This window comes from Chenopodium album, chromosome 6 (assembly GCF_948465745.1).
Source record: "Chenopodium album chromosome 6, dcCheAlbu1.1, whole genome shotgun sequence".
Lineage (NCBI taxonomy): Eukaryota > Viridiplantae > Streptophyta > Magnoliopsida > Caryophyllales > Amaranthaceae > Chenopodium > Chenopodium album.
Genome location: NC_137839.1, coordinates 74,925,681 through 74,997,769, shown reverse-complemented (window position 1 = coordinate 74,997,769; position 72,089 = coordinate 74,925,681). Strand labels below are relative to the sequence as shown.

Genomic DNA, 72,089 nt, shown 5'->3' with positions numbered 1-72,089 from the left:
CCTCCTCCACTATGATAATATTCCACGTCCAAGGGAATACCATCGAAGATTGTTTCTCTTGAAACAATCCTCATCCGCATTGATAATATTCCACGTCCAAGGGAATACCATCGAAGATTATTTCTCTTGAAATCACCTTCAGTTGCTTTTTGACAACTTTCCACAATCTATGGAACGCCATCTTACTATTTGTTTTGACGATCTTCCGCAATCTAGGGAACGCCGCCGATCAATGTTGCTACATCTTGAGCCTTTTCTTGAATCATAGTGACAATCTTTCCAATCATAGCAAAAGTCATCAAAGACCGCCCATCTTGTGCTATCTTCTCAAATCTTGGTGACAACCTCCACAATCTTAGCGAACGCCGTCGAAGACCGCCCATCTCGTGTTATCTTCTCAAATCTTGGGTGACAACTTCCACAATCTTAGCGAATGCCGTCGAAGACCGCCCATCTCGTGCTATCTCCTCAAATCTTGGGTGACAACTTCCACAATCTTAACGAACGCTGTCGAAGACCGCCCATCTCGTGCTATCTTCTCAAATCTTTGGTGACAACTTCCACAATCTTAGCGAATGCCGTCGAAAATAACTTTACTTGAAGTCGTCCTCAGTTGTTGCGATAATATTCCGAATAAAATTACCGAAGACCAACACTTGTTGATCTTTAAAGCTCGCTCGAACTTTGCTTCCGCTATGCCTGTACATCGGCGCTTTTGTTGCTTTGAACCTATACGTCGGTGCCTTTTCTGCTTTTGAGCCAATGCTTAGGCGCTTTAAGCTAAGTGAGACGATCTTTCGTCAGGTCGATCACTTATTTGCGGTTGTAATCAAATCGACTACTCAATCATGTCAAATTGCTTATAGGGGCTAACTGGCGTACCAAGGAACCCGAAATCGCTGTATGAAGTCGAAATCACCTTTTGGAGAGGCTTCGAGCTCTGTCGCTGCTGAAATATCTCTGGTGCCAAGAATTGACTCTGTCGCAGAACGCTGTGACAAGGTCTTCCCTGTTCTGCTACACCTGTATTTATTTTGACTACAGAACTTTGCCAATCTCTTTAATTATCTTAGGGTTGACCTAAGGTTTAGCATTGCTTGACTCATCGACTTGACACGACTCAAGGTATAAACTTGACTCGATATGATCGACTGACTCGAGGTTGACTCGACTCAAACTGTTTGACACATGTATTAGACTCAAATCAAAGTGATATGACACGACATGACTCAATGTTTACATGACTCGTGTGTGCATAGTGTTGATTATGCGACTCGAAAATGCAAAAAAACAAAAATTTTCCGTCATTTTTGTGGAGGGTACCGACTTTCTCCCGAAAAAGAAAGACGTGAAAAAGAAGAAGCGAAGTTTGAAGATGCATGTTGAACGAGTTTTTAGTCAAATGTTGTTTGATACTATCTCTCATGGTGAAAGGATTAATCCATCCTAGGCTATCTCAATGGTTGACTCAATGATGAAAGTATTTGGGTAACTTAGGCACGGAGGCTAAGCACTTCATACTTCTATGTAATGACAATTATGATTGATGAGTGATGTGACAAGGCATGCTTCAGTGTTATGTTAAGATTTCATGACAAAGGGTTCCTAAGGGAAATATATTTGGTCATGTATCTGTGCGGTGTGTGAAAGTGATACTAAAGTTAGGCCGCAAGAGCTAAGTGTGTGGGAAGATGTTATTTGTTAAAAGAGTCAAATGGTGGTGACTCTTAGGCTAGGTAAGCTAATGATGTAGGGATCAAGCCCCCAAGTCTAGCTCTAAGTGGATAGGGATGAGCATAGGGAATCCCTTGATATGATCATGGTGTAAGTGTGTGAATGTGAATATGAATGCATTTTTATTACGGCCGCACCTCGATGTGAGGTTGCCTACGTATCCGTTAGGAATCAGGCTGAACGTAGCTCTAGCCGAACCTCGCACAAGTGTGTATACCTCAAAAAGGTCTTTTTAAGGGTTGTAACGTGGTTAGGCTAAAGGCTGAAGAAGAAGGGGATAAAAGGCTCAAAACCCTAGATAAGCCCCCAAGGTGTGCAACCTTGCTTCTGAATCTTTGTATTTTCATGCTTGAGTTTCTACTCTTTTTTAGCTCTCTTTTTTTTTTGCTTTAGCATCTATTTTATTTTTATAATTGTGGGCAATCCCGATCATGCGGTCTATCACTCACTTGGCATTCATGTTTCTCAGGCACGGTACCGAGCACTCGATAAGAGACGCAATCTGAGACGTGTTCTTATCGAAGATATTTTCATATCAAAGACATTGGAACACTTGCCCTTTTGTACACTTTTATTTATTTATTTATTTTTGCTTATTTTTGCTATTTTAATCTTTTGAATTTGCTCAAGCTTTCTTTAGAATTGCAAAAGTTGCACACCATCCCATCCCAAGGATAGATAGATGTAGGTTGAAAAAAGAAAGGTCTATCGTTAGACGAGGCTCAAAGAGGTTTATGAAAAAAGGATGTATAATTGAAAGGTGAAAGGAGATATGATGTGGCTACAAGGGGTTCCTTAAATCATTGATATACCTTGTGCTTAATTCAACATGGGCTTTTTTTTTTTTTTTTTTTAATGCAATGCAATGTGATGATCATATGTAAGGAAATAAATGCTCATTTTATTAAAAAAGAAAAAGGAAAAAATCCTATAAAATAAATCTAAAGGAGAAGAAAGGTGCCTATTCTAGACTTATTGGGGAAGGGAAAAAATGAAAAAGAAATAGAAAAAGAGGTCATGAAATCTCGCCATTGAAGCTCGCCTCTGTCTTGTGTTGTTTCATCATTACCCTCATTTTTTTGTTTGTCAATCACATGACTCAAACTCGATTCAACACACATGGATGGAAGGAGTGAAGAAAGATTGGAATAGAATGTGAAGAAAAGTGATGTAGATGGAGGGATATGAAGGATCAGGAGTAGAATATACCCCCCAACTCAAATGACGGAAAAAAAACCGACTCATGCATGAACCTAAGACATGGTCATGGTGATGTGTACTCAAAGTGTGTGCTAAGACTAGTGAGTGTAGGTGACATGTTAAGACTCGTGTCATGACCATGTGGCTAGACTATGTGACTAGACTCAAGCAAAGACTAAGTTAAGACTTCACGTATATGCATTAAACTGGACAGATTGTGGTATTTTAGTCATAACTTTTTATCTGTGACTCTTATTTAGATGAAACCAACTCCAAATTAAAGATAAAACTCGGGGCTACAGATCCATAGGTTGTACGACTCGCAGTTCTTTCTATAACTCCAGATATGACCAAAACAAGTTGGCGCTTGTGCAGTATACGGGAATAAAAATCCGGGTTGACTTAAAGGAACTATGACTCGATTTTAGGTATATTTATTAGCTCAAATTAATTAATTAATTAATTAAACAAAGTCCTTTAGTCATTAATCAGTTTATTTAGTCTTAACACAAGTCAAACAAACGGTTAGGAAAAACATAGAATATATGCACAACAAATAATGCACAATTAGTCAAGTAGGCACAATATGATGCAATGAGTTTGCAACCTAACCATGGCTCTAGTTCTCTAAAGTTCGGGATATGGTTTAGTCAATAGAGGGTCCATGGTTAATTGTCCGGATGCACCGCGCGGAAGCCTAACCGTGAAGGGTTGGCGCGAGTGGATGGGACACCGCGAGTTTTAGAAAAAACTCACTTCCATGGTTTGGTGAATTCAACAATCTCGGATGTACGTTTTGTTGCACGGAGAGTTCAATCGAGTAGATGGAGCATGAATTCCCAGAGGGTTATGTCCATATGTAGAACACATATGGGTTTCAAAAAAGTGAGAAAAAATTCAATCAGGAAGTAGGATCGAGCAAACAATACGAAAAACCGGTCGAAATTAGAACGCATATTTCTGGCTCGGTATTGGGAGAAGTTGGCGCCAGCAAACAGAGACTGGCGCCAGCTTTTAACTGTAGCGCCTGGCGCCAATACTGGCGTCTGGCGCTACAGCTAAAATGCTGACGCCAAGCTCTGGCCTCTGGCGCTACTTCCCACATGCCTCAGCAGCTTTCTGTGCTCGATAAAATTTTCCAGTTTCGCGCGGTGTTATTTCGGTCCTAGTTGTGAAAGATATTTCTCAAATTTCCTACGTGTAAAATCCTATGTTTTTAACTCATTACGGATGGTCTTTCCAATGAGATCTTTTTTATGCATATGACAATAATGTTGATCAAAATTACGCACATGAAATACTTAGAACGTTTCGAGTCTCATCCACTCATTCTAAATCATTGCCGAAAATAATTCAGGAATTAAAATAGAAATCCTCCCCAGTGGAGTCGCCAAAAACTGTAGGGAATACTTTCAAGCTTTAATCCCACTAGCTTGAACCCCACTGTGATCATACACTAAAGTACGGTGGCGTCCAAAAGGGAAGAAGATAGAGCAAAAGAGTCGCCAACAAGTTTTTTAAGGAACTTGTAAACCGTTCACAGGATGAAGGTTAATTACACCCCTTAACGATCCAAGAGATCGTCAACTCCATAAGGTCTTGAACCAAATAAGGGTTCGGGGATGAAGGTACAAATCCAACCTAAAAGAGATTGAACCTGCCCTAATAATAGGCCTCTACTTTTTTCTGATCGTATTCATGTGCGCTTTCTGATTAACATGCAATCAATAGGTTAACCCTAAACCTGTTTATCTATGTTGGTTGAATATTAATGCACAAATAAACTATTATTGGCGATCACTTGAAATTATAATCACAATTAACCCTAAACAAGATTATTAATTATCTTATTAAGCGTGATTACAAGTACAAATTCCCTTTAAACATGCATAAAAGGCGTGATCAAGCAATAAATATAAAATATAAAACAACATAATCATCATAATATTATAATCATAATCAAAATAATAATAATAATAATAATATTCATAACAATATCATCATAAATTATAGCAATTATAATCATAATCATGTTCATGTTAATATTAAAGCATAATAAAAATAGCAAGATCCTAGGCATGATACTAACAAGATTAATAACAAACCCTAGCATATCACTAAGCAATAAAAATCAAATCTTTAACCCTAACATGATACTAACAATCATGAATATTAGGAAGAATATAGGAAGCATCGTAACAATCATATTAAATATTAAAGTTACCCTAGACATGATACTAGGAATATCATAATAACAATATAAACATGATTTCTACGTCATAAATCAATTAAAACCATTAAAGTACTTACTTTGATGCCTCGTACCTCTTTCTAATAACAAAATACACACGTTAGTAACTTCAAGGAAAAAATAATAAAACAAACAATTAAATTAAGTAATTGAAATAGAGATTTGGGACCAAACCCTCAGAAATTAAACCTTTCACGTCTAGGGCGAAGGCAACTTCGAATATGGCTAGGTGTTTCTAGATCTTGCGAATGCGGAATTTTGTATATGAAAAGTTTAGAAAAGAAAGAATTGAGGAAAGAGAGAATAATCAAGAAAATCTTGATGAGAGTTGGTGAGAATTCGTGAGAATTGGTGATGAATGAAAACGGAGTTTTAATACGATATTTATAGAGAAAATCAGCCAAAAAGATAAATTACGCACAAAAAACAGAGCTGGCGCCAACCCTGGCTAGCTGGCGCCAGGCACCAACACTAGCGCCAGGCGCCAATGGCTAGCGCCAGGCGCCAGGCCTTGGGGTTAGGCGCCAAGCCTATTTTCAACGCGTTTTCGAAAATCAGATAAGTTTGCCGTACTGGAGCAGAAAATTATATAATTTCCTCGAAAATGCTATTTGATTTTGATTAAAACTCTGAAAAGTCAACAAAAGTCAATTTATCAATGCTAATTGAATTAGGAATGAAAAGAACCTTCTAGAAGAATCTAGAAGACTAAAACCATTCCTAATTGCATTAGGAATGATAAATCATATTAGGCCCTCCCCAAGATCATTGGGCCGTACATAAAGCTCAAACCGGGCCCAGTTTGGTAAATTGGCCATAACTTCCTCAATATTCATCGGAATTGGGCTCATAATATATCGTTGGAAAGGTCTTTGCAAGCCCCATCCAACTACACTACTATTGGACCCATATCATGGACCAACCAAGCTGGATTGGCTGTTTTCTTAAAATAAGTTTTCAAAAACAAAGAGAAGAGAAAAGAAAATAAAAACTTCCGCAACACTAGACCTTCCACACTTTCGCTTCATTCGATTATGATTCGACGTAAAAGGTACTCATCACTGGGTTTGGTTTTGGGGAGACACAAATGGGTGTCTACAATAATACTTTTTTAATTTACAAATTAGATACATTCAACATATTTTAATTATTTAAAATTGATCACGGATAGATAGGTCGTTATGCTACCACCCTAACCAAATTAATCATTTATAATACCTAAACCTACACTAAACTAGTTAGTTGCAAGTAAAGGGTCGAACCACTAGGGAAGCACGCTAATTCAACATCAAATATCACTAATGCAAGAGTGAAAAAGGGGATTGTTTTTGTTGGTTTTGTTGAGTGGAACACTAAAACTACAAGTAAGCAAGAAAATGATGATTTAAATCAATAGAAAATGACGCTAGGGATACGAGGGTGTCCAATATGATTAGAAAGAGGAGAATAATGGTGATTATCATGAAACATATGCCAAAGAACACAAGATTCTACCTAAACAATTCATTCTCATGCAATAGTCTAGGCAAATCAATGAAAGAGGTCTACACTAATAAGGATCATTCTCATGCATCCTATTAGTTACAATCAAATCAAGAGAATAAAGAAGCACAATCCATAAAAACTCCACTTTAATAACTCATTCTCATGCAATCATTAAAATAGAGGTGATCCTAATCTAGTTCAAATCACTTTCATGCATTTAAACTAGAAAACATCAAATAGAGTGCAACAATAATCCCAAGCTAATAAAAATCATGCATGTCTTTCATCAATATATGGCATAAGTTCAATCCAACCATCATCATTCATCCAATATCAAATCATATCTTCCACCCCCTTCCCCTAGCCAAAAGTTTAGCCTAGAGAAAGGAGATTAAACACAATATCAAAACTAGAAATAAACTCAAGAAACTCAAAACAAAACATAATTAAAATCAATGAAATCAATAACAACTAGATGAACTAATAAGATTAACAAGAATAAACAACAATAAAACAAATAAATAAAACTAAAGGAAAGGAGAAGAGATTACTAAAGAAAGGATTAATGAAAGATGAAAACTTGAATTCTTTCTTGATTGAAACTTAAACTTGAGCAAAATTGAATCTTGGAAGAAAATTGAGCCATAATCTATTTTCTCTCACTAAAAGTTATCTAATCTAACCCTAAGAGAGAGAAGCTCTCTCTAAAACTAGGAAGAAGTTCTAAAAATATCGAGTTCCCCCGTACAAAAACAAGGCTCGCAAATATAAAGGAAGTCGCGAAAAAACGCTGAACAGGGCTCGATGTGTGCCCGCGCAGTGGGCTATGCGATCGCGCATTCGTGGGTTGCGCGGCTTGCTGCTTGGGTGTGTGCGCCCGTGCTGCTGGCTGCGCGCCCGCGCATTTGTTTGTGCGCCCGCGCACAAGTCGCGCGCAGGTCGCGCAAAACTTTATGCCTCGATTCTACAATTTTGCCTCTTTTGCGCGGGTTCTGACAGGGCTGCGCGCCCGCATACATCAGTCGCGCGCCCGTGCACATTGTGCGCGCCCTTGCACCTTGCTTTCTTCGATTTTTCTCTCATGCTTCCTTGGCTTCTTCAATGCAATCCAAGACTTCAAATACCTAAGCACAAACACCAAGGGAAGCAATAAGGTATAGGGAACGGTGCAAACACGCAATGAAGGCAAGCATTCAAGAATTTACACGATTTCATTTAAAACACATCGAGACATGTATGCACGCATTATTTGAACAAAACAACTACAAAACACCAACAAAACAACTACAAAACACCCTAAGACAAGCTAAAACAAGGCATAAACACTATCCTATGAGTGACATAAATGTCACTCATCAAAAATTTATTTAGTTAGCATATATTAGGTAACCAGATACCCAATCGGTTTCGGTTCCAAAAAGTTGAGAATTGGAATTGGAATTGGTTATAACCGGGTCCTTAATTTACCCGGAATTGGAACCACCGGGTCCAATTCCGGTTCTGTACCCGCCGGTTCCAATTCCGGGTACCCAAAATTTTTGCTCACCCCTAGCAATGGCGGGGAAACCGGGAAAGGGAGGTGGCGGGGAAAGCCGAAAAGGGGAGGAGTAAGGTGGTGTCTGATGCGGTGGTGGGGAGTTGGGGAGGGAAGTTTTTTTTTAATTGAAAAAATTAAAATTGTACCAATCAGAAGGTTACACGCTGCAAGTCACCTTCTAAAATAAGTTACCAATTTCACAAATCGGTAAAAGGCCTGTTTTAAGAAGATGGGGGTCAAAGGTGGGATTATTCTGGGAATTTGAATGTTTTGATGAGAAAAGACAAAGATGGGATTATTAGTTTTAAATTTTTCTTTTTTTTTAATATTACTTTGATTATATTGAAGTGAATAATTATAACTCCGAGTATCATCCATTTATAGTAATAATTTTCCATATTAAGGGCATGTTCTCTTACGTTGAAATTCAGTTCAATTCAGTTCAGTTCAGTTCAGCTCAAAGTTTCCTTCTCTTATAAAATATTCAGTTCAGTTCAGTTCAGTTCAGTTCAGCTCAATTCAGTTCAGTTCAGTTTAGTTCAATTCAGCTGAGTTCAGTCAATGAGAACAGGCCCAAAGTAATGTTAAGTAATATATTAACCTCTAGTATGGCTAATCAAAACACCCCACCATGATATTTGCTGAACTCGATTAGAAATATTTATATCTGATGCATGCCTGCATCAACACGTGAAATCATATCCTTCAAAAAAAATGGAAAAAAAAAAAAACACGTAAAATTATTAATGCTAACTGAAACATATTGGAATCATTTACTGTTTTAAAAGGTTGGGAATTGGGCTAATTGCCTAGAAGTTCCAACAATTAGCTAAACAAAGTAAACTCGATCAATTTCTAGCTATTCAAAAAAAAAAAGTAAACTCAATTTCTAAATAATGCGTTGTCATTTGATTAAACTTAGAAATCATAATAATTTCGTTCAAGAAGTTTGTTTTTGTAGATCCATTTTATAGAAACAAAGTAGGATAATATTGTTTGGATATTAGTAAAAGTTATAATACCTTAGCTTTTTTTTTTTGTAGATCCATTTTATAGAAACAAAGTAGGATAATATTGTTTGGACATTTGTAAAATTTATAATAATTTCAATTATGTGATTATGAGCTTACATATAAGTGTTTTTATCCATATTTTGGAAAATTTCTTACATAATTAAAGAGGAATATATAAGTCATATAAAGTCTTGTCCCAAGGTATTGGGTGAGGATCGTCTTCTTGGTACTATATTAAATCATAGCTTAAGTTACTTTAATTATACTACAACACTTTTACAAAGACAACAAATGAAAAATGTTGCCATAAGAATTATATATATATATATATATATATATATATATATATATATATATATATATATATATATTTTGATGTTATAATATGAGTGAGTTTATTTGTCTCTTTTTTAATCAAGCATGTAGCTTGTTTGGGCTACAGTAGCTTGAATGTTGCTCAATTTTTTGTTCTCCAGGTAAGCATAAAGCATGTAGATAGAAACTTTATTTATATTGCAAACAATCCTTACAATTGAACCATTGGAGATGCTCTATATTCCTCTTTAATTATATAAGAAATTTTCCTTCATTCCTTAAAAGTTCCACATCCTATAAAATGGAAAAAAATCACTTATATGTAAGCTCATAATTACATAAATGAAATTATTATAAATTTTACTAATATCCAAACAATATTCTTGTACGAAATTATTATGATTTCTAAGTTTAATCAAATGACAACGCATTATTTAGAAATTGAGGTTACTTTGTTTAGCTAATTGTTGGAACTTCTAGGCAATTAGCCCAATTCCCAACCTTCTAAAACAGTAAATGATTCCAATATGTTTCAGTTAGCATTAATGATTTTACGTGTTTTTTTTTTTTTTTTTTTTTGAAGGATATGATTTCACGTGTTGATGCAGCAGATATAAATATTTCTAATTGAATTCAGCAAATATCATGGTGGGGTGTTTTGATTAGCCATACTAGAGGTTGATATATTACTTAACTTTACTTAATATGGAAAATTATTACTATAAATAGATGATACTCGGAGTTGTAATTCTTCACTTCAATAGTTCAATATAATCAAAGTAATATTAAAAAAAAAAAAAAAAAAAAAAAAAGAATGGAGAAGCAATCGATTTCTAAGTTGGCTCTCTTAGCTTTTTTGTTGCTCACTATCTCTGGTATTTTCTTTCCCACCTAATTGGTTTTAACTTATTCATTAAATTCTGATTAAGCTAATTATTACTCTACTAGTGATCACTTGAAAATAAATACGGAATATAGTCAATATACATATATCTATCATATATTCATGTACGGAGTACTTTGTATGTTGAAAACCCTTTATTCCTATATTGTTGACATATTTGACTTTTTCATTATTTATATACTAACTTTGACGAATAAAAACAAATTTCATCATGAAATATAAACATTGCTAATATAAAGTTTTATAATAATAATTTTTTTTTTTTTTTAATTAATAGTACATGTTAATCATACTTTGTATATATTTAAGGTTAAAATAGTGTATCAATTTTGACTATGTTAATTATTCAAGAATGGATGGAGGGAGTAATAAGATTAGGTTAAAAGGTTTTACAAAATTCAATTCTAAAATGTACTAACTAATATATACAAATCACGACCCACTACATAACTAATTAACTACTATATACACCTAACAGGCTCTTAACCCCATTCGAAGTGTGTTAAATCATGCGACTGTGATAAATGCATATTCCAAGTGTTAAAAAACGAAGGAGCTAGAGGTAGCATATAATAGAGTAATGTCATCATAAGTACTCCGTATTCTTATATATTTTTGTACTCCCTTTGTCCCTAAATTACATTCCTATTTCTAGCATTTACTCCTCACATAGCATTATATTACCCTTGATATACTCTATTATCATGGAGTACTCAAGCATTTTAAGCTAATAACACAACGGCGAAAATTATAATGGCCGTTTCTTAATAACAACGTGCATCACTTCCTTATATAGAAGTACCTCCTATGATGGTCTCCAAACATACTCAAATTATCATTTTTTTAAAAAATAAAATACACTCTCACTCATCTTTAATTTGTGTAAACCCTAATTACTCTATTACCTTGATAGTTTGATAATCTATTAACATGGAATCAATCATTACTCACGACTCTTTTGAGCTCAAAATGTCTAAATTTAATTATCACATTAAGCTAATAAATTTATCAATGAATGCAGCTCCAGCAGCAATGGGAAAATTTCAAGCAGACGGCGGTGTGAGTGATGAGGCAAGGCCTAAAGTCGAAAAGGTTATGATCATTCAAGAGATGATAGAAGAAGGAAATAAGTTGGATGAGCTACATCATCAACAACCTAATAACAATATAAATGCAAATGCCTATCACCAGCAACTCATGACAAGTAGAAACCCAAATGGACTGAAAGAAGCCATGATCGCTTACTCAATCGCGCAACAAATGGGGACACTCCAGTGTATGGCTGCAGGTACTAGAGGCCAGTGTTTCATGAACCTCCAGTGTTGTAATTGGTACTGTGAACTCTTCTTTAACCAACCTTCACTTTGCCATTAAACTCGGATCTTCGAAATTGCACTTGGAACTGATAACAAAGGACCTAATGTTAAGCTAGTGATCTGTTAATGTTTTAGTTGTACTTCAATTTTAAGAAATTTTTTTAAAAGGTGGATAGACGTTAGATAAAATATACTTCGTAGTAAGTTTCAAAGTGATGTTCCAGCTTCGGTCACATACATTCAACATATATAAAACATACTACTTACATTCAAAATAAACTACATCTATTATTAAAGGTACATCTCAATTAAAAGCTTAAATTGATGGTTGATGCATAGGAACATGTTTTATATATATATACTCGATCTATCAAGCCCCATTATATAACTACATAATAAGAGTCTGTTGAGAATATTCCACACGGATGAGATTTGAACCCGTGACTTTACTTCGATATCATGTTAATGGACCAACTCAACCAAAAGGTTAAGCTGATGGTTGAGGCCCAGGAACATGTTTTATACTCTACCATCTATCGATCGACACAAGTGCCAAATTTCCCTATAGGAAAAACATAGGCACATAAAAGACCAGGACAACACTCAGCCCAAGTACAAGGGCCTCCTTTTCCCTCGCATTTAAGTGGCTTTTGTTCGACAACCATGACTAGCTTTGCTTCTTCCAATTCCATTTTCTTCAAGTAATAAGCAGCAAATTGTTCCTTTCCTAGCTCTTGTAGTAGTATTGCTTTCATAACTTCAGGGTTTGTCCCGGTTGTTAGTTGCGTCGCGCTCAACATAGGAGCTGTATATATACACCATTACAGTACATGTTAATTAATAAGCAACTAATTAAAACAAGTAGTCAATAATATAATTACCAAAGCCAAGAAGCAAAACTCTAGCTTGATCTTATATGAGTTAATTTTTAAGAAATCAAGATTATTACTTAGTTTCGACTTTAACCAATTAAGATAGCTTACACAATGAAATCAAAGAGAGATAAAATTAAATAAATATATACCAGCTATAGTGAGCATCATAAATGCTAAGAGAGCAAACTTAGAAGTGGTTGAAATTGATTGCTTAGCCATGCTCATATATACTTCGTATATACTTGTATACAATTACTTGTATTTATTTCTTTGCACTTAAATTGTGATTTGAGTTGATGGGGATGACACATAGGAACCCAAAATGTCATCTATATATTACTCATTATTCAGATCTATACCAAAATTAGATATTTGATGATACTATTATTTTATTTCCTTCATGTTAAACCATTAGTATATTTTATAAACCTTGCCAAACTAAAAATTAATATTCTATTATATAATGATCTACCTAATATGATTCGATTCGGATGTGATCGGCATCATATCTTCTAGCACCTCACAAAATATCTTCCCAAGTTCCCATGCATGTGCGTTATTATATACAAAGTACTACTTTAGTTAATATTTAGTTGCAACAAAGGAATTTTTATGTATAGCAAATAATATCGTCCCTTTGTGGCAACTAAAAAGAAACTGAGGTAGTATTATTTGCAGGTTTCAACATTTACTAAGCCATTGATATTGTAAATAGTCCAATTATTTCAATTGTTTTTAAATCAAAGGATTAACTGCCAAGAATATTAAATAATTTTGTTTGTAGGTCAATATCTTTAATTATCAATTAGTGGTTCATGGAGGCGGATGTACCATGCTCATGGTATATCCGTTCAAATAAAAAAAGCGGAAAAAACATTATATAAAAATGTAAAGAACATTTGGTTTAAGTGGAAAAAAACATTTAATTAAAGTGAAAAAATATGGTATAAAATTGTAAAGATCAAATATCTAAAGTGAAAAAAAATATTATTAAAATAAAAATGTAAAGAACATTATCATTTTTTTTTTATTCATATAATGGATGTTATTTAGATATACAAAAAGAACATAAAGCTAGATGTTCTTTATAAAACAGCTCTTATATATATTCTTTACAAAACAACTATATATATGTTCATTCCGCCTTTTATCAAAAGTCCGAATATACCATGCTTGGTACATCCACCTCCACAAGGAAAATTTCATTTAATTACATTTTAAAAAATAAAAATAAAGATTCTCCTTATAATATATTTTGAAACAAATGTTTAACCTACCTTTCTATGCTTGTCAATGTAATTTTTAAAGCTTTAATATCTCTAAGCTGATTGTTTTGTAAAGTAATTATAACAATCATAGAAACGAAGGAAACGAAAGTACTCATACATACCTTTATTCAAGCAAACATGCTAAACATCTCTCACATCAAACACAGAGTTACATACTTACATTGATATTCATCACCTTCATTAGGTCCTAACACAACTTCACTCACACTACAAATACGAAATAAGCTACTACTGATCCGAGCACATCATCAACTATAGATCGACATACACATACCAAGCATCAATATAATGTACCATTAGATGCATAATCCTGCTTACATTTATTTATTTAACTCGATTTTCGCCTAATTAGTCACCGTACCCTTGCTAACGAACCATTGCATTAGAGGCAAGCGGTATCAGGATATTTGATCCGTTGACAAGTAAGTCCCTCGCAACAATTTGGGTTATTTATATCACAATATCCTCGGCGTCCTGTGCATTTCAGTTGATTTTGTTCAATGAACATTGCGAGCTTTGGTTCTTCCAAGTCGAGTTGTTGATTTGCTGCCATTATTGTTTCCTGCATGTAATAAGCACCAAGTTGTTCCTTTCCTAGTTCTTGTATTAAGGTTTTCATAACTTTTGGGATTGTCTCAGTTGTTGGTTGCATCCTGCCGATTGTAGGAGCTGCATACATTATAACAATTAATCATTTATTAATTAACACGGACTCTCAAGAAGCAAAAACTAACCTTAGATCTCAGCTCGCTGGATCTTGATACCATGTTAAAATTATTACTCGAATTTGGCACCTTGTTAAATTTTTAGAAATTAATATTTCCTTTAATTTGTCATTAACTAATTAAGCTATCTAGCCTACACAATGACATTGAAGCTAAAGATAAAAGGGGAATGAAAAATAAGTAATACCAACGATAGTGAGCATCAGAAATGCCAAGAGAGTCAACTTAAACTTGGAAGTGGATGAAGTTGATTGCTTTGCCATGCTCTTTTCTTTTTTCCTTTAGTTTGATTGATTGATGTGGATGAAGAGTTAATTAGTTGAAACCTAAATGTCATCTATTTATACTACTCGTTCTCCACAATGATCGCCGTTATTTGCGCTACCCTACTACTTCCTCCATTTCTATTTACTTGCAACACAATCTTGTGGTACACACTTTGAGGTTGAGAATTTAAATGTAAACGAATAAATTATTCAAAATAATCTTTACACATGATCCCTAACTCTACTCTTATTCTCGTGTTAAAATTATTTTGATAAAATCGCTCATTTACCTTAACTAATCATCTCATAAAATTACGTGTTTAAAAGATGTTTTGCAAGTAAAAACAAACGGAGGAAGTGTATATTTTTTCTTTTAATTAAAATATTTCTCATTTCACACTTGCTAAAGTGCAATTAATCACTTATATCTTTAATTTTTAATATCTTAAAATTTGATATAATGAAAGTTAAAATGAAGAGCAAGCTAAATATACTTCACATGACTATATTTTTCTATATAAGTATTTCTCATTTAAAAAAAAATCAAAGTAGATCAGACTGTGTCATGTCGATAATACGTATGAAAGTAAAATCATTTGCAACTAATAAACCAATGATATACTTTGTATCTTATTTGTAATGAAAGATGACTCAGATGAGTAATGTAATGACATTTTTTTTTTTTTTTGATGAAGTATTTTATTTTCCTTCACATTATGTACTTCATAGTCAACTAGACTAATAATGAACGTTATATATATACATATATATATATATATATATATATATATATATATATATATATATATATATATATATATATATATATATATATATATATATATATATATATTTAATCAAACAAACCCTTGCTATACTCGCCTATAATAATCTACTAGCATAATTAAAGTAAAAAAGATGACTCAAAACCAAATCGATAGCATATTGGCATCAAATTTGTGATACTGTATTATTTAATTAAGACACCGCTGTCATCAGCTTTTTAAAAGTGATTAAGGCCTGTTCACTTCAACTTAATTTCAGTTCAATTCAGTTCAGCTCAGTTCAGTTTAGTTCAGCTCCTAATTTCCTTCTCTCATAAAATATTTATTTCACCTTAGTTCATTTCAGCTCCAATCAATTTGTTTCAATTCAGCTCAGTTCAGTAAATATAAACAGATCCTAAATACAATATATTTTATTTTATTATATTGAGATGAATATAATAAGATTTCACGTCCTAATTAGTTTTTTGTTTTACAAAATGTGAGGTACTTTATTTTTTTTTTTAACAGATTACATCTTTTTTGTTAATTAACGATGACTGTATATCTCTGCACCAAGTTATTACACTTAAATTTTCTGAATTTTGTCATTATGTGTTGACTGACTAATACATTAAAAAAATTCGGGGAACCAATTTTAGAATTAAACAAATATTATGGATTTATGGGAAATGTTATGGGGACAAATTCATGCATAAAATAAATTGTATGGGGCATGTATTCAATCATGGCAACTAACCTTTAATGGTTCTATACACGTGTACACGTTTACATACTCCTAGTGGTTGGTACTTGGTAGTTGGTGCGAAGAAAGTGTCTACAAGTATATAACTGTTGAAAATCTTGGAGAGTTCAACTTAATATAATCATCCATCCGATCAATTGTTAGTAGAGTTGATGGGAAGCTCGCCATGCGACTTTAATGTCACGAGTTGTAATTGGAGCCTAGCTAGACTGAACTACACATTACAAATATACAATAGTACTCTATAAGTCTCTTATTTACATGTTTATTTCTCTTTATTATGTGAGTAATAAATGTTAAAAATAGACATGTAAATAAAGGACGGAGGGAATAGTATATAAATCAAAGAAAAGGAAAAAAAGTATTTATTGCCTTTTCAAGTGTATTATCAACACAAGGAATCTAATAGTGTATACTCCGTGTAAAATAACTTTGTCTAATAGAGAAACCTCTTGCGAAGTTTCCTTATCCCATATACGAAGTATATATTAGATTAAAGAAGCATTAATTTGTTTTCTTCAAACTAAAACATTTCAAGATTTTCATCACATTTTTTCCATTCAAAAACATATATAAGACCTTAAAAATCATCTTACGTTAAGTCTTTCGGAGTCTTTCCCATGGATCCATCAAGTGTTTCCACCAAAAGAGAAGTAGCCCATGATGTTTTCCCATACCTCGTTGAATACAAAGATGGAACCATAGAAAGATTAGCCGGAACTAACCATGTTCCTCCAGGGTTTGACCCAACAACAAGGGTTACCTCCAAAGACGTCGTACTTGTACCCAACACGTGTCTCTCTGCTAGGCTCTACCGTCCTACAGATGTAACCACTTGTGAGAAGTTGCCAATTGTCTTATACTTTCACGGGGGAGCCTTTCTTATAGCCTCCCCCGCGGAGCCTGTCTACCACAATTTTTGTAACCTACTTTCAGGGTCCGCCAATGCCTTAGTAGTCTCTCTAGACTACAGGCTGGCCCCTGAGAACCCTCTTCCCACCGCGTTTGATGATGCTTGGGCAGCCATTAAATGGGTGGCTGCCCATGCTAATGAAAGCGGACCAGAAGATTGGCTCAATCAAGGAGTGGATTTTAATAAGTTCTTTTTAGCAGGTGATAGTGCGGGGGCCACCATGGCCCACCATCTAGCAGCTCGGATGGTTGAAATCATTGATCAATTTAAAATTTACGGTATTATCCTTATTCACCCGTATTTTTGGAGTTCTAAGCGTATTGGATTAGAGCAAGCTGATCCAGTGAGAAAAGAGTTGGTGGATAAATGGTGGGAGTATGTTTGCCCGTCGGATAAAGGATGTGATGACCCACTAATCAACCCATTTGTCGAAGGAGCTCCGAGTTTAGATCAAATTACGTGTGAGAAAATGCTTGTGCTAGTTGCGGAAAAGGATATATTAAGGGATAGAGGGAGACTATACTATGAAGCAATGTCGAAGCATAAGAAAGTTGAGTATTTTGAGACACTAGGGGAAGATCATGTGTTTTACATCTTCAATCCTCATTTTGGCAAGGCTAAGGCGTTGATGTCAAAATTAGCGTCTTTCATTAACAACCAAGGGGAGTGATGATTAAGGAATATGGTACAAGTAGAATTTAATTTTAGGGAGATTTTATTTCTTGTTATTAAAAGTCTATAGATTTACCTTTTTGTTATTAAGAGTTCATATAGTCTTTTGTTATTTATATATTTATTTATTTATTTATTTTGGAACTAAGAGCTCAATTTCAATCGAAGAAGGCTAAAAGGAGCTAAAACAAACAAAATAACACTAAAAAATTGATGTAGTTTTCATTTTGAGATGTAAAGTTTGCAAAATAGTTCTATTTTACATCTCAATTTTGAGATGTAAACTTTACATCTCAATTTCAACAAAATAGTTCTATTTTGCCGCCCCCACTTAAAATTTGACGGAAGACTTTTACTATCACGTTTTTTGTCACATTATTTTATGACCATTTACGCCTCAAGCCAACTCCAAATTCTAGTTGATCCCCATCAAGCCAAGGTTTGACCGATCCAAATTGAAACAGCACAAATTACCATAAATTTTTTTTTTTTTTTTTTTTGTGACGAATACCATAACTCATTAATTCATTATCACCTTTACATACTTGATTAGTTCTGCTTACGCGAAAAAAAAAGATCAAAGTCCATCTCCATTCATAGGAAAGTCTGGCAAAGGATAGCTCTAGTCATAATCTGGTCTTGGGCTGGGTTTAGGTTTATCTTTTATACTTTTTGGGCTGGGTTATTATGACTTGGTCTTGGGCTGGGTTTAGGTTTATCTTTATCTTTAAAACTTTTTGTTAGTAATTTGGTACCTAGGGGCTAGGGCAATGGCTAATGGGCAAATCACAAGATTTACAACTCACAAGTGGTAGTGTGGTACCCATGATTCCATATTTGTACTAAATAAAAAAAATAAATAAGCTGTAAATTCTTTTTTATTTTTTTTTTAAACCAAGTTGCAAATTTCGTTAAATAAGATCAATTTCCATCAAAGTAGTTAGGCTTTGGAGAAAAAGAGTAAGGGAGACAAACTCATTACAACCCCTACTATCCCATCTTACAACGCTATGTGCTAGAGTATTACCCGCACACTTGACATGAGAAAAAGAAAAGGAACTAAAATAGGAAGAAAGGCTAATAATATCATCATATTGCATAAACACAGGAGAAAAGCCCACGGATTTGTTCTTCACAGCTCTCACCACATTGCTCGCGTCAGTCTCAAGATGAACTCTATCATAGCCCAGCCTTCTTGCTATTACCAAACCAAAGTGAAATGCGGCAGCGTGTATTAGTGTAAAATGTAAGCAGATGTACGTGAAAAACATAATTCCTATTTCAGGCATTGGTATTTTGCTACTAAGAGTCCTAATATACAAACATTTTTTGAAATAAACATTTGCTACTGTGTGTTTAGATCAAGGAGTACATGTGTTTAGATCAAGGAATACAAGTACTCCTGAGTCCTAATAAACAAACATTTCTTTACTCGACAAACTTGACATAAATAAATCATTAAACAAATGATACTAACTCTCAACTCAACTAAAAACTTACTCGAGACCATTTTTATTTTATTCATACACAATTACTCAATATATATAGGCATATCCACAACCCAATACGCATTTTTGAAGAAATTAGCATTCCCAAATAATACGCTTGAAAATCATGAATTTTCCTTTAAATACGTAGCTCTCATTTACAAGAGGGCACGCACATATGACATATCTTTCCGAAAAGAAGTTGGAGTGGATCAATAAAATTTCAAACAGAAAGAAAAGCTTAATGTTCACTCTTCTAGTCTCTTTAGTTAAGGAACAACCTCAAAGCTTAAAAATACACTTTTTCCCCCCTAAATTATCCACAAACGTTTCCAAAAATTGCAAAAAGTGAAAAGGATAAAGGATGTTTTATGTTATGCTGCAATTGCTATACGAAATATAAAACTTTCCCATTAAATTCCTTACTATATGAATGCACCAAATAATTCGTGACTCAAAAAAGTAAAATCCAATAAAATTAAAGCAATGGAATCATATGAACTCATGATTTATATATGTGTCTTTATGCTTTCAATTCTTTCGCATACATCACCTCCTTTATTAAGTATACAATGGCATCCTATGTATAATGTACGTAGCAAATTACAAGTAAGCAATATTAGAGGCTTCAAAAAAAAAAAAAAAAAAAAGGAAATATTAGTAAGTTTTCAAATAACACTGGTAAAATATGAAATAGCATATAAAATGCAAATAGTACAAAACTAAAAATATTATAATTATTTTGAGACGGACAAACTATTAAATTATGTACTCCTAATTTACAACAATAAAACTTGTTGATACATGCATACATCTTATTAGATCTGAAATTTATATAATGCTTTGTTGCTATATACTCTATACACATTTTTTTTAAGGAACTTTGTTGCTATATATTGTTGTTGTATGATTGGGTCTATAAAGAGCCACTCAAAGTTTATTAGCGTCAGACTGTAAAACTAAATTTTGAAAAATTAACAAGTTGATATTTTGAATTAGAGAAAAGTACTTGTAGAATTATATACAAACATTTTATTTTTTATTTTTTTTTTGGGGGGGACTAAGTTATATAAACCAATCATAAAAGAGAGTAAAAAGGAATGAAAAGAAGTGGATCCAAGTTGAAGGAATAATGTATATTTTTCGTTGAAGCTTGTCATCATTTTAAGTTGTTACAAAATCCATGATGACACTTGGGTAGGGTTGTACTTGTAAAGAAAGACTCTTCAAAGGAAATTTCTAAAATAGATTTGAGTGGTTTGTTCTTGGTCGATCACATGAAATAGAAAGAAGAAAAAATATGCGCCCAACCATATTATATTATTATGATATTGCACTCCTATTATTTAGTTTAAGTAGTTTTACCTTTAGCATAAAATTCACAAAAAGCAAACAAAATACAGAGTAATAAAAAATAGTTAAAATGTGGCAAGGTTGTATGTCACTTTTAGGGAGTGTTTGGTTAGTGTATTTTTTGGATTGAAAACAGATTCAATTAAACCGATACCGTTATCATGTGTTTGGTTAAAAGGCGTGGTAACAATTACCATTAGCTAAGGATAATACCTCTTAAAAACTTAGGATAATAGTTACAATTACTCTACTCTTAACAAATACCCTTTCCCTCCTCTTATTTGTTTCACTCCGCTTTCATTATCCAAACCAAACACCTCCTTAAAATTATCATTGTTAATTTTAATTAAACCTTGTGAAAGTTGTTATTACACTTTGTTCTATTCCTTCGTTTGCAAAACAATGTTATAATTTGGTATGATGTAATTGTATAGTGTTTGCATTTCCATTACAATATGCTATAGCAGATTTAAACGGACCTACAATGTTGCCAGCCCATTCCAATTTTAGTCTTTACTTTTTTTTTTTTTTATTCTTTTATTATTTTGTATTTGTTATAATGTAACTATGAAAAGTAAACTTGTTTACCAAACAATTTAGCAACCAAATTGTGTTTGACTAAATTCAACAAGAGAAGAAAAATCACATTGCAATATAGCAAATTAACTTGATTAAGATAATAATACTTGAGATTCAATAAACTAATTGCTTGTTTATATATATAGACGAATGCAAACACTAAAACATCCCATCATCCTTCAAATCCCTCCTTAATATACCAATCAAAAGCTTAAATAAGTAATAAAAAGAGCTAATCTAATGAGATAACTAAATACAATTCTGTGTGCTGTCCTATGAAACTTTAATTAGTTAAATTCAATTCTTCAAATATTGCTTAAACAAGTTTAGGACCTTGTTGTCCATTACTCTTGCCCATTTCAAGAGCATGAGCACCATGAGGGAGATCTTCATCAGGAATGTACTTGCCCCAATACCAATGGTTCTTCCATACGATGCTCATCTCCTCGATAGGGATGCCTCTAGTCTCGGGGAGGAAGAAGTAGATGAACAATGACATAACCACGACGAAGAAGGCAAAGAAGAGGAAGAGCCCGAACTTGAAGTGGCAGAGCATAGTGAGGAAAATCTGAGCTATTACGAAAGTGAAAAACATGTTGACAGACACGTTGATACTTTGTGCTGCAGACCTGATCTCCAAGGGGAAGATTTCTGAAGGTACTAGCCATCCCAATGGACCCCATGACCATGCGAAGGCAGACACATAGATGCATATGAAGAGCACCACCACTATCGCGTACCATTCTGGCAAGTTAGTTGCGTTTCCACTTACTCCAAACTTCACTCCAATAAAAATTGCCACAATTACCTGTAACATTATAAGCAAGTTTGCATCAGCAATTCAGAAGCAGCAAATTTTCTTAGACAATCTTTATGTATCAGTTGGAATTTCGTTTTCTTTTCATACATCAGTAATTTATAAACTTCTAAATGAGCTAAGGCAGCTATCAGCAATTCAACAGCAGCAAATTTTCTTAAGACAATCTTTATGTATCAGTTGTTATTTTTTACTTTTCTTACATCAGTAATTCATAAACTTCTAAATGAACTAAGACAGCTACATTATGTGTAACGAATTAACGATTACAGTTAAATGATGAACTGATGTAACATTATTAGCCTAAACAAAGAAAAATATGAGGAGAAAAGATTAAAAGTACCTGACAGATGAACATCTGAACACCACCCTCAAGGAAGAGGAACCTACGACCCCATTTATCAACACCATAAATCGAAACCAAAGTAGCAACCACATTGACTCCACCAGTGATAACAGCAGACATAAGAGAAGCATTGTCCTTAAACCCAATAGTCTTAAACAGGACAGGAGCATAGAACATGATAACATTGATACCAGTAAGCTGTTGGAAGAAAGGGATCGCGATAGCCATAGTAAGATGAGGCCTATACTTCTTCTGAAGGAGATTCCTCCAAGGGTGTTCAACCTTCTTGGAGGCCTCACTGGCAGCCACAAGGTCATTAAACTCGTCTTCAACATCATCCACTCCACGTACTCTTTTAAGTTTCTGGATGGCTTCATCACGCTTACCACGTTCGATCAAAGAGTTTGGGGTGTCAGGGAGGAGTAATGCGCCCACACTGATGATGATAGCAGGGACCATGGCACCTCCTAGACTCAATCTCCAACCCCAATCATGGATTTTGGCGAAGAAATAGTTTAGTACATTGGCTATTAAGATACCAATTGTAATGGAAAGTTGGAATACAATGTTGAGTGATCCTCTGTATCTGTAAGGTGCTGTTTCTGATAGGTATAGAGGTACTGACTGTAATCACATAAAATTATTAAGCATAAGTTAGTTTGCACAAATTAATCAACTCAAGTCTGTAACAAAGGAAATTTCATTGCATAATTCTCTTATCAAGTATGTTAATTGTAATTTAATTCCTTAGCTTTAAAACGACCTAAAATCAAATATTCATGTCTATTACTCCTGTCTCTTAAATTCGAAGGTTTCATATAAACTAGAAACATATGAGGTTCACATATCAAAATTGTCATGAGACAAATTGAAGAACGTGTCGAAAAAGATAAATTGAGCAATTATTAAAGATTATAAAGAACTACTCCGTATTAAAAGTCGGATAAATTATCACGCTTAGTGAATGAGATGGAGCAATTATATTGGTTAAATTTGAGATCTTTTGGGACAAGGAAAATGTATTAAGTATATGGACCACAAGAAACACAAATTAGTCACATTGGTTTTGACTGTTTAATCTGTGATTGTACATAACCAAGAAAGTTTTAAGTTAAGATATGATTAAATACTACTCTTACATTGGTTGAATTGAAAGCTGTAGAAGAAAAGCACAATTTATTAGAAGAAAAATATACCAAGTTGATGAAAAAAATAACATTACTTTTTTTGTCCCTACCTCATTAGTCATTATCCTAAATAATTTCAATTAACTTTATCATCATTAAAAGGAGTAAATAAAATTTGTGATTTAAATTTTCTGCAAATTGCCCAACTACTCTGAATTGAATTCAACGCCGGAACATAAACGTTTATAAATTTATATTTTTGCTGAATCATTATGAAAAAATTAATGGTTGAAATATGAACAATTAATATTTATTTGTTCACATACACGTCCATAATTGATGCATGATGGTGTAGATATGGCAACATATAGTATTTTTAAGCCAGAAATCGAATCAAATAATTTCAAATAATTCGTTATCTTTAGCTATTTATTTTTTTTATATCCATCTATTCTATTGTACAATTATAAAAGCCTAAATCATAAACCCAATATTTGAATTACCGGACTTCAAAAAAAAAAAAAAATAATACGGAGTATATGTTACCATAAAATTACAATTTAGATATCGTTCAATTTAGGTAAGGTTTATCACATTCTTTGAACATAATATTTCACATTCGTTGAACATAATATTTCGCTAACCATTAATTCAGATAAGATCAACCACAAACATAGTGTAATTTCACTCTACTAATCTGCTTACATTATTTGAAAGAACAGCAAAACATTACAAAGCACTAATATTTAGTTCATGAACTCAAACACATCCAAAAATTATAATTAATGAATGAAGAAAAAGGTAGTTGTACCAACATTATTTTTTCTGAAGTTAACAGGACAAAACCCAAACAGAATCTTGAAACAAATAGACAAAAACCATGAAAAATTAATTTTTTTTAAAAGAAAAAGAAAAACTCAATTTGGATTTTTCTGTCAAAAAAAAAAATCAGTAAAATTAAATTAAAAAAATCCACAAATTCATAATTGAGACAGAGAAAAACCTTTTTCAGAACCCAAAAAATTCACAGAAACAAAAAAGAACAATCAATCAAACAAAGAATAATTCTTTCTTTAATCTAATTTAATTTAATTAAATAAAACAAAAAACAAAATAAAAAGAAGAAAATTACCTGATTGGCAAATCCAACACCAAAACCCAGCAAAATTCGACCAATAATAAGCATGGCAACATTTTGTGCCAAAGCATTGATGATTGCACCAACGCAGAAAAGAACACCTCCAAATAACATAGACAATTTTCTGCCCAATTTTCTTGTTACGTATGATGCAACAAGTGAAGCTAACAAAGCAGCCAAATACAAAGATGATGTGAACAATGTTAATGTCACACTATCAAATTTGCAGTACTGATTTGTTGATTGATCTTGCGTTTCTTTTCGGTACACCGATGGGAAAAACTTTTTCAGAAAGTCCGGCATGGATGTCACACCACCTACACACAACACGCATTCAAAATTAATTTAATTAGTACCGTTGTAACAAACTTGAAACATATCTACCGTGTTATATTTTATTATGACTAGTAGAATTGAACGGAAAATATGTACGTTTGATTTGTTTTAATTACCTGAAATTCCGATGTCATAACCGAAGATGAGACCACCCATGGCAGCAACAATGCATGTTGCAAGGACGTAAGGGGTGAGTTTTCCGGGGTATTCTTTGCCCCCTTGCGTTACGAACCCGCCTGCCGGCATCTTTTTTCTTCTTGAATGAAAAAAAAAAACAGAGGATTTGAAAACAGAGGAATTTAGAGAATAGAAAAAAATAGAAGAGAGTGAATAATAGAGAAGTGGGAGTAGAAAAGAGGAGGTATAAATAGGGAGATATGTTGGACTATTGGTATCTTTAGTCGTAGAATAAGGAAAGTGGTAGCTGTCAATTATAATTTGCTTAGGATTATGATTTGTTAAGTTAAATTATTTGGATATTTATTTGTAATAATATTAATGATATTTTTATTAAGGATAAGATTAAAGAAATTAGCATTGACTTGGAAATTTCTCAGGATTTTATGCAAATTGCATGCAATTTTATTGCCAACGGAACCCTTTATGTGTGAAATTGGAACGTTGGATGAATGTGCTATATTATGGCTGACTTCTTGTTACATGTTTTAGGAAATTTTATTTAATCTAGTTTTTGGTTAACAATATTGGGGACATTAGAGTTTGTGTGCTTTTGAATTACGAGTATTGGGTACTAATAAGATAGGATTATAAGATGTACTCCGTATTAAAGATGGATAAATGGAGAATACGAAATTTTAATTACATTAAAATATGTGTACCTATAAGTTAGAATTTGAGTGACAATAAACCTTTATTGATCAAATTTAAGATAAGACGGAAGTGAAAAATTATCGTTATGACATTAGACTTCGTGTATTACTCAAAAGTTTAACAAATTGGTTTTTAGGTTCCAACTAACCTATAGTCTCTTTTTCCTTGTTCCAACTTCCAAGCAATGGTTCTACTTATTTATCAATTATATTTCTCTGCTTATTATTAATTCCGAGGTTAGTACTAACACCGAATAAACACACAAATAGTGTGGACGTTTACTTGCTTAATTACTGTTAAATAGGGTTGAAATCAAGCCACAATTTTTTAAAATTTTAGAGCAATTTGAATACTTGGTATTTGACTATTGGAGTACCACTTGTATAAGACTTTCAACCAAACCGGATTACAATTGGGTTGCTGATTCAGAGCCGAACTATTGAAGCAACGGCCCACGCGGCCCACCTATTTTGCTAACTTCACAAGTTATCGTCCACCAAAATAATTTTAAAATTAAATTAATTTAATTATTACTTTTTAAAAAAAAAAAATAGAATTATTACTTGTATTTTTTTTTTTTTTTTTGAAACAAATCAATTCATTAATAAAAAGCCATCCGGCATCTACAAATGAAATCTAAATTAACAAATACATAAAATTAAATCAAAGTATAAAATTGAATCAATTCATTATAACTTGTATTACTTGTATTTGCTTAAGCACATCATAGTAGTCTACATCATCTCATATTCACATGTACAATTATTAGTATATCCTTATCCCATAGTGGAGAGTACCGTGTTTTTTTTTTTTAAGAAACAAATTTAATTACTCCATCTGTTTTTAAATACTTGCACCATTTCTATTATTTAAACTATTTATTCGTCCTACTTTAACTAATGTTTGTGATTTACACATAAAAAAAATATAGTCTTGTGTATACTTGTTGGAATTGTCTCAATAAATAGATTATTAATTTTCAATTGTTAAAATTTATACTTATTGATAATTAAATATATTATTGATCAAACATTAACATCGGCATTCGTTTCCAAGAAAAATGGAGCAAGTATTTAAATACGGAGGGAGTCGTATGACCAATTGACCATATGAATTATGAAGGTAATATGTATGTAAAATGTAATGATGTAGTAATGTCTAGACAGTTATACATATCTTACGTAATATTATCCTACTATGTAACAATTGTCTAGTATTGGCATAGAAAAATGTTACATTTGTCAATATTTGTATTGAATTTGAAAATTATTAATTACGGAGTATTATGTAAAACACAAAAAACACAAAGTAAAAATATACTGTTCAATTAGATCGGTGTCTAACCATATGTACAAAGTATTAGTTGCAATAAAACCTTAAATTTTACAGCAATTTACACACATGGTGGCTAATTATTATACAAATTTCTTGATTAAGGAGTAAAATATATGGTATGATATTTGACAAAATAAATTCTATAAAGTGCTCTTTAATTTAAAACATAAGGATAGAATATAGTTTCTTACTTGATACCTACGTGTAAGTTTGCTGACTAGGATATTACAAATCGGATCACCAAATTAATGTTTACCTTATCAATGTTTGGATAGTGTTAGCTAATGCCTTTTTAAGTCGGTAATATAAATTCGAATCAATATCTTAGGTTATATGGAAATTATATATAGGATTCACATTATATGTCACATATAATTAAATTGTAAAATGCACTTTTGGTATAAAGGTTTCTCTTCATTGGATAAAAACGTGACTCAAAAACATGCATCTTCAAATAACACCGTTGTATAGTTTTATTATTCATGTGAATCCTTTTCAAAGACAGCTATTGCTTGCCCCTTAATTTCCAATACAGCTTTTATGACTTGTCCATTATCTTACAAGTATATCGTTTTCATTTATCCATATTAAGTAACTAATTATTTGGTGGTTGATTATGTTGCAAGGTTTACTTTCTTTATTAATCTAATTATACCATTGATATGAAATAATAATGATAATAGTTAATTAAGACAAAAAAAAAAAAAAAAAAAAAATTATGTAATAATTTTGCTTGGTCAATTTCGACATGTACTACATAGGACTGCGAGTATGACATGTTCTCAACTATTAAGGTTACAAATTTGAGTAAAGATCGAATATAAAGTACATACGATCATCATTTGTGTTTAAAGACGATTTAGTTCGATTTTTTTTATCTTAGTCCAAAGAATTTCATAAGATAAAATAAAGTTGATCGCAATATTTGAAAATGATACTCGTATTTAATAATAAGTGCATTACATCCATCTGGTCACTAATCGTTAAAGTGCGAAAACAAAGGAGATGTTGCTAACCGTAGCTAAGATCAAATCAATCAAAATATATTGAAGTGTTACTGTAATTATACTTTGTGTATTGTACATAAGATTACTACTTTCTTTGTACTAACCATCAGTTAATAAATTAAACTTTGTGTATTGTATATACGATTACTTGGTAAAGCTTTAATATATAATGCTAGGCAAAACATGAGATCAAATTCCGTCAATATTATTGTTTTTATATCCTTAACCTAGGTTTAAAAAATGCTCACCTACAAACAATCAACAACAATAATTGGAAAATTAAAAAAAAAAAAAAAATTTAAAAAAGAACGGTTTAACAAATAGTTTGAGGCCTTTGACTTGAGCTATAACTAATTTTACTTCATTTCGTAATCCATTAGCATTGCCCACAAACTCCAAATTAAAAGTCTCAACTCTCAACTCATTGATTAATCTTTGATCTTGAGGTGATTGGTCTTAATTTAAAAGGCCCCAAAATACAGATCTGAGTCAATGTACATGTATGCGTGATGGAGTGCTATTGAGCTAACTTGTGAACCTATTAGGAGAAAACAATGAAATTATTATTATTACAAGTATTTAATTTTTCATGCCAGGTTTTTGGAAAAAATGCAAAGAGCATGTATGTTGACAAAATCTCACCTACTTTCGGATATATATATAAATAATTTGCCAATTACTACCGCAAGTTAATACCACTTTGTAAATTACTATCGCAAATTAAAAAAGTTGTGAATTACTACCGCAAAATTTTTTAAGATGTTGCGATTACTACCAAACACCTATTAAACCGAACTATGACGTCATTATATCCCTTTAACCCGTGTTTGACCATGGTTAAGGGCTCATAATTGGGTTTAATGGGGGTTTGGTAGTAATCGCAACATATTAAAATTTTTTGCGGTAGTAATTTACAACTTTTTAAATTTGCGGTAGTAATTTACAAAGTAGTATTAACTTGCAGTAGTAATTGGCAAATTTACGGAGTTGAAGTATAATTTTTTTTTATAAATAAGGATTTAAATCGATAAAAGAAAAGTCAAAAATACGATTTACGCGTGAAGGGTCCATAGCATGATGGGTGATTTGAATGATATCCTGTCAAGATAATACATACCCTACTAATTTGTGTAATTGCATATACACTGTACATAAAACATACAAGTAATAATAGTGAAATTAGTTAATATTATAGCAAAAAATTTGCATGAAGACTTGAGACTTTTAATAGTCAAATGAAATATTTTTCAAATAGTAGGAGTAATATCGTCAGAGAATTTTAATTTTTACAAAAAAAAGGTCTCCTCAAAATAGTATTCACACTATTTTTATTCTACCTTGTTGAGTCGCAATCTTTATCTATCATTATCAATGAGGTCCATACCTTAGCTTATGGCCTTATATTATGACGTCAATGGACTAACATTTTCTTATTCACATTTTGAGTGTCTTCTTTGGTGTACCACTAATCTATATATGCTCCTTAATCACTCATTGCATATATATTTGCATTCATTAGGTAATATTCTCTCTGTCTTCATTAGTTGTTTTTAAGTTTTTTTTTTTTTTTTATTCTTTTTTTTAATCTTGTGAATTTGAATAGGAAGAACAGATTAAGACGAATATTGTTTGATATTTAATCACATAAATAGTTTAAAAATATATAATCCTACCTTTTAAAGATACAATCGAAACCTATTGATGATTTTTTAAATGTTAAGAGATGTTAACGGACGACTTTAAGTGGATGGAGCTACAAAACCCCACTTCCAAAAACAAGCAAGTGCTAGAATGGCCTTCAATTCTATTCAAATAACTACAATGTTTTGCGCCCTTGAGTCTTTGGTATAGATTGGTATTTTGGATGACTTGAGTTTGGTAGGCGCTTGAGTTTTCACAATAATTTGAATGACTTGCGTTTGGTGTGTGCTTGACTTTCCATAGCTAATGGACGTCTTATGATTTTGTAGTTGACCTAGTCTAGGCTACAATCATGTTACATTAACATTATACTACGTATATTAGATTAAATTTTAAGCTAATTTGTTATTTATTCACCGGATTACTACTCTACTAGAATTGATACTAATATATGAAATTACGAAGTATATGTTTATATGTTCTCTAATACATCAGTTGATTGGTGTCGAAAAAAAAAGAAAAAAACCGTTGATACAATTTAATAATTTATCATGTCTATTAATAATTGATTTTTTGCATTTATAACTATATGAAATACTAGTTTATTTTGATTTGTGATGGCATATATTTAAACTATGTCAAACATTGCTTTTTCCATCATTATTAAAATCACACAAGCGAGCCAATCCTTATCTAGAGGGTTAATAAGATGATGGCCTCATATTAGGTGCCTTTTAAATCTTAAAATGGAGAAGCTCTTCCGATCCTCACGTTAATGAGCATTTATGGTTGATGATGAGCCCTTCCCTAAAATACCATTGCATTTGTCCATGCTACTATTTATGCTAGTAACATACTCCTGACTTCTTGAAGTAATTACACTTAACTTTTTAGAATATATAGGGAACTTAAGCCATAGCCGCTCGATATTTAGTTATGCAATTGAAGGTTTAATAAGCATGTTCACCAAAAACTCAAATTAATTAGCTTTTATAAATTTTACTTGTAATCTAATAGATTAGTGATTAAGATTATAAATTAAACGTGATAAGAAAATTATTATATTATTAAATCAAAATTAGAGATAAATCTTATTTGGGGTGGGTAATGGCCATCCGAGGTAAACTTGATCAAGCTTTTTCTGACTTAATTTTTATAAATAATATAATGTTTGTTAAATGCTTAGAGAAAATGTGACATAATAACTCAGTATTGTTGATTTTGAACAAAAAAATTGAGATCAAATCTTATCTTAGCCCAAGATCAACCTTCGACCGCTAACAAGCTAATTGTTAAACATGACTAATAAAGCACATAACGCCCACAAATGTAAATAAATATGAATATATGATGTATCCTCCACATATATGTGCATGACATGGCACATTGATTTAATGCATACGAAATATATTTTAAGGTAGCTCCAAGGAACTAGGAATTTGGCTATCTTTTATGTCTTATTCATCCTAGGCTTTAGGGCATTGAGATTGGACATCACACACCAATTATGCGTTTTCATATTCTCGGGTTTCTAATAAAGCCGATAATTAGTAGATTACATGAGGTTGATGTATGAATTTAAGGCATAATTTAAGCTATCAAGATGTAATTTGGATTTAAATTTAAAACTTTAATTTGTTACTATTTATGAGATTTTAACTTAAAAGTTTTGAATCCATCAACTTCAAATTTAGATACGTAGTATATATAATAAGACTCATCAAAATTATATCACTGTATCATCATCAAACTACATACTGCATACATGCAAAGTATTTTACTCTTATACATCATCTTATGATTTTTTAATTACTTGCACTCTATTATTTCTTATTGTATTATGTAATTGTTTTCTTACAAGACTACTTAATTGTAACATGGAATAAGTCAAACAGCAGCTAGTTAGCCTAGTATGCTTTAAAGTGGTTTGGGCCAAGTCATGTTGAGTACGTTTTAATCTCTTAATATCATATTAACACTTAACGGATATCAGATTTTACCTCATTGATTTTTGACCTTAGCTTATTCTTTAAAACTCACCAAGTAGTTCATTTCTTGCAAATTATTAATTTTCTAGAGAAACAAATGTAAATTCGTTGGCCATGATCCAAACTTCAATTCTAGTCCACTTGAAGAAAACCAACTGGCATCACATGATTCATAACTTCATAAGTATGTAGCATTTGCTATCAAATAAATAACACCTTAATTGCTTCATAATTTCCCCATTTTAAAACGGTGGGTACGAATTTTTGCAGCATACCAGTTGACCATGCATTTTAATATTTTACATTTTAATGAAAAATAACATAGTATAATAAATTAGATATATTTAACGTATAAATTACTACTATAAGATTTAGGTTTCTAAAGTTGCGCAAAATTGAACATCTAGGCACAAGTATTCTCTGTTTAACCGGCAAACTGCACATGTCTGTTGTTAGGTGGTGGGTCTATTTTATTTTAATGTACTCAATTTATTTCTCCATTTTCTTTATAATTTCTACTTAAAGATATTATGATTAATTACTGTAGGAAAGGATATTTTACCACCAATTTAAAATAATCATGCATTTTTTTTCTTAGTGGGACTAGTAGACCTACATAATAATGAGAGAAAATTGATGATAATTTTTTGGGGTTACATCTTTCTTTTTCCCATGATATAGGAGGTAGGACTCTTGGTGTCATTCTTGATTTCTTGTTCTCAAAAGTGTAATCTCTTATGTTAATGTAATAACTTTTTAAAATGGGGTAGTATAATGAACAATTTACACATGTGCAATTAGTTAATATTTAATAACTTACTTATGTTTATGAGTAGAATAAACATTTTCTTTTTCACATTACCAGCCCACGTAGGATCACTTTTAGATGTTCTTTAATTTTATTTTTTAAAAGGCGTGTTGGTATGTAATGACCATAAATGTATATATTAGTGTATTGTAATAATGTAGTATATATGGCATAGTTATGAGATTTTTATTTGTTTGAACTTTTGTTTTCCAAATAATTTCAACAATTTCCCGTCAAAAAAAAAAATAATTTCAACAATTATGTTATTTTATTTTATATAAAGATATATCTCATGAGTCATGATCTCATCCTAGTGCACAGGTTATAACTTATTGCTGGTTGACATTGTAAATACTTAACTCAAAAGGTCTAAAGGCCCAAATGTTAAAGTTGAATGGGTTAGGCTTTTCAAGGTTTAGTATTAAGGCCCAATCAGATGAGTAGTTTAATGACTTAATCCAACCTGATTGTTACTTATATCTAGTATTCCAGCCTGCTTATATTATACCCAAATATCTTTATCCCTTTTATGGGCCGGGCCTAAAGTGTCAAAATTTTAGACCCAAGTACCCAACCCACTCCACTTCAGTCCTAAAAGAAGAACGAACACAACGATGTTGGTCTAATAAGGCTCTATTACAACCTTTCTACAGATCTTGGGCAATCTTTTGTTCCTTCTATTGTCAACCATTTATTCACTGGAAAGATTTATATGATCCATTATGGCTTGAATGCCTATAAATCCCTTAATAGTTCGGTGCTTACCAAAGGCATATTCGATATGTAAGGGTACGCTACAAAGGTAACACAGAGTACTCCGTATATTAAAAGCAAGTGTAGCAACTAGCAAGTCAAAGTGCGCCAATGAAAAAGAGTAAAGTCACCGAGTTCATATAGTGCATACTTTGCATTATTGTAAGTCCGACTCATACAAGATTTTGTTACTGAATGACAGCCATAATAATAAAACCCGAGAGTGGGAGCGCAGATTCAAATGTACTAAAAAAAACAGTAATGCAAAAAACGAGAAAGAGCCCATTCCCAAAGCTATCATGAGATATGCATTTCTTAGTTTAATTTTACATAACACATTTATCACTTACTGCCCATAGGCCGGTGGTGACAACCCAACAATGAACTGTAGATTGTGTCGCATGCTCACTTGGATTTATGGCAATGGTCAGTGGAGATAAGCCTTCAGATTTAGCATGAATCTTGTTCAGCGGAGTATTAGGGTGTTAGATCCATTCTTCATGAAACTCACATTATTACTCACAGTCTTAAAAAGGTGTGTTCGCTTCAATGTTCTAACATGGTATCAGGGTCAATGTGACACAAAAGTCACGGGTTAAAATCTCATCCACCACCCACTGGTGGAATATTTCGCGCAGGGTATGCGGAGGACTCATAATGTATCCACACTTCAATTTCAATGGGCTCTCGTGTGAACTGTGAAGGGGCGTGATAGAGCTTGAAACATATTCGTGGGCCTAAAACATCAGCTTACTTTTTTTTGTGGAGTTTGTCTGTTAACAGCTCAAAACTTCAAATAGGCTCAAATGAAATGAAACTTTAATTATTGAATATAAGATGAAGAATCAAAAACCTTGTGATTATGAAGTATAACCAATGAAATTAAGTCTGTCTCTCCATCTTTTTTAAAATAAAAAAAAAAAAAAAAAATTAAAAAAAAAAAAAAACAAAAGAGAGAGAGAGAGATGGGTTGAATTAAATAAGTTTTATAAAGATAAGGAATAGTGTAAAAAGGTACTTTGTACAATAATCTTTATAAGAAAGATCTTATAAAAGACAAAAATATTTTAGACACCCATAAAAAAATACAAACTTATGATTAAAAAACGGAGAGAGTAATAGAAATGAGTTATGTTGTGCTAAATTTTGACGGAAACTCAATTATTATTCCTATACAACTTGGAAGATGATACTCCGTATTCAGTAAATTGTACATGTGATGAATTCCTTTCTACGAGTATCGTTACTCACTACTCTTTATAGACTATAAAAATAATACACTTGTATTAAGTTTCCAATAATGGAATAGACATCCACAAATGAACCAAAAACGGAAGTGGCGTAGGTTCAAAATTACGCTAACTACACTTTTAATTATAGCATACAACGATTTAAATCACTTTAAATTGCTAACTGATAGCAATCAACAGTATCCAATTATGCAGTATATTGCCAGTAAATAAAAATAAAAAAAAATTATGCAGTAAATTGTAAGTAAATGATCAGAAACCTGAAGTTTTCTTCTACCCTTTGTTTTTATGGCATAAAGCCCAAAATTTGAGGCAAAGTTTTATCAAAAATAATACTCGTATTATGCAAGATGATTGGTTTTTTCTTTTCTTCTCCTTCTCAATTCACTATTTGTTGCAATATATAGGAATTTTTTTTATCAATAAATGCCTTTATATTCCAAGAAAAGTAAGTTAAGAGAAAACAAAGTAATGTTACTCCGTAATAAACTTTAAACTTGATCATTTGGGTACGATTGGATTAGGAAAATTTTAGTTAATACTTCGTTTGATTTATAAATTATAATAATAAAAAAAATAATAATAATAATAATAAAAAAAAGTACTCGTAATTAATCTTTCTTCTATTTGCAATACTTGAATTTAAATCTACGAGATTATATTGAGTAAATCAATAGCAAAGCATAGAAGCCAAATTACAAAATTACTCCTGGTAAAATACAAAAACATATGTGTGTGTTTTACAGTGAAAACTAGGATATGGTGTGCAAAATTCTGTGCTTATTATCCATAAAATCGAATCACCTGAATATTTGAGGTTAGTCCAAAACCCCAAATCGTACAAATAAATATACGAGCAGTACTTCTAGAATACTGGATTAGCAATAGTTCCAAAAAAAAAAAAGCAATAGTTCCAAAACACAGGTAAAATATTTACCATATCCGTCAAAATAGATAAAAACAAAAAATAAAATATCATTCATATCCCCTCATATAGAAACAACCAAAAATTTACTACCGTCGTTTTTAAACAATTGTTAATTTGTTATTGTTACTTGTAAGACTATACTAATTATGATGATTACTATTCCATACAGAGTAATATTACTACAAATAACATGTTAGGTTAGGACATGTTTAATAACCGAGTTGAGTTGAATTGAACTGTTTATGAGATAATGAAATTAGGAATTAAACTGAACTGAAATTAAGCTAAAAAGAACAGACTCTTAGTTTCATTGTTGTCTACTATGTATAATTATAAATATAAATGATTAAAGCAATGCGTTAGCAAACGTGGCAGTTAAAGCACGATATAGAATTGAGTCATTACATATACAATGATGCATACTCGTATTATGTACTTGGTATAACGGGTAGGAAACTGCCATAACGGAAGATTGAAATAAAAATAACATTGAAAACAAAATAACAAGCAAAAGCATAGTACTGCGTATCGTATTATATCATCTATCACTTTCCTTTATCTGTCTGCATTTAGGAGAAGAAAGGAAGAAGGTTTAGACAAAACATTGATTGCCACTTCTCACATGCCCTTAAACCTTTCACTACTTTCTTCATAACTTTCCCATGTGCTTCCACCCAATAGAGTACAAAAAGTTCACTTCCTTCTTACCTTTTGGTCCCATTTCTAAGCTGTCTACTCTTCCTTCTATTAATCCTGAACACCCCAATTTCTCTTATCCCTAGTTTAAGCGCAAGATGTACAATGCATAGATGGATGCAGACGAGTTTTGATTTCAGATCTTAACCGATCAATAAAAATAGATTCAATTGGTATTGGTGTATTCGTCATCTATTTAGTAGTGTTATATGCCTTCACAATGGCGTTGGTTTGATCTCATTATAGCATCTAGTTAGGTTAAATTTGGTTAGATATGGTTTCTTTTATGGTTTTGGTCCACTTAATGCACTACAAAGGAAGCAATTTTCTTTCATTTAGTTGACTTTATCTCTCTTGGACCATAGCATAGGGTGCAATTTAAGAATACAAACCCACTATTATCCTATGCTAAGTCACTAGCTAGGTTTAGTCCCGTGACAATACAATGGTCCATTACATACTACAAGAACATCCTAATTTACACAGGTTAGAATTCAGCAATGTATGGAATTTCGATGTTCAACTACCAAGCCGCGATTACACTTGAGCAAAACTTTCATCATCACCAATCGCCTCATCCAAATTCTTTGATTAAGACCTTAGGCCTCAACCGTAAACCAAATCACTAAATTCAATTTCAACTTGACTCAACCAAAAAACAAAATCGATATGATATCCGAAACATAAACAATCATCATCCAAACATATACACTCAAACCAAATCCAACCCGAACAACCCATTTACCAGCTCTATCCAACAAACAGCTTGAGACTACTTGATGATAAATTGTAGCAGAATCTAGTTAAAAATCCATCATCGTTGCACAACCAACGCATTTATTGTAAAAGAGAAGTTGGGGGTAGGGATGCAACAGGAAAGAATTAAATTTTGTACAACAATGTCAGAACTATCAGCAGCATAGAACATACAGATTTACACATACAGTACCAAGGTCACAAAACTGTGATTGAATCAGTTATAACATTACATCATATAATAAAATCTATCAACTTTCTAATGTACTTTTTTTCTCATCCTTATAATTTCTTTAGTGATAGTTACAAGCTAACCAAAATGCTGCATTTAAAGCAGTATTTATGGAGTTGATTAAAGAGCATGGGTGAAGGATGATGGTGGGTATACAAACTAAAAACATCCCACATATATGCAGATGTACAGTAAAAAAAATTAAAAAAATTAACCCAAAAAAAAAAAAAAAAAAAAAAAAAAGTGGGAGAAAAAAAAAATTAAACAAAAACTTACAATCTCCTTTTCTTTTTTCCTCAAGAATGCCAGATCCCATTCAACATGTTTCTGAATCTATTTGCTGATAATTTTCTGACAATTTTTTTAGCATCAGAAACACCTGCATCAGCAAGGTTTTCAATGTTCTTGACATACCCAGAATGTGCAATTTTTCTTCTAGCATGATTGCAGCTGCTAAGTGACAGTATTATAGACAATAAGAACTTAAAATTCCCAGAATTTCCCTCTTTTGGATCAACCAATTGAAGGATTAATCCAATATTATGATCATCATTTGCGAATTTCTTTCGATTTTTAGGCACTAAAACCATGATTGACAATGCTTCAGCAGCCATTTCTCGAATTTCATAAGATTTCGCCTCTAAAAACTTGACAAATTCAGCCATGAAACCAATATCCCCCATTGATTTTCTTGCATCCTCTGATGTCCCGCATAGTCTGCAAGCCGATTTGAACGCCAATTCTTGCATAGAAGTATCACCCTTTCGAAGAAAATACAGAATCTGGTCCATAAAACCATAACCTATTAACATATTAACAGACTCAACTGATAAATAACACAAATTCTCAATCGCCTTCAACGCTGATTCCCTCGATTTGAAAGAGTAATTCGATTTAGGATCAACGATTCGAGCCAAAGCTCGTGCCCCGCCTTCCTTAATCACCAATTGACGCACATTCTCATCCCCTGAAGCCATAGACTGCAAGAATTCAGCTGCACCAATCTGACCCAATTCATCTCTTCCCTTAATGATCCTAACACAAACCGAAATCGCATCACCTTCGATCATAAACCGCTTGATTTCCTCAACCCCAACAAGATTACGCAACACCCAACAAGCCGGCCCGATCAATTCAACATCAACTTGTTCATAATTCGAGCATAAATTAAGCAAAACAGTCACACCACCATGAGCCGAAAGCGCCCAAGCATTATCCCCATTCTCAGTCAACTTCTCAAGACATCGAATAGCACTCTCTTTCGCCTTCAAACTCCCCTTCTCCAGAACCCGAATCAACGGGCCGATCACACCGGAAACAATCAACACTCCCTTGTAAGAATCAAAACCCGAAACAACCGCGATTGCAAACGCACACTGCTCCTGAATACAACAATCATTCGAGTCCAAACAATTTGCCAATAGTATCACCAAATCACCCATCTCAACAACAATCTTCACATACTTTTCATCCTCAGTAATAACCTCATTCAACGAAACCAACGCTTGTCTCTTCATCTGAGTATCACCAATCTTAAGCCGGGTCCATAAATCCTTCACATAAAACCGCATATCCTCCCGGCCCGACCCCAGGCCCGGCTTCAGAACAACCAATGCAAGATCACCGGTAACAACTCCTGAGCTATTATAAATGTCCGTTACACCCTTAACAGCGAAGTCGAGCTTTGATATTACTCTATCCAATTCACTCTGCATCAGGAGCTTGCCGCTGTAGGAGACGTTTATGCAGCGGTTGGCGAGATCACGGCACACTCTCACGGTGCCGGAGATTGCCGCGACCGCCTCCGATAAACATTCGTGCTGGTGAAAATTTTGGGTATTAACATTATTATCATTATAACTGTATCTTGGTAATGGAGCTTCAGCCGCAACAAGAAACATGCTCAACTCCTCGAGCTTCCTCCGAATTAGCTGCCATTTAATGGTGAACACACGAATGGTGTGTGAAAGTGTGGCTATTGATTCGATGTCATCGATTAATCGCCGGATATCGTCTTCTCCGGTGGTCGACGGTGAAGGGTAGTTTCGGGAATTTTCTGGGTCATTGGATTTTTGCTCTTCCCCCATTTTTTTTTTCTTGTAAGTTTTTTTTATTTTTTGGGATGATTTTTTTTTTGTTGGGGTTAACTTAAGAAGAAACCCATTGATTCTGGTGAGTTAGAGAGAGAAAGTGTGAGTTTTAGAGAGAGAAAGTTGTAGAGTGAAGTGAGAGGAATGAATCTAGGGTTGAGATTGTAGTAAAATGGCGGGGAGTTGAGATGGGAGGAGAGAGAAAGAGAGGAGAGAGAAAGGGAGAAGAGGATCTAAGTGCGCCCTTAAATCAACGGTGAAAATTGAGGGGTGATTATAATCTAACGGGTGATAGTGAAAGTAGAGAGCAAAAAAGTGATAAAGATTGAAAGATTCTGAAAGGGTGTATAAATGTTTCTATTCTTCATTTTTGTGCAGTTTGTTAACTCAACTTTTGGATGTGTTTTTGGGAATTTACTTATTTACCCTTTCTTTTTTTGGGGGGTTTTAGTAGCTTAATTTGGGGGTGTGATTCTCAATTAGAGTACTTGTATTAGTTGTATAACTTGTATTAGTTCTTTATGTTTTAATTTTTGCTTTTAATCCTTGTCAATAAAGAATTTCTTAAAAAAGACTTAGCTCATGGAATCATGGTTAAAAATAGCTTTTGTATGTAGTCAATTTTGCATTAGTGGTTTAACCATTTAAGTTTAACTAATTTCGGCGTTATAAATCTTACAATATGACTTCAAATATAAGTTTCAATTACTGCCAATTAAAAACTTGTTCTCATAACAGCTATATATACATGATTTATCCAAGTTTCGTTTACAATTAAAAAAACTAATAAGTTCATAATCATATGAATAGTTCGAGTAAGGGCGTGTTCACTTCAGCTTAATTTTAGTTTAGTTCAAGTTAGCTCTAAACAGTTTAATTCAGCTCCTAATTTTCTCCTCTCATAAAATATTCACTTCAGCTCTATTCAATACAATTTAGTTTAGTTCAGTTCAGTTCAGCTCAGCTCCAATTTTTACTTTTCTTCTTTTTACTTAAAAAAAGGCTATTTTCACCTTACTTGCCTTTTTAGTGTATGAGTAGTGAATAAATACACTACTTTACTTACCTAGCATATACTTTAATAGAAGTTCTTACTATTGATTAATTACACCACTTTACTTTACTTACCTACTTCATATTTACGCATTCAAGTTCATTAATCAATCAATCCTATGCAATCCTATTGGTTTGTAAAGTTCTTCTACACAAATTACAAAAAAAAAAAAAAAAAAAACTCATATTCTTCAATTAGGGTCTGTTCTCATTGACTGAACTCAACTGAACTGAACTGAACTGAACTGAACTGAATTGAGCTGAACTGAACTGAACTGAAATGAATATTTTATAAGAGAATGAAATTAGGAGCTGAGCTGAACTGAACTAAACTGAATTTCAACATAAGAGAACAGACCCTTATTGTTTTAGTCAAAAGAATACTCGTGGAAGATATTAAATAGAAGATGGTGGTTAAGTGAGGTTCACATAGCAGAAAACAAGGCTAATAGATAGGCAAGCAAGTTGCATGTTGGTGATTAACATATTGAAGATAAGGTAGAAAGAAAAAGCAAGTGCCAATTGACTATATTTGGAAGGTAAAGCAACTACATTTCCATATTGTGACTTCACTTAAATTGACTTAACGAATCTTTTGGGAACAACATTTAGGGGGTGTTCGGCGCTAGCTTTTGAGTAGCTTTTAGGTAGCTTTTAGTGGTTTGACCAAGTCAAACCACTACTCAACAAAAAATGTGAGTGTTTGGCAAAGTAATGGTTCTAGTAGCTTTTAGTGGTGGAGGTAGCTTTTATTAAAAGTTAGGATTATTAGCTTTTGAAGTTAGAGGTAGCTTTTGAAAATTTAATGTATAGTTTTAAAAATAAAATATTGATTCTTAAATGTAACAGCTAGTCAACCACTACTTTACCGAACAATCATACCTAAATTATCTTTTTTCACAGCTAACAGCTTGTTGATAGCTAACAGCTATCTCCACAGCTACAGCTACCTTCACAGCTATATTTTGCCGAACATGCCCTATATGATAGAAACTCTCAAGCTGTCGATACTACCTCTTCAATTTGAAATACACATCTTGTTTAGCTATTCTTTATTACCGATCAAAGATGTTATATATGAAATACACGGTTTTAAAATTAGGAGTGAGCAAAATAAAGATATTCAATATTGTTTTTATATTCCAAAAGTATGCTCCATCAATTGCCATTCAAATCTTAAAATTTAATCCGTTTTAATTATATCAAAAAATGGATAAACCAAATCCATTTAATTTTAGGCTAAAATGCATTGTTTTGTTTTTGTTTTTGTTTTTTTTTGTTTGAGTTATTTTTTTTTTTTCATTTTGCTTGTATAGAACTTGTCTCTTAACATTATATACTACTTTGCACATGTATAGATTTAATATTCTACATTTCCACGTATGAAACTATATTCAACCTTTGGTTTCCCACTTTTGTCCTCATTGATAAGTTGACTGATTATTTAAATTAATAATCTAGAATCTTTTTTTTTAAAAAAATATTATTGTTCAAACAGAAACTTCTGTATATTTTTTTTAATTGATTCTATGTTTGTCTTTTTCACACTAATTTTTATTATAAACATTTCAACGCTCTCCAATCTACAATAACATACAATTATCAACACTAAATCTTTTTATTTGTCTACATTTATTGTCATATGTTTGGAATTTTCAATTGATGACAGAATTTAAAATTTTAATACGAGTAATTACTTATTAAGAATTTAGACCTTGCTTAATAAAAATATTTCCAATATATTGTGTACAAATACTGTTAAAGTTCAATAAATCAAATTAGAAACCTCAAACCATAATATAGAAGTTTAGATGAATAAAACATAATCTTGTTAATTTATTACATGAAAACGTGAGATTGGACTCTCAATGAGACTTATATATATTAATAATCTAATGTCAAATGTTAGATTATTAATGTTAGATATTAGATTATTAATTTCAAATATATTGAACTCACCGTGAGTCTGATTCACCCAATTTTTTTTCGTTATTATATTTCTCTTTATGAAATACTAGTTTCTTCGACATTTTGAGAAAAAAACCTATTGTTTTGAATAAAAACAATACTTGTACAATTTTTTTTTTTCAATCACAATCACTAAAGGCATGTTCTCATTGACTGAACTCAGCTGAACTGAACTGAACTGAACTAAACTGAGCTGAATTGAACTGAACTGAACTGAGCTGAGCTGAACTGAACTGAACTGAACTGAAATGAATATTTTATAAGAGAAGGAAATTAGGAGCTGAAATGAACTGAACTGAACTGAATTTCAACGTAAGAGAACATGCCCTAAGCAATAAATAATTTGATGTAAAGAGAGTGAAGGATAGCTCAGCTGGTTAGAGCTTTCTTCCCGGTTTTAGGAGATCCTAGGATCGATTCTCATCCCCGCCCTTGTGGCTCTCTAAACACCAAAAAAAAAAATAATAATAATAATAATTTGATGTAAAACCATCAATCAGCACCAATTAGTACTCGGTAGCTTATTACTCTAAAGCCTTACAAATCTTACTATATTAATCAATTTCTCTAACATAACCCCTACGTCCTACCAACTTATTTATTGTTCGATTAATTAAGTACTTCTACTACTTTTGTCTTTTCTAATTAGACGTTGTCATACTAATTAATATATGAATAAATACCAAGATCTAAACTAAAGATTATATTACTTTAAAATTTTGCAATTTAAAAAACCAAAATTAGTTTATTTTACAAGATTTAGGGGCTTCATTTCATCACTTGCATGTTACTTATGCAAGCATGTGGGTGTTGATGATCGGTTGCAATCATCGTTTCCTATAACAGAATAGCTTAGCTTAGTCATGGTGCCACCAAAATACTATTCTATGCTGCTTTCACAATACTTGTTGTAGAGCTAACTACATCCTTAGCTTAGGTCTTAGGTAGTATAACATGATCCTTGAAAGCTATCTATTCACCAACACTCTATACATGTCATAGCCAAATATTATGGTTAGTAGGCATGCATTGATGCATATGATTAACTTAGCTTGATCAAGTCTGGATTTAAATTAGCTTAATTAGGATGATGAACGAACGAACATTTTATGTAGGTGACGTGTCCTATGTATAACATTTATTGAATAGAGGTGTCTAATATTATGTGCAAAACTTTATCGGAGCTACCATAAGCTTGGCTCAATGTTACATTGAGCTGAGCTTATGGTAATTAATAAGAAAAATTAAAAATAAAAAAAGGGAACATATAAAAGTTGTTAGGAGTATCTAGCTTTTTAGAGTATGAAACTTCTACTATACACTCTAGCTAAACTCCATCTATTTTAGAGGCTAGAAGTCTCACGAGTCGGGGTTAATTAATTAGTCTAAATAAAAAAAATTAATTATCACACAAGTACCTTTCACTAATGGGGTTGAGAATTTAATGAAGGACCCACCATTGAGTGAATTGATTAGAAAGTTTAAGCTCAAGGTGCAAAGTAAGGAATGTAAAGTGAAAAGAGGTGATGACATGTTTGTGATATTATATTGATACCTAGAGAAAGATATATAGCAAAATATTCCTATGGACCATTTTTCATCAAATAAAAGAAAAACTACTTACTCCTTTCGTTCGTCCCTTAAGATATTATGTTTTTCGTCTTATAAGGTAATCACAATCCGTCTTTATGTTATTTACTATCCCACATACTAAACAACATATTTACCTTTTCATTAAATACGACTTTTAATAAAGCGAAAAATTTAAAATTAAAAAGTGGACAATTAACTTAGTAAGAGATGGAGGGATAATGTAGCATAAATTTTCATATGAAATAAAAAAGGAAGCAGTCATACTTGGCACAAGGTTGATAAAATATTTTCTCAAAAAACAAAAAAAAAAAAAAAAGTTGATACAAAATAACTATCCACCCCACCATGTGATGCCCTCTAATTCTAAGTACGATTGCTTAATTACCCAAAACACTATTTTATTTATTAAAAATAATTTTTGTTTTTGTTTTTTGGGAGAGGAATTTTCCTTTAATATAGTTAGTGGAGTAGAATCCCAAATCCACTTAGAAAAAAGGTGACTCTTTTTCTAAACCTTTTGTTACCATTGAAGATATGGTTGTATCAAAAAAATAAAGGCTAAAAGGTTGGGCCATGTTACTCCAAGAAAGAAAAAATTAAAGTAAAAGAAGACAGAAGAAGAAAGTAAGAAAAAAGAGTTAGTAATATAACATTTAAAGGGTATGTAGTTGACTATCTTTAGCCAAATTAAAGGAATTTTAAGTCATAGGCTAAGGAGGAAATTATGGGGTGATGTCTAAAATTGTTTAATAATCTTATGCATGAAATTAAAAAATTAAGAAATTTAGGCGAGATAAACATTACTTTAGTATATAAAAAACATCTTAAGCCGTCACAAGATGACAAACCTAAAATTAAGGATATGATAATGACTCAAGCTATGATTAGTTGTCTTTGTTAGTACTATAATACTCTTTTGCTACTCGACAAAATACGAAGGTCACAATTGTGTTAATGTCATTGGAATATTATCTTCACAATTCAATTGTACTTATTGTAGTTATGATCTGAATTCCCCTTCTTTAAAACCAAACACTTGTCATACTTCTACCAATTACTATTGATACAAATTATTGTGTTAAGACGATATTATTATTTAGTTAGCCTTACTTTCATTAATTTTAGGGCGAAAAAATCAAGAAAGATAGAAGGTCAAGTTATCTAAGTTCAATCAAGTAATCAACATAGTAAAAATAAAATTGATAGATAAATTTAGATAAATGAAAATCAGATGAAAGACCTTGACCTTCAAACTTTGTTCTTTTGAGCATCAAGAATCCATAGTGTAAAAAAAAAAAGAAAAAAAAAAAAAGAAAAGAAATTCTGCCTTCGTATTGATGGCACGACAAAACTAGCGGTATTATTTTGTTAATTTTGACCTTTGAATACTTCATAGCTAGAAGTTGTCGAACCAACAATTTTTTTCTCCCTATGATATGATACATGGACCCTCCTATCACAGGAGGGGAAAGGTGAGGATCGAACTCCCGCCACTTGAGCTGAGGGGGCCGAAAATGGAGAGACTAACCATTTATCCTTCCACTTGATCCTCAATTGTCAAACCAATATGTTTGTAATATAAAGCATATATGTTTTAAGGCTTTATTTGTAACATTTCATAAAAAGCTAGTGAAAAACTCTATCATTATCTATCTCCAATTAACCTCTTATCGATTTACATACAAAATGAAGGATGTTTTAACATAAACATTCTCTTATAGAGTTTTTCTTTGAACCAAAAGTTATATATTTATCGGTTATTTTATATAAAGCCTAACCATTTAAAATAATTGTTCCAGATCGTAATATTTAGTAGTGAATGATATATACTAGTGCTACTTCACATTACATTATTGCTAATCATCAACTTTGTTATTGCATGCATATTGCATAATATGTATGGGTAAGGTGGAAGATAATGCAAATACAAAAGTGCATTGCTAATATAATCGATTTTAACTCTCAAATATCAATAACCCCTTAGAGTAAGAAAGAAGATAAGTTCAATTTGAAGATGTACAGTTTTGGAGCAAAATACCTTAGCTTGCAAGAGAAAGACAGGAGCATTATATTATATTATATTATATTATATTATATTATATTGCCTTTATTTTTATTTTTTATTATTATTAATTAGTATTCTTAACGAACTACTCATGCATTCGATTTATATATCACACCCTTAGCTTTTGTGACAAGATTTGTAAACGGCGAACTACTTGATTACTTCTTCAACGACTTATAGACTGACACTACAAACTAATACTTAGCTTTTTATGTTTAGTGTTCATTATATATATCTTTGCTTTGCAACCATGCATTGTTATTAAGCACTATCAGTACATAATTATCAATATGTATTATTATTCCGTACAAAGTACATGATTTAAAGTATCCTATGATAGTTACCCTTCATTGATTCGTCTAGATTAGTTGTTACGTTGTCCTAATTTTTTTTGTGATGCAATATATAACATGCATGATTTAAAGACATACTCGAAATTATATAATTAATTGTTTTTTATATATATTTATATCATCATTTCCTCATACATAAATCAATTTAGAATCATAAACTATATATCCTTTTAATTTGTTTTTATAATTTGATTACGCCATCTTATTTTAACTCATTTGACCTCAAGTACAACCACACTTTGTTTTCATTAGATTGAGTGATTGAACATATGTAGAGCTGCACCATTTGCAATAATTCTTATTTGTGCTAAAAAGGGAAAATAATTTTAACAATTGTAATAATAATCTTATTTTCCACTAGCTAATTAATTAATTTCATTGGTGAAATATGCCGTTGATATTATGGAGTATGAACTAATCAATTGAAATGTATTCTATTTTATTTTTGTAAAATCTTCATCCATGCAAAAGATGTCTGTGAATTAGGATATGCATGGACCTACGTGCCCTACAAATTGCTGAAAGGTTAAAATCATTATCAATAATTAGAACAAAATTTTGAATGTGATAGCTTACCAAAGGTGTACCTAGCAAGCATTACCTGTATTTTACTTGCAACTTGGTCCATGATTCGTTGGAAATAGATCAAATTTTCCAATTAATAATTCACCATGAATTTTACTTCATATTTGTCAAGAAAATAAAAACCATCTTCTTCATTAAACTTCAAAGGAAAGGTCTATATTTTAGTGCTCAAACTTTAATCAAGGGGCCAAGGTTACATGATGGTATTTGGTCTTAAGAAGTGTATGTACGTCTTTAATGGTGGTTGCTTAGCTTGGTGTAGATCTTGAGATTTAAGATCTGTCCATTACGAGTTTGGGGAAGTTTAATTTTTCTTATTCTTTTGGATAATATTATATCCTAACTTGCAAATTTAGGCAAAGTTGACCTAAGATGTTCACGTCTAGTAGAGAAATATATAAATTTACTTGTCATAAAATTAAAAGAATTATGCAATGTGTGTACACAATGGAAATCTGATCCAACTATTACAATCAAAAGTAGATAGACTACAAGATAAAGTTATAAAAAATAAATTGTTTACATATTTAAAATAAGATATGTTTAAGTTTGCGTTTTATTTAATATGCATTTTCAATACAATGCATGGTTCGTGCAGGCGGATGCACGATCCACATGGTGCATCTCTTCCAAAAAAAAAAAGCGGAAAGAACATTGCATAGAAATATAAAGAACATTTAGTTTAAGTGAAAAGAACATATTGTAGAATTGTAAAGAACATTGTATAGAAATGAAAAGAACATTCAGTTAAAGTGCAAAGAACATGTTATAAATTGTAAAGAACATAATGTGCACTTAAATAATGTTCTTTATCTTCATGTTCTTTGATTGTCAGAATAATGTACTTTTATTTGTGACATATGTTAATTGTTTATTTTGAAATATTCTTTGAATTTTGTCTTTAGATTATGGTGGTTGAATAAAAATAATGTTCATTACATTATATTTTCATTAGAGGTGATAAAAAATTCGGGTCGGGCTGGGCCTTAACATAATATCTCGTGTCCAAAAAACCGGGAAAATGTAGTGGGCTTTTCGGGTTTTTTTCAGGCCGAGTTTGGATTTTTTTTAACTAAAAATGCATTTTTAGGCTTGTCTAAACCCGCCCTATTTTCGGGTTGGATTGGGTCGGGTCGGGTCGGGTCGTGCCAAAGTTGATCACCTCTAATTATCATGTTTTTAATTAATATCACGGATATTCTTTAGATATATATAAATAACATGAAGTTGGATGTTTTTTTTACAAAATAGGGATATGTTCTTTATAAAACAACTATATGTTCATTACAATACAGCTATATGTGATGTTCTTCATGAAATAACTATATGTTCTTTACAAAACAAATGTATGTTCTTTACTGAACAATGGAATGTTCATTCCGCATTTTTAAAGAGAAAACGGATGCACGGAGCATCGTGCATCCGCCTCCATAGAAAAAATTTCATTTTCAATAAGGCTAAGGAATTAGGGGTATAAAGTTTAACTACATACATTATTATGTGAATCTTAATTAGTTTGGAATCATCTATTTGACTCCTTATCAATAATTGAGGTTAAGTAAAACCCCTAAAAAAAGATAAGAATGATCTTCTTTTTCTTTTTCTTTGCACATGGCTTAAATTGAAACTATAATTGAGGATCTGATTGCAATAGAGAAACCTGAAGTGCAAAGCAAATCAGAATCATTTACATACCTTAAAATGCGCCAAAACATTGAAAGTGCTACTAGTGCTATGTTTTGTTTTGTTACAAAAAAAATAGAACGCAATTACTCAAATTTATCCTGGCAATACGCAACTTATAAAGTTAAATACAAATGCTATAAAAAAAAAACGTGACCTCAAGTTGTTAGGATCTATGATTCTAGTCTCACTACCATTGGTCAATTATGACAAATTTCTTGGAACTAATTATCATGCTTGATTTTAATGAAACATGCTTGGTGTTGTCTTCGAGTGATCTTATTTATACGGAGTAATATACTTCCCTTGCTAATTTACAATACGAGTATTTGCTTAAAAAGAAGTACGGAGTATATATTACGGTATACAAAGGAAAAGGGGAGTGATTCTTACCTGCATATTGCCATAAGGTAGGTAGGTGCGCCTAAGTGTAATTTTTGCTCATTAATTAATATTTTTTGTTAATTTATTTTAAGAAATTTTTAAATGAACAAAAAAAATATTCCGTATATAGATAAGACATAAGAATGAGCAACAATTAATCCTTAAATATACCTTACTTTATGTGCACTCAGTTACATAAAAACCCTACTCCCGCTTTTAGATTTAGAACATATTTGTATATCTAAGACTAAGAGTAAAATTTATCCAAAAGTATTCATTTTCCCCCTAGCTAGCTAGTTGGGCTATCAATATATCGAGCTATATTTCCAAACATATCTTAGTCATTTTCTCTTCATATATCATCAATGTTGTTTGGGGCATGCTTGGATTGAGGTTATAAATAGAGATAGTGTTATAGAGGATAAGTCAAAAACTGGATTATTTATTTGCTATGCATTATACTCTTTTGCCTTCATATTGGATTTGTCATATCATGGTCATTATTGTAGTATCTCAATTATACATAAATTAGATAATACATAAATTATTTCATAATTATTACTCCGTATATTGTACTTGTATTTGTTTTGTTGTGCTTATTTTTTAGACACAATCCTTTACAATAGTATTAGAGCTTGTTGTTTATAGTAAAGTCACAAAATAGCTCATCCATATTTCATCCATTATTGATTTATCTACTTTCTATTTATATTTATATTTATATTTATATTTGTATTTTATTTATTTGATTTATTGTATTCAAAGATACTTTTCTCTATTCTTGGCACACATTTTATCAATTTACTCTACACCGAAAATTTAGAACTTTTCACTTAGGGCCTGTTCTCTTCAACTTATTTTCAGTTCAGTTCAGTTCAGTTCATTTCAGTTCAGTTCAGTTCAGTTCAATTTAGTTTAATTCAGCTCCAATAAGTTCAGTTCAGTTCAGCTAATTCAGTCAATCAGAACATGCCCTTACTCTTATGTACTTTATCAATTACAGTTATTTGTACAAGTACTTAAAAAAAGGAAGGGGACAAGTAGTATGATTGTTTAAACAATCACCTATACACTATTTTCGTTTCATATTATTTGCAACACTTAATTCCTATTCTTTTGAGCTTTTGGGCAAAGCAGAGCAGATTTCAGCAGAGTAGTGTAGAGCAGATTCCAGCACGACAGAGCAGAAGACAACAACTCAAAAGAACATGGCCTTAGACATTTTTCATTCTTAATACACTTTATATCAAATCGTTGCAAATAATATAAAATGGGGCTAAGTATCAACCTTATCATCTACAATTACGTGCTCCCTTCTATTCTTAAATACTTCATATATATTATCATGTTTTTTTACATCCATTCACTTCTCACAAAAACAAAAATTAATAATTAAGTACATCAAAATTAAACGTATTGATAGTAAGCGTTAAATACCGACCTTTAATCTCATTATCTATCTTTTTCGGCCAAAAAAAAAAAAGAAAAAACATTATCTATAGTCAAGAATGACAAAGAATTTGAGTCACATCTATGTCATTTAACCTTTTACAAAAGAAGATAAACTATGCACTAAATTTCAACATCAAAAACACTTCAATTCATCTTAATAGCTTCTCATGTCACAAGCTAAAGTGGGACCATAAATGGAGAACGCCAAGTGAAGTAGGGCTCACAACATAGGTTTGTAAATTGTGAAGTTGATGAGTTTTGTCTTCCTTCTTTTACCTTTGATGATCACGTGTTTCCTGTAGTGGGAAAAGTATGTTTGTTTACACAAGAAGAAGCAACCAATTATGAGAAGAGTGAATTGAAGGATAGTTTTCCAATTAAATGATGATAAATGGAATTGAATAGGTTAAATATGACTTAAAATTTGTGTTTGTTGAAACCTTGAAAGTAACTCAAACTCTTATGTTTAGAGAAAGTTAATAAAATGGGTGGATATATAGTGGATTAGTGGATACCCCCCACACTTCACTTGTGAATTCACAGTTGATAGGAAGGTGCCTTTTACTTCATTTGTCACTTTATTTTGGGTACTTATTATGATGTGCCAAATGTTGTTCTATCTTGTATTGTCAAATTGTGGATCATTCACGATTGTTGTCATTCAACTCATTATTGACATGTAGCTATATAAGTGTGTAACGAACCTATAGTCTTAGTAGGTTTTTTTTTTTTTTTTTTTTATTTTTTTTTTTTTTTTTTTATTTTTTATTTTTTTTTATGCTAATAGTCTTAGTAGTTAGTACACTAGTAGTCGTAGACTTGACAAAACTGATACTTAAAATGTTTTTCAGTAAAATTGTACAGAGTACTTGAAAATGCATGTCTTTAATTTTGCTAATTTCAATTAAATTAGATCAAGCATATACGTAGTATGTAGTAGTCGTTTGTTTTAAGATAATATGTATTCGGCACATTATATGTAGACATTAGTAGTCATTTTTTTATAAATAAGATGTATTCGGCATATTTTATGTAGAAATGTATGCATTGTTATCAGGATAAGGGTGTTATGTATAAAACCTAATGAAATATGGAGTAAATTAATTGTTTAAATTTAGTTGACAAAAAGAAATTGCACCACATATATTATATTACTTTTTTTTTTTTTGTAATTCATTTAATTTTAAGTTTGTGTCTGGACTATCTAAAAATCTTGAATCCACCATGTTAACTTAACGAGAGTGGGGGATAACTCTAGTGATTAGAGCTTCCTCCCCAATTCTAGAAAATCTTGGGATTGATTCTTACCCTACTCTTGTTGCTCTCTAAAAAAAAAAAATGGTTATTTTAACTAACTTTGAAAGACTATCTAAATGTAAATTTGTAACTAAGTGTTTATGTTGGAGAATATAGACAAATAATGTTTTCTAGTGTTACATTTCTTACCTTTTGTAGGTCTAGAACTAGAATTACAAAGATAAGGGAGAGGCAGTAGCCAGATAATATACTGTAGTTGCATTTATATAGTCCCCATAATTGTGGATGTCTTGGTGCAATACGAGTCACAGTCAGAGTTCATAATATAATCCTCATGGTATGTTGGAATTCTTGGAGACGACAAAATTGTAGCTCCTCATGTTCAACAATTGTATCAATATACCCGCATTATATATTATTATTATGTTTTATGTATACATTATTATATACCTAATTTTTATAAATGATTTTTAAAAATTAAGTGTCACGAGTATTAAATAGTTAATAGTATTATCCATAAATTTCCTTGCAAAGGTCACGTGTTTTCTCAAATGAAAGGGAAAGAAAATTTGTGTAAAACAACGAATAAGCACACATTTTGGAAACAAGTATGCATGCCATGAAGTTGGCTTTCATATGTCTACGAAGATCTCTAATAATGCGTATAATATGAGTGAGGTTAGTTTTAACATGCGTTGAAAGAACTTGTGTTAAATACTAGCCTTAAGTGTGTAGCTCATGACAATTAGACCCACCCTAATTAAGGATTGTTGTGCTACACATGAGTACTTAATTAGTTGGGAAAACTATATGGAGACTGCAATTGATTATGTGAATAGTGTTTAAGATGTGCATTAATATTTTGTGACAATCGGCTCCACCCTAATTAAGTATTCGGGTCGTACACCTTGTGTGATATGATACAAATGGTATCAAATGTTATATTGGGTATATGAACACGTGTTGGAAGATAATCTTAATCACACATCTAGATTTCTTAATTTTCATCAAACCAATTGATAGTAGGTATAGTTGTTTACTATTTATATGTTAATCGTTCATCTCTTGATGTGAAGTAATAGAACCAATCGTTGGGTCAACTCTGGTGATCATGACTTCCCTTACTAGCACTAGCCATTAAGGCCCTGTTCTTTTTAGGATTATTTTATGTCTAATTCAATTTAGTTCATCTTTTTTTTTTTCCAATTCAATTTAATTCAATTAGCTCAAAAGAACAAGGCTTAAGTAAGTCAACTAGGCAAGTAGATCAATTGTCGCCAACTCCTTTTTTTTTTTTTTTTGCCAACCACCAACTGTCATGGAGTACTTGAATGCAAGATTAAAAATAAATTAAAAAAATGCAGGCTAATTCTTCCAATTGTAATACTCATCTTTGCGTAAGGACAGATTTAAATATTTAATACATTTGGACTTTGCAGGGTTGTAGACTTGTAGTCCTTGTAGATGATTCAATGATCAATCTCATAGTTATTGTTATTCTTCTTTTGTTCCTTAAAGATTGTCTTATTTGACTTTATACAATTTTTAACACACGTCTTTAATATAAGTATATCCTATTTTGTATGTATAAAAATTTGACATTCTAAACAACATTGAAACGATCTTAAAAGCTAGATTCAACTGAAATACAAGTATCTTATAAGAGTTGATGGTCTTGACCTACAAAGTTGCAATAGGACAATATTTGAGGGGAAAAAGGAGAATCAATTTTTATAAAAATCTGGCAACCGTGTATGTACTAGAAAGCTTTATAAATTGTGGGTTATATGTACTATAATGCACTAAATATTGTCGTGAATTGTGACTCATTTCTCTGATGAACCAACTCATGCATTCTCTTATGTAAATTGGGGGTGTCATATTTCTGAAGAGCATAGATTTATGTAAATAATTGTGAAGTTAAAGTATGATGGGCTGTTTTAGCAGTCGTAACACATTAAGCATTACATTTGCGTTGAAGAATTACATTAGGATGTCATTGCATGGTGCTGCAACTTCGCTGTAATAAACGATTGTATCTTTGGTGTGTATAGACTATAGAACCTTTATAGTCATTAGGTAGTGATGTAGATAAGATTCGACTTATTTCAATCGGTGGTGTAAACCACATTTGTACTTGGACATGTTTAGAACTATAGTTGCCCATTTCATTTGTTTGTTGTGTGTTTGTTCAAAATAAAGCCCAAGGCCCCAAAAGGTTGAACTATTACTTTGCCTCCTTTATTAATTCCCAATTTCCAACCGTGTTGAGTTTAATTAAGTGGGGATGTGTAAATTGTTTATATCTAATCTTTTTTTTTTTTTTTTTTTTGGGAAAAATAATCTAATTTTTTCAAATATAACTAAAATAAATGAAATTACTTTATTCAAAAAAAAAAAAAAAAATATGAAATTACTACTATCATTTCTAGTGTAGCATCTTAACTAAAATCATAGCCTATTACAGTTTAACAACAGATATAGTTCAGCCTCGGAAGCTTAAGGCTATATTAGACTAATTTTAGTACTTACGAAACTTAGTATGGAGGCTTAAGTACTTCGTATTTCGTAGATTATTAGACTTGTGTTGATGCATAGCTAGCCGATCAAAGGCCAACAGCTTGTTATGCTTTCACAGCAGACTAAAGGGGGCTAGATGGAGGTATATGTTGCAGTGTTGCACAAAGGTTCAAAATGTGGCACATCTTCATATTTTGTAACCAACCAGCAGCCTAGGGATCGTTTTCATCATGTTTTAGAAATGGAATTACATTACTAAGCAAGCACATTAGCACATCTACTAAAACTTACTGCATGTTATTTAAGTGAACTCAGGGACATTCAAATAAATTTTTTCCCAAATTCCAAGTACAGGAATACAACAATTACAACATCCGACAGATCCTGTTGCTAGTAAGCTCTTAGAAGCTATGAATGTACATCGTGCCATGCACGAGTGGAATACAATGATTGAAACAGGTAGAAGTAACCTACAGGATTAGAATTATACAAAGCATATGTCGAATATGATCCATCATAATCTCCTGTTTCCCTGGTGTTGATGACTTGACGCCATCCTTTGATCTCTTACAGAGTTGTAGTGAGCTCCTTCCATATACAAGCTTTGTCGCTTCACAAAGATGTGTTTCTTCAGTTATTCCAATTATTTCCAGCAATTGACAGCCGATGTTACTGGGGTAGTTTTTTTTGTTACAAATACAGGTACCTACATGACTACATGGACACTGACACCACATACCGAGCTTGATAATTACTTCAGATCAGACCAGAAACAGATTTAGACCCTTCATAATGTCTGGACCAACCCTTAGATGTGACCATCTGTGATCCTTGTCCACGAGGCGAAGCAACAAAGGTTGCAGCTGTCATCATGTTTTAGTTATCTAACTTTCTCTCCGCCACCATTCTAATACTTCACCCTGCAACATATGTTCAAGAAAACTAATTAATTATATGCAATTGCAATCTTGACACAAGAATATAAAGGCTCATTAGCCACAAGCGAAAGAAGTTCCAACTCCTTAAACCTTAGTGATTCACGGACCAGAGAAGACAGTGTAAGATGAGCCAACAGAGTTTAGCAAGTATTAGTATTTCATCTGAACAAAAAGACGGCCTTCACTGGACTCCAGTGAGCAAATTATACCATCATATCAGCAAAATATCTATCTATAGGACCAACAAAATTAAAAATAGGCACATGGGGGGGGGGGGGGGGGGGGGGGTGGGTGGGGAATCATACATCAACTTCATAAGAAATTTTAGGGGATTTCGGCACTGATTGCACTTTTGGTAGATTGAAGTTGAACATCTAACAAAAAGCATCATTTTCTTGGGGATATATCAAACTTTCATGTCACATAAACCTAAATTTATAGCTGTATATCTAGCTGGTTGTCAAAATACGACAGAAAATTCTTGCCGTAAAATAACACTCATAATAAACAGTAAAGAGATGAATACTCACCAAAGCATAGATTCAAAAAGTGAGAACAAAAGGAGGGGCATCTTTTCTGGGTCCTGCAACAGTACGATAAACATAAACTTTACTAGCTTGAAAGTCATTGTTGACATCGTCATCCATTATGACCTCAACATTCAACCTAGGCATTTCCTTCGCCAACAGCCTACAGCCATTCATTGTGACATTGCAAGCTGACATCCAAAGAGATCTCATGGATTCATACTTCTCCAACCCTGAAAGAAGAGCATTATTTCCAAAGGGACAATCCCTTATTTCAAGCCGTCTCAGCTTAGGACAGCCAGCTAGAACACATTGCATTGCCAAGTCACTACTTCCAGCAAAAGCCACTGAAAGTGTCTCCAAGTTCTTGGCATATTTGCCAATATATTCGAATGTTAAATCAGTCAATAATCCGGAGAGTGCAAGTCTTCTGAGTTTCTTACATGATTTTACCACCGAACCAAAAGCCTCATCCATAGATTCATCAGTCAAGTGGTCAGGTTCACCTGGATTCATTATGCAGAGGCGGAAATGTGTAAAGTCGGGGCAGTTTTTCACAATCGTTGCTACAGCGGCATTTGTCATCTGCCGACAAAAGTAGAGAACATAGTGGAGCTTTGGGCATCCATAAGACACCGCAACAAAACCAGATTCGGTTACCCCGTGGACTACTTCAGCATCAAATGGGTTTGCAGGGAATACCCTGAGTTCCTCAAGCAAAGGGCAGCTAGACCCAACAGCTTCCAGACCTTTATCACCAACAGTGTCCAGCACCTAAAACAAAAGGATGCAATTTTAGAACATAAGTACATGCAGCAAGATCAAAACTAGTTCAATGTCTATTTACTTTAATCAGAAAAGGCATTGAGAAAGTTTGTGTAAAAGACAGACAGTAAATACTGTTTGGATGTGTAAAAGCTATCACATAATCTTTTGAAAAAATAAATTTATCTCAGAAGAGACAAAATCATAAATTACGACAGAGAGCAAGTAAGATATAGTATTATATGTCTGAATCTACAAGTTTAAACTTAACAAAGGTGCAAACTTTTACAGGATTGCAAACCTAGTCATCACTTATTACCACTAATTAATACTTGGTTCAGACTCAGATGTACACTGTTAACAATAAGCTATTAAATCAAAAAAATTATGCCACAAATGTTAGAGCTTCTTTCTAATGCATTTTGAACTCAATAGCAAGTATAATCAACATTCAGTCACTTTTACGCGGTCATTAGTTTCATTGCACTGGTATTCGATCATCTATCAAACCGCAAATGTGATCATCAATAATGAAAGGCAATCCACGTGACATAAGTGTATCAAAGACAAGACTTGTCACTGCTTTAGAAGAATCAAGTTCATTTACATGTATGAATAAACCAAGCAGTGCATCCAATAAACAAAACAATGTCGAGATCATTTGAGCAAATTTATTTTGAAAGAGCAGCTGATTTGATTGCTTATCTGTGCAAGTAAAATAAAGATCTCGTCTCATGTTAGAAAAAGGATTTAGATGCCTACCCAAAGCCGTCGGAGATTTGGACAGTTACAAAGAAGCTGAGCAAGATCATCACATTGTAAAGGTACATCGCTCAAATTCAAAAATGTTACTCCTGAGCAAGCAGGATAGAGAATAGGCAGATAGAGTGGATTAGCTTCATATAAACCAGAGATAGTTTGAAGACTGTGATAGTTGTTAAACACGCTCTCAAGACTAGAATACTGAGCTGGCTGGAGCTCCTGTGAGAAGGCACCTGTTCCTAGCTGTGTCAACCGAGGAGCATGAGTAAGCAACCTCAGTAGCTGCTCCAGGTTCACAGATCGGTTCACCTTTAAGACCTTCAAAGATTTACACCTAGCTACTAGTCTCTCAAGGGACGGAAAGCAGATTTCTGAATGAAGATTGGAGAAATTTAGAATTTCCAATGAAGTAAAGTTTTCAGGAAAGCAACTCAACCAACATCCACTACGGTCATCAATTCCATTTTCCTGAATGTCGAGCTCAACTAAGTTCCTGGCAAAAAAAAATAAAAAAAAAAACATTATAATTTGATTAAAATGAAGTCCACTAGATGCCATGCTGAATTTTAGAAAGACAGCTGAAGAGTAAACACTTCAGCAGACAAGGTTGTATCTATAATACAAATCAAAACCGAGCAGAAAAAAAATACGGAGTATATAAATAAATAAATAAATAAATAAATAAAAAGCATGAAACTCTGAAAGCCAAACACCCTAGGCAACTAAATTTTGCAGCAATTCATCCATAGGAGTACAGGACTGTAGAGAAGTCTTGTGGCTCTAGTCGATGCCGTATACACAAATAAAGATGGAATATATAGAGCACAATGGCACTTAAATAAGGGACAACAGGCCACATATTCGGTAATGTTATCAGGACTATAACTATAAAATCCTCTAATGAGAAGCGGAAATGACTAGGTGTAAGACATATTTCAATCAAGAATCAACAATTAAATGCTAACAAGAATTAATAGGAATATTAGGTTTCACATGTCAGGAGTTTTTCGTTTCTTCTTTCTTTTAGAGTTTATACATAAGCTAGGTGAAGTGCCAAAGAGCACATAATGGAATTGGAGCTTCAAAAGAAATAAAAACCATAAAGTTCCTAGAGGGCCAATTGACCACATTGGTAAATAAAAAAGACCTATAGCGACAATTTGGTAAAAAAACTTACTCCGCCGACAGTTTGGTAAAAAAAGCTAACAATATGCGACAATTTGGTAAAAATAACAAATTCCGGCGACATTTAGACCAAAAAATCTATTTTTTCCCGACAAACTCTTCAAAAATCCTATTTTAATTTGTTTTTGTGTTCTTAAATTTATTTTTTCCATTTAAAATTTTGAATTTACAGGTCATCCCTTTTTATTTCCAACCCATTTTTTAAAAAATTTCGTTAATAAGGGGTATGAAACTTAATTGAAAATTGATACTTAACGTTTTTTTTCTTCAAATTATTATTTCCGTAAAAAAGGGTTGGTAAAATAACAAGAAAAACGAACTATATTAAGCATTCGCGAGTAATTTATCGAATTTTTTTGTATTTTTTGGGTTAATTGTCGCCTGAGATTATATTATTTACCAAATTGTCGCTTAAGGTTAGTTTTTTTACCAATTTGTCGCCGGAGTAAGTTTTTTTACCAAATTGTCGCTAAAGGTCTTTTTTATTTACCAATCTGGTCAATTGGCCGTTCCTAGAGTTATGGTCCAAAGGAGAAGACATCATAATCATCAATGTATACTCAACTAATAAACACACAAGCTTGAGTACCACAATGTTTGCTACGGACTAAGATGGAAATTGTTCTACTTTAATTGTAAATTTACTCAGCATTTACACAACCATTAGACTTTGATTTGCACTTCCATTTCAGAGGCATGTGAAGACCAACCATTGCACTACAACGTAAATAAGTTATACATTATTACTTAATAAATAGGTAGACCATAGACATCAACTCGTTTAAAACATGTATTGAGATATAGCCCCAAATACAAGCTTTAAAAGGCAACTACATATAAGGCAAAATTATGAGACACCAACAATACCTGAAAGATTATTTGGGAAATCCCGACATATGTCCAAATTATATAGGGTGTATTAATTAACCCCGCAACTTACTTTAACCCTAATTTGATATCGTCTATGTTAGGTATGTTGAATTCTTGCTATTGGAGCAATATCAAAGATAAGATTAGCCACAAAAAGGGCACTCAAATCCCAAATCTTTTTTTGAGAGAGAAAGAGAAATCTAAACAGTGTATACATTGTCGAGAAATTGATCCATTTAATACTCATTACGTAAAGTTCACAATCTTTAGTTGATCATAGGTAGATATGAAACAAGCAAACATAAGCCACAAACAGTCACTAAGCTACACAAGAGAATGAGGAATTTTTCAGAAGATAACACTTTTTTTTTTATCTTTTGTGGGGGGGTGGAGGAGAATGAGTAAGGAAGAAAGCTAAGCCTTAATTAGATGGCCTGATAACATGTGGTTTTAATGGCTCTTGCTAACAATATTAATGAGGACAATGACATTAAAAGCGACAACTGATTATCACTAATTAAGGCAAATGTCATATCAACCAATGTAGGGAATAGAAATGAAAAGGATCCAAAAAATCTTTAACTCACCAATAATGTCAGTCCGTATACATCACAATACCATTGAAAGCAAAAGATAAACACTCCATCCCTTTCCATTTGTGTACCTAATACGATTTCGTGAGACCGTCGGATACAAGAATTTGCGTCCAATACAAACCCGACCACGTAACAACACTCCCGATATGCAATATTCTTCCAACATTTTATACATGAACAAGAATCAGGACTAAATGTACCAAAATAATGTTATCTTTCACAAATTATATACTACACCAATTCGAGACCCAGATCTCTAATTTATCAATTATTTGAACCATACAATCAATTAAGCATAAAAACCAAACAAAACACACAATATATCAAAACTAGATAATCCACAAATAACATGAAAATGCATACAAAAGGGCAGTAAAAATCTTCAAAAAAAAAAAAAAAAAATTAAATTTACATACTTGCAGTGAGTGGCAAGAGCAGCAAGGCCATCAGTACTGAACCCATCACAACTAAGAAGAGAAATCCTCTTAAAATTAGGGAAAGACAAAGCCAAAAACTCCAAACTTTCATCAGTAAGACACATCCTCTTCAACCTTAATTCCTCCAAAAAAGGGTAAGCTTTTGCAAAGCAAAGAAGCCATGGATGAATATCAGCTCCCCAATTCTCAGGTACCAAATTAAAATCTGAAAATCTGGGCTTTCCTTTCAAGATTACACTCTTAATTTTTGGGAATCTTCTAGCAACAATTTCAGGTGTTACAGAATAACAATTCCCAATAAAAACATGGGTTCTGCTCCACCTCTCAGCATTATACCAATCTTTGCAAACTAATGAAACTGAACTTCTGTCTTTGTGAGATTCTAACATACCCAGAACTTTTTCCAGCACTTCATCAGGGAAAGATGAGATTTTTGGGGGTAAATTTGATGGGTCTTTGCTCTTTTTTACACCCATCTATGAAATTATTGAAAACCCACAAATTTTTTTTGAAAATAATTGGAAATTTATCACAAAATTGATTTTTTTTATTTTTTTTTATTTTTTTGCAAATCTGATGGGGTTTTGCTTTTTTTTTTTTTTTTTTTTTTTCAATCCATTTCTAAAATAATTGAAAACCCAAACTAAAATGCTTTAAAAAATGAGGGAAAAGGGAAATAAAAAACAACCCAATTGGATAAATTTCAATGAAAGAAAACCAATTGGGAGAAGGAGAGAGAAAAAAAAAGGCTAATAATGAAAAAAGGGGAAAATGCCCAAAACCATATCAATAATCAATAGAAAAGAGCAGGAAAATTATAAAAGGTGATGGACCTACAATGAGGAGAGGAAGAAGCAGTAGTTGTACCTAGCGCACTAAGTGCTTTGTACTTGGGCGTTGAAAAAAAAAAATCACAACAAAAATGATTTATATAGAGTGCATTCACCTCGACGAGGGTATGTTAAAACTCGACTTGAATTCGGATTAGTTGGAATCTAATAGGCTCTAGATTATCGAGTAAGATACACCCTCGATAACAAACAAAATCGGAATGGAGGTAGAAGGAGAGACATGTAGAATTGTGAGGAGACAAGCAATTTTAAAAGGGGAGAGAAAAAAGGAGAGGATGAGAGTTGATTTATATAGTAGCAAAAGGAACCCAATATGGGTGGTGATTAATGACGTAAGAGAGAGAAAAAGAAGGTTAATGGAAGCTGAGATCTGCCATTTCAGAATCAATCTACCTGTGAATTTGGAGAAATTAAAATAAGAAAATGAAATTGGGTTAACTTTTAATTGAATCTTTGAAGCATTCCAAGAGCCCAAAAGAAACCAAAAGGAATGGGAGTGATTGTGGATTCCTCATTTTCAATCACTAATTGGCGTATAATACCAAAAAAGTAAAAATATGGATTTTAAATTTTTTAATTATATTTTAATGTGGGAATTATAGTTGTGTTTTATTTTTATTTTTATTTTTTTTTTTTTTTTTTTTTTTTGAAAGAATTATAGTTGTGTTTTAATGTGCAAGTATTACTATTTGTGGTGATTTTAGTTTATTCTAACTTTAACAAATTGTTCAAGGCTCATTCACTCATTTGGGTAACACTTTAGAAGAAAGTTTATGAAAGTAGTTCCTTGATTTGCTACATGGTATTGAGACAACTAGGTAAGCAATAGTTTAAATTATGTAAACTCCGAACTATTATATTGTTTGAAAAAGTTTTAATACTCGATTTATTTCTTAATTAATAATCTTTCTCCATGTTATTTATTACAATATTTTAAATATGTCACTAGCTTGTGTTAATTGTGCCTCATAGAATTGAGAGTTCTCTATGCATGAGTAGTGAATTAGTGATGGCCGCTTATAGAATAGGAGACCCTTAATTCCACAACCCTAAATCAAGAGGGAAAAAACACATGTGCGGCGATGAAGTTACAAGGAAATAACATGAGTGGAGGATGGAAGTCCGAGATTTTATCTTTTTTTTTTTAAAAAAAAAAATATATTGTAATTATTTGTAATTTATATTTGTAATTTATATTTGTAATTTGTAAGACATCAAACACGTTTAATGTTTTTTCTTCGTTAATACTAACATGATATATACATTGTGTTTAGATGATATCATTTTATATGACTTAATACAAACAGAAGGTACTAAAGTTTACAAAAAATTACGATTTATGTACTAAATTTTGACACGTTGTAAAATGCAAATAAGGGAGTAGTTTTAGTACTTCAACAAGTCACCTAAGCTAAACTTTACAATAATTACCTGTTTATACCGGTTTCACATATTATCAACCAAAGAAAAAATAACTGTTGTAGCCGTCGACCTAAGCCATCATACAAGAAAACAGTAGATTGACAGAAAAAAGAAGTAGTTAATTTATTTCCAACTCAAATTAATTGTCTAAATAAAAACAATCAAAATTGCAATAATCTTTGTTTCTGGAAACACAATACTCCTCGGGATTAGGGTAATAATATCAAGATGCCTTAGAGACTAAGTCCAATGAATGTCCAAATGTCCTTCGACTCCGCCTAACAAGGGTATATCCGAGGGCTCTGCCTTGATGATGTACGAGAGCTCGGCCTGCAAAACAAGGAAGGTTAGCTACCCCAAGGGGTGTGACCTGGGAAAGCCCCTCCGATGCTTAAGTCAATGAATGTACTTTCTAGAGAGAGAGTACTTAGAGAGAGAATTAGGAAAAAGTTACCATCATTAATGATTAGAGAGCTAATTATAATTGTACTTTCAGGTGGCAAAAGTTGTACTTAATTGGACAGATTAAGGGTAAATCTGTACTTTGTAATGATTAATGATAGACTAGATCATGAAGGGGTATTTTCATAATTTTAGATCATTGGGCTTAGGACAATGGACTTGGCCCAAACAATCTTCATTAAAGATAGAGATAAAGGTTGAGCTTTGTTCTTCAATCACCTGCGTTCTCACCTCTCTCTCTCTTTCTCCTCTTCTACAGTTATAAAGTGTCCACGTACTATTTTTAAGTGTTAAAAAAAAACAACAATTAACATTAATTGTCAGATAATATAAAACTCCTTGATAGAGTGATTTCCATTAATCAATATTTATAGGGTTAGGTAACTATAAGATATGTACAGATATCAAAGATAATCTTATACAAAATATATCCTAAACCTAGGATGAGAATATTCTATGGATATTCTCTATCATACCCCCGCAGTCAGAGCGGGAGAAAATCGGATGCTCAGACTGGATCTGAATCACGCATCGAACGGTAAGGATAGTATAGTAACCCATGATCAAAAGAGAAGTAGTAGACGTGTGCTGGTGATGACGATGAGAAGCAACAACCACGACCTACGTATAGTAGAGATATGCGCTTTTAGGCCGAAGGAGAAGAGTCACGCATATACTTGGGCCAAGTTGCAGATCCAGAGAAGAATAAGTTAAGGGATCAAACCATCATCAGGGAGAAGACACTACACTACTACGTGAAATCACAGTTGAAGAAAAACAAATAAAATTGCGCATGAAAAGATTAAATCCCACCGCTTGAAATTAATCAATTCTCAAAAGAGAAACCAGGTAGCAAAAATTAATACTCCACAAAGATTCCAAGTGCTGCAACAATAAAAGGAGCTAACTTGATAGCAAAAGAGATGTGCAAAAGTTGATCTTATTGTGATATACCACCACCAGAACAAAATCTATGTGATTATGTGTAAAAAAAAAACCAATGAGGCAATGTAAGAATCATTGTTGGTCATGGGGAGGTGGAAGTAGAGTGCGGCACATGGAGTAGGTTGGCAGATGTGGTTACTGCCAGTAGTGGGAGGCGGTAGCGTATGCGATTGCCAACAACGATGGAGGAGGCTTTTCGCGATTGCTACTGTTGGTAGGAGGCGCAAGGTTACATAAAGATTCTAAAAAAAAACTTTGAGAAAAGAAAAAAAAAAATTCTATATGTGTGTTTGCGGAAGCATAAAAAAACTTTGAATATCCCGCCGGTGGGTTTAATTTTCTAACCCACCGGCAGGGTGAGAATTTTTGTATATGATCCCAAGATCTAACCTAAGCTGTGATACCATGTCAGACAATGATTTCCATTGATCAATATTTATAGGGTTAGGTAACTATAAGATATGTACAGATATCAAAGATAATCTTATACAAAATATATCCTAAACCTAGGATGAGAATATTCTATGGATATTCTCTATCAAATAAGTAAATAAACATTTTAAAGATTAGAATGTCCAAACATTATTCCGGTAAAAAAAAAAAAAAAAAAAAAAAAGAAGTCCAAGCATTATTCATTAGAGTTTATCTCATTTACTTTTTAAAAGGTAAAAATATATATTATTCATGATAATTTATAGTCAAGACTTAAGTTTGACCATAGAAACAAACCAGGCATGCATTTTATGGGATAAAAAACTTAGTTTTTAAGTTTGGAACTAATTAATGTATTCAGTAGAGCTAATAACTTAATAAATGATCATAAGAAATAGAAATAGTAATAGCAATTAATAACTAATAATGTACTCGTATAAATGTTGATGGAAATAATAATGTGATGGAAAATCCAAGACTAATATTCACCGACATTGTTGATATAAAGATTAATAAAGATGTGATATGAAATGAAAATAATAGGTTGCATGATTATGTTAAAGGATAGGATTATACAGTATTAGCTAGTATTATCAACATTACTAATACTACTGTTTTACTACTAGCTATGTAGCTACTTGTTCATCATTTGATTTTTATTCTCTAACAACTTATTTTTGGGTCAAGCGGACCTCCTTTGTTTTCGATCGAGTAGGCACTTGTCACCTCAAAAGTCTTCAATACTTCCTTCAATTTTCTTATTTCTTCATTGTGTCATCTCAAATTTACCCTTCAATTATTATTTATAAAGTATAATTAGAAAAAGTTAATTAAACTTGGTCCTACATTATATAATAGCAATAATAATAATTGACTTGTATCTTTATTTATAATAATTTCTTACTCTATTGTATATACTTCATATAGTAGTAAAAGTTCTAGTTAGTTTAATACGAGTACAATTCGGGTAATGTTATATGTAGCCCTAAGGGTTATATATAAGCATTAAATATAACATTAAATATACTCTTGGAAATTGTATGAAATTAGGAATTAATGACAAAAACACTCGTAAATCAGTATTATTAGTGTTTATATTTTGACGATTTCTTAACTATTTACGATTTACAAGTATAAATTTAATGCTTATATGTAGCCCTAAGGGCTATGTCTAACATTTTCCTTAAAATAAATATTAAGTTAAAAAAAAAATACTACATATTATTATTTGTAATTAAAGATTTTTTTATTTAATTTTTTTTTAATACCTCTTTGTTGCAAATAATAAGATACTGAAGTTGTAAATAATTTCAACTATAAATCCATACCAGTATAATTGATATAGAATCATAATCGTAGGATTCATGCAATGGTTTGAGTGTAGATTAATTTTACAAGAATGAGCTATATATAACGGACAACACATTACATAATGAAAATGAACTTTGAGCACAAACACCTTACAAGAAATTAAATGATTCAAAACGTACATTTGCTAAGCATCACCATAAGCTTGATTATTAGCCCTAAACAAGTCCACTTGATGATGATCATATCATTGCAAATTTCGCTAATATTGATTACAACCCAAAATGAAATGTAATCAACTCATCATATACTATCAATTTGCACAAGACAATAAATAGATACACCCATCTTATTGTTTTATTCATATGTTGATTAAAGTGTTAGTTCTATGAACATGGGATAATGTATTTGCATTAATAATCTTAAATTCCCGTACACCTAAAAGTTCATACTATATGATTATTTTGACAAATCCAATACATAGATGACCAAGATTGTTAGCAAATATTAATCATACACCTTAATTAATTATATTTATGCACATACAAACATATTATGTATTATCGTAAATAATTATGTGTATTAGTCCGCCGTCCCTTGCGTATTATAACATGGTTAAGAGCAAATTAAGCCCACTAAGATGGTGGCTAAATCTAGCTGGTCTTCTGACACAAACGTGTGCACTCATGTGATTTATCACGTGCTTCTCTTACCCGCACGAGTAGAGGTTTTAATTATAGACACTAATTCCTAAAAACCATTGTTTTTAATTTAATTAATTAGAATTTGGATCCAATCATTTAATTACTACTACATGTTAATCCAAAAAACAACGCAAAGTCAGAGAAGAACTAGTAAGTAGCAAGCTAGCATTGCATGAAGAGATAAGAAACAGCTGGTAACAGATTGTATGATTTTATTTGGGTTTTGATGCATGAAGTTTTATGTATTAATTATACTTAGTACTTGTACTTAGGTTGTTTTAATTACTTCTGTACATAAGATTAATTCATTGAATCATTGGTTAATGTTTTATCAACGTACACTTAGTAGGGTTAGCTAGGGTTGATGTTAGAATATGCTTTGAATATATTTTTCCATGTTCTCTTATGAACAACGTAACAACCTAGCAATTGGCTAGCATGAGGTTCTCTTTGACAGTTTTCATTTTATTAGGTTAGGCTACGTTATTCTGGCTAGACATATTTTTGTGGTCGCGACTGTTAAAAGGTCAAAGATAGTAAGAAAAAAAAATATGGTATATGTGTGTATGCCATTAGATTGTTGCATTTAATTTAATTTTTTTTACATATGGATCAGATATCTCTTATGAGGTTATTAGTTAACCCGAAAAGTTAAATGAATCATATCATTCTCTGTACATACTTGTAGATATTTTTGTCCTTATTATTGTTTTCGTTTAGTGGTTCTCTCTTAGCTTATTGTTTAAACGGGCATAATTGTTTTGTTGATCTAAGAAGAATTTCATATCTTATCATGACCTTATCTAAGTACAATTACTAGTGGACATGATTTGTTACGGGCTTTATTGATTGATGTGGATTACATTGGGGTGAACAAAGGACAGAAACAATTAAAGCAAATTACTAACAATCATGTGTGGCCTTGGCATCTAACTATTCTACAAGTGTAATCATATTTTCATTGAACCTAAAGGCTACAACTCTTGCAAGGAAGGCAAAAGTTAGCATTAATTAGATCAAGTCAAAGACATTATCAACATGAGAAAACTACGGATTATATATAATGAGACCATTTCATATTTAAATTAATTAGTTTTGAGATAATATACTTTGTGTTAAGTAATTAATTTTGAAAAGAAAACAAAGTGAAGTGAACAAATCAAAATTGCTCAATGCAATAAAAAGTGAAATTCTCCGTAAGTAGCAAAACAAATAAGGAAAATGATCTTACTCGTTTTGCACAAACGTAACGAGCAAATATATATGATAACTTATTGTCCATTGTAAGGTACAGATGATTGTATAATAAAATTAAAGTTACCCTACTCTTTGGGGATCTATTGAGCCTCACTATATCGTTTTAGTTTTGAATTTACCTATCAAGCGTGATGAACTGATGACTGATGAGAATCTTATTTTTATAAAGGAAATTTTGTGTAAAACTACCCTAAAAGATACGCTAATTTGTCAACAACTACCCGTTTAAAAAAATATTGTTTATAACTACCCATAAGATGACAAATATTTGTCTAGCACTACTCATAAACGGTTTCCGTCCAATTGAGCCGTTAGTGGGACCCACTCCTATGATTTCCCACTCAATTCTCTCCTCCTTCATTACTTTCCCTCTAAATTCATCCAAAAATCTAAATTCAACACAATTTATCACTAAATTAGGAGATGTTTTAAGCTATTGTTTCAATTCTTGGTATATTTAATTGGTTTAGGATTCTTTATTTACTTCAATTAACATAATTAGGGATTCAATTCAGGGTTTAGGGCTTCATTTCAGTTGGGGATTTTAACTTCTAGGGTTTATGGCTTGAATTGAATTAGGGGTTTTGCTTATTTCGTTGATTAAAAATTTAGGGTTTTCCACATGTTCAACAATCTATAATTCAAAAGCCACAAATTTCACATTAATTACTACATTTTACCTTGTTCATCCTTGTTTTTCATTTAGTATTTTTCAGCATTTACTTCGCCCTTTCCTTTAACCATTGATAGTTTCACCCTCTGACATGTAATTACCCAAAGCAACAAGAAGATGAAGAGAAAAGAGAAAGACAACAAAGAAAAGGGTTATAGGCCTTGTTAATTTTCCAAAATGGGGATGAATTTGCAATTTTACTTGGGTTATTTTAAGATGGTGAATGGTGAAAGGTAAAAGAAGAGGAGTGAAAATGGAGGGAAAGTATAAAGAAAAGAGAGATAGTTGAAGAAGGGAGTTGTTTGGGTGGGAATCCGTAAAAGTGGGCCCCACAAACGGTTTAATTGGACGGAAACCGTTAATGAATAGTGTTTGACAAACTTTTGCGATCTTATGGGTAGTTCTAAACAATATTTTTAAAAGGGGTAGTTATTCACAAAATGCTTTAAAAAAGTGTTCATCAACACTCGTAATTGTTAGTGTAATATATAATCCTTCGTAATTTAAAGAAGCAAGTCAAGCAACAATGAGTTATTTATAGTTGTCCTACATGCACAAAGTTTAAATTTTAAAGTTAGCTTGGTAAGTTTTTGGATGGGCTGAAAGATTGTAAACATGAGATATAACTTCATTTACATTATCACATGCAATAATGAACATTTTAAAATTTTGATAAGAAATAATCATAAAGCATGTCAACTTTTTCTTGTATTAGTAATACAAAAATTGAATCTAGCTCCATATTTATTATGTTCGTTACTTAAAACATTGAAAAAGAGAGGTTTTTTGTTTATAATTATATTTTCGCATCCTTTTTGCGTGATGAATTATAGCCTTTATAGGGGCATTGAGTTTAAAAGTAGGTAAGATTTAAATCCTTCATGGTATATGACCTTTAATTAAGCCACCATCGGAGCGCGTAATTACAAGTGCTTTAAATGGAGATCTCATTTTGGCATATTAGTAATTTAGTATATTATATTCTTCATTCAATTGTTTTGAGTTCTAGCTAGGAAAGACATAAGAATTGAACTTTCAATCTCTTAATTGGGCAAAAAGGAAAATGGAGGGAAAATGTATATTATTTGTCAACCTTTAATTTATTTGGTGTATGAGGTGTTGGGAAAAAAAAAGGAAAATAAAAGTTGGAAGAGACAATACTCCTAATTAAGCTTTATTAAATCTTATTTATGTCTAACTATTACTCCATATTAGGATTTAAAAATTGTGTGGGTACATTGTTATACAACCTCTTAAGTGGGGAGTTATGTCATCAATTATTCACAACCAATTAATTCCAAAAAAATTAAGTAAAAAATGGAACATATTCGATCAATATGGATAAATCTTTTTGAAACGTCCAAACGAGTAACATATACTTCGTATCACTTATATACATTTTTGAAAATACAAAAATTACTCAAAAATGTAACATGATGCTGAGTAACATATATTGCTTATCACAGTAATCTATAGTACCAATTTTCCATTAAATTAAATGATGGCAAATTATTTTAGAAATAAGAAGGTTTGACACTTTAGTACAATTAAAGTAGAGCTGTCGACACCAGTTATGACTTATGAGTAAACGGCAAATATTAGTAGTTCATGCACAGGCACATAGCATGAGCACACACAATAGAGAATTATTAGTGCAGGGATAAGCCTTTTGTCTTATTAAAATACCGCATCATTTACAGGCATGTACGACTATTATAGGAACACTAAGATTTACATGATTGACAACTAAAGATGGCTATCTCCTCTACTCTTAAACCACGTCGCTATTGTTCTTTTTAAAAATTAAAAAATAACCACGTCGTCATTTTACACTAACACGTATACTAGAGAGTATTTTTTTTTTCTAGATTCTACGAAAAAAATGAAGTAAAAACAATTTTTTTAAAAATAAATAAATTTATAACTCCCGTATTTTATAGGATACTGCAGATCTAAAATTACCTTCTTTTATTACGATGTATATATATATTGAAATAAAAGGATTTCACTTATATGTCCTTCATTGATTAGTAACGGCTTGAAATTTGCTAAGGAATGGTTATGAGAAAGCCGTTAACTCTATTATTTCATAATAGACATAACATTATTGATATATATTGAGGATGTGACAAGGATCCAATAGGCTTTCGATGTCTTCGTGTTGACAAGAGTGTAATGCTTCCATATTATTTGAGAAGTACCTTGCAAAATAATAATGAGAATTGAACCACTTGTATATTATCTTTAGTGCATGAACTAGTAAGACCAGTATTATTAATATAGTAGATTTGAGGCTTTTTCAAATATTATTGCTTGAGCTAATAAGACTGTCATGATGAGTCAAAAGAATGAATCTCTAATAATAACTATTGGAACTTTTTAAATTTCATGAAATTCATCAAATTGATCTTTCCATTTATAAGTCTATAACGTTTGTGTGGAAGGGATTAAAAGGTATTCAAGAGACTAGATAATATAATCTTTTGAGATATTTGTTGAGGACAAGATATCATAAATAAAGGTTGTTGATAATAGAGCAAAGTGTCCATCTTTGAAACTAAACTACCATCTAACAAATGATTGTAAAACCGTAATTTTACCGGAGTTGATGTAAAGATTGTTATCTACAATCGGCCATTTAACCAGAATGTATATAAGAATCCTTCGAGTTTATGTAGGCCATGTAGCTACATTCCCCGTTAAAATTTTTCTCATATAAATACTTATGTTGCTATTTTATTACAACATATACGGGTTAATTCCTCCATTATTAACTTTCAGCTTTTAGACTTTATGTTTGTCAATTGTCAATACACAACTTTAATTAATTATATAATCTTAATTAATTATATAATCAATCATCAATAAGAAATATTATAAATTGTTTGTACATAAGCTTAAAATAAACAAGAGTACTGTCACGCAATTGGGCCAATGCCCGAAGAAGCTTAATAACATTTTTTTTTTGACACAAACCAGAATCGCAATATTATTAAGGCGTCAAGTTTGCAAAATCATTACAAATGACCCCTTGTAATTCACAAGGGTACTCTTTGAGCCACACCCGAAACTCACTATAATTGCAACTAATTAACTTAGCTAAACAATGTGCTACTTCATTACCCGTTCTCCTCACAAAAGAGAAGGATGCCCTTCGACACTCATTCACTAGTTTCAAGATATCCTTGACCACCTTGCCAAACTCATTTGGGAGAGTAAATCCCTTCTTCATATGATGGAAGAGCTTGAGGTTGTCGGTTTCTAGCACAAAATCTCGAAAGCCAGCCTCAATAGCCAACACCAAGCATTGTCTCATTGCCATAGCTTCGCCCACATCAACCACAAAATCCCCCTGGAAGCACGCACAGCAGGCCATCACGACATCACCAACAGAGTCACGCAGAACACCCCCATACCCAAGCTTCTGCTGTCCAAAAAAGGCAGCATCCATGTTAAGTTTATACACTCCATTACTAGGGGCCTTCCACACCGACTTGCTTCACCATAGCCTTTTCAAGC

General features: G+C 32.2%; 6 protein-coding genes and 3 long non-coding RNA genes across 9 annotated transcripts in view; 2 read left to right on the top strand and 7 right to left on the bottom strand.

The window, feature by feature from the left end:
- The first annotated feature begins 10,310 nt into the window (after positions 1 to 10,310).
- Positions 10,311 to 11,812, top strand: LOC145635298 (uncharacterized). Its single transcript, XR_014113828.1, has 2 exons — positions 10,311 to 10,410; positions 11,461 to 11,812. It is a non-coding gene; the product is annotated as an uncharacterized LOC145635298 (long non-coding RNA).
- A 146-nt stretch (positions 11,813 to 11,958) lies between these two features.
- LOC145635297 (uncharacterized) lies at positions 11,959 to 13,039 on the bottom strand. Its single transcript, XR_014113827.1, has 2 exons — positions 12,780 to 13,039; positions 11,959 to 12,560 (listed from the first exon to the last, which is right to left on the bottom strand). It is a non-coding gene; the product is annotated as an uncharacterized LOC145635297 (long non-coding RNA).
- A 952-nt stretch (positions 13,040 to 13,991) lies between these two features.
- On the bottom strand, positions 13,992 to 14,783 carry LOC145635296 (uncharacterized). The gene is made up of 2 exons (XR_014113826.1): positions 14,654 to 14,783; positions 13,992 to 14,588 (listed from the first exon to the last, which is right to left on the bottom strand). It is a non-coding gene; the product is annotated as an uncharacterized LOC145635296 (long non-coding RNA).
- A 2,277-nt stretch (positions 14,784 to 17,060) lies between these two features.
- Positions 17,061 to 18,023, top strand: LOC145637248 (putative carboxylesterase 2). The gene has a single exon (XM_081688721.1). The coding sequence runs from the start codon at positions 17,061 to 17,063 to the stop codon at positions 18,021 to 18,023; it is 963 nt and encodes a 320-aa protein (XP_081544847.1).
- A 3,534-nt stretch (positions 18,024 to 21,557) lies between these two features.
- On the bottom strand, positions 21,558 to 25,570 carry LOC145636319 (sugar carrier protein C-like). The gene is made up of 4 exons (XM_081687846.1): positions 25,325 to 25,570; positions 24,867 to 25,189; positions 22,605 to 23,231; positions 21,558 to 22,252 (listed from the first exon to the last, which is right to left on the bottom strand). Exons 1-4 carry the CDS (start codon positions 25,452 to 25,454, stop codon positions 21,761 to 21,763), a joined length of 1,572 nt encoding a protein of 523 aa, XP_081543972.1. The 5' UTR covers positions 25,455 to 25,570; the 3' UTR covers positions 21,558 to 21,760.
- Positions 25,571 to 37,399: 11,829 nt separating this feature from the next.
- On the bottom strand, positions 37,400 to 39,938 carry LOC145636318 (uncharacterized). Its single transcript, XM_081687845.1, has one exon. It carries the CDS (start codon positions 39,518 to 39,520, stop codon positions 37,730 to 37,732), a length of 1,791 nt encoding a protein of 596 aa, XP_081543971.1. The 5' UTR covers positions 39,521 to 39,938; the 3' UTR covers positions 37,400 to 37,729.
- Positions 39,939 to 54,714: 14,776 nt separating this feature from the next.
- Positions 54,715 to 61,773, bottom strand: LOC145636317 (protein TRANSPORT INHIBITOR RESPONSE 1-like). Its single transcript, XM_081687844.1, has 4 exons — positions 60,496 to 61,773; positions 57,429 to 57,921; positions 55,905 to 56,675; positions 54,715 to 55,356 (listed from the first exon to the last, which is right to left on the bottom strand). Exons 1-3 carry the CDS (start codon positions 60,990 to 60,992, stop codon positions 55,917 to 55,919), a joined length of 1,749 nt encoding a protein of 582 aa, XP_081543970.1. The 5' UTR covers positions 60,993 to 61,773; the 3' UTR covers positions 54,715 to 55,356; positions 55,905 to 55,916.
- Positions 61,774 to 71,562: 9,789 nt separating this feature from the next.
- LOC145637247 (uncharacterized) lies at positions 71,563 to 72,021 on the bottom strand. The gene has a single exon (XM_081688720.1). It carries the CDS (start codon positions 72,019 to 72,021, stop codon positions 71,563 to 71,565), a length of 459 nt encoding a protein of 152 aa, XP_081544846.1.
- Positions 72,022 to 72,043: 22 nt separating this feature from the next.
- LOC145637246 (uncharacterized) overlaps positions 72,044 to 72,089 on the bottom strand; it is a 3,621-nt gene continuing 3,575 nt past the window's right edge. The window contains exon 4 of the mRNA XM_081688719.1: positions 72,044 to 72,089. This exon is cut by the window's right edge and continues 2,003 nt beyond it. Coding sequence (XP_081544845.1) covers positions 72,044 to 72,089 — 46 coding nt within the window.

Bases quoted from the DNA above. Each gene is read 5' to 3' on its own strand.
- LOC145637248 (XM_081688721.1), top strand. From the start codon at position 17,061: ATGGATCCATCAAGTGTTTCCACCAAAAGAGAAGTAGCCCATGATGTT.
- LOC145637247 (XM_081688720.1), bottom strand. From the start codon at position 72,021: ATGGATGCTGCCTTTTTTGGACAGCAGAAGCTTGGGTATGGGGGTGTT.
- LOC145636319 (XM_081687846.1), bottom strand. From the start codon at position 25,454: ATGCCGGCAGGCGGGTTCGTAACGCAAGGGGGCAAAGAATACCCCGGA. The intron at 25,190-25,324 runs GTAATTAAAACA...TGTTGTGTGTAG, and splicing joins TTATGACATCGGAATTTCAG to GTGGTGTGACATCCATGCCG. The intron at 23,232-24,866 runs GTAATTTTCTTC...ATGTGATTACAG, and splicing joins GTGTTGGATTTGCCAATCAG to TCAGTACCTCTATACCTATC.
- LOC145636318 (XM_081687845.1), bottom strand. From the start codon at position 39,520: ATGGGGGAAGAGCAAAAATCCAATGACCCAGAAAATTCCCGAAACTAC.
- LOC145636317 (XM_081687844.1), bottom strand. From the start codon at position 60,992: ATGGGTGTAAAAAAGAGCAAAGACCCATCAAATTTACCCCCAAAAATC. The intron at 57,922-60,495 runs GTATGTAAATTT...TTTTTTTGCCAG, and splicing joins GCTCTTGCCACTCACTGCAA to GAACTTAGTTGAGCTCGACA. The intron at 56,676-57,428 runs GTAGGCATCTAA...CTTTTGTTTTAG, and splicing joins CAAATCTCCGACGGCTTTGG to GTGCTGGACACTGTTGGTGA.